Source organism: Mesoplodon densirostris, chromosome 5, assembly GCF_025265405.1.
Source record: "Mesoplodon densirostris isolate mMesDen1 chromosome 5, mMesDen1 primary haplotype, whole genome shotgun sequence".
Lineage (NCBI taxonomy): Eukaryota > Metazoa > Chordata > Mammalia > Artiodactyla > Ziphiidae > Mesoplodon > Mesoplodon densirostris.
This window is the reverse complement of record NC_082665.1, coordinates 134,925,641-134,997,729: the sequence shown is the minus strand read 5'-3', so window position 1 is coordinate 134,997,729 and position 72,089 is coordinate 134,925,641. Positions and strand designations below refer to the sequence as shown.

Genomic DNA, 72,089 nt, shown 5'->3' with positions numbered 1-72,089 from the left:
GCTCTTGTTTTTCAGTTCATCTACTCTGCACTCATCCTGTTGGTAAAAACAACCTTCCCAAAGGAACCCCAGGCCATTATTCCTCTCCCCTGTTCCTGTCAGTATCTGATTCAGGAAGCTTCCTTGAAAAATGGGGAAGAATGGGGTTTTCTCCTTTATTATCACTGCTGCCAAATATGTTACACGTGGATTGACGAAAATCTGAATGCAATAAAATAGCAGTCCATCTATAAAGAATACAGTTTAGGCCTTCAGGATGTAGAATTTGCAGTTGTGCAGACCTCTGTTACAAACATCAATGATAATTATGCTGTCGCTATAAAAAATATAGGAACTGGGCTGAAACAGCCTTCCTCCTGTAATATTCTACAGGTTGTTTGATAAAAGGAGCCCTTTCTATAACTTGCTTACTTGTCTCTTTCTTATAGAGGGGAAGGGAAGAAGGGGGTGGGGAGAGGGAGATAATGAGAGGATGAACCATGGGTGTGTGGGGGACATAGTTCTTTATTGTATAAATGTATTACAGTATATAAGACATAGTGATGTTAGCCAGCCTCCACAAGGATCTACCATAAATGTAATCAGAGGCAGGGACAGAGAGAGGGAACTGAGATAAGTGACACGGTCTCAGTGATGGGACAATGCCAGCCCATTCTTTTCTTTCCTAGGGAGCTCAAGTCAAACAGTAAGCTCCCAAGCTTAGTCACCACGTGATGACTTGACTGTCAGTGTGATCTCTCTCTTCACTTCCTTCCACCCCATGGGGAGTCCTCACATCCCTTGGAACTCTATGCCTGCTGGGTTATGGAAAGATAGACACATTTCGGGGCTCCAGCGCAGGGTCTCCTGTCCTCCTGAGTCATTCCCGCTTCCCCTCAGGCCGGCTGATTTGCCTCCCTAGGAATGTGGCAGGCGGTGAGCCAGTGGCAAAGCTTCCCTTCTCCACATCACCAGGCAGAGAGGAGAGAGCCAACTCCACAGCTTCTGGTCGCACTTCCCTCTGGGATAATTCCTCCTCACTCTGTTTCAAATGTAATTAGAGTTTATCCGCTCTGTTCCCAGTGTTAACACTTTTTTGAGCAGGTAAATCAGGTAATTCTCCTCACCAGCTGCTGCTTCCTGCTGAGTCAAGTCCTCCTGGAAGGCTGCATTTCCTGTTGAACTCCTGATGAGAGGTGCTGTTTACAATAAGTCCAGTTCATAAATAGCTCCTCCAGCTGAGACCATTTGTCTGAGGGATATTTCCATCAGTTACCATTGGAACCTGAAGTATTTTCACTGTAGTATGCTGTAATCTCCTGGAGCATTAGGGGAAAAAAAGCAAAAAAAAGCAAAAAAAAAATATATATATATATATATATATATATATATATATATATTTTTTTTTTTTTTTTTTTTTTTTTAGAAATCTCTGTAGTTTCACCAATAGGAGGTAGCCTCCCTCTAAATGAGCAAGACTCAGCAGGTCTGGCACAGCTAACCTTGATTCTTCCTAGCTGGTTTCCCATTGCTGCTTCTTGCCCAGCCTCCTTTCTGTTTTTAACCTGGCCTCCTCTTTTATGTTCACTTATTTCATTACTTGAAAGGAAACAGCAGAACCTGGAAACTCTAGTCCAGTCATGCTCCTGGACTCCTGTCTCGCCCTGTGGTCTCTTTTGATCTAAATTTCTTTCTCGCTATTACAAATGTGGCAGCTGAGAAGCCTGGGGAATCTGAAATAAAACAAGGGATTGTATGAGGATGTGTTTGTTAGGGTATGAAGCCAGGTATGTCCCCCACATCACTATCTGATCTCAGGTTGGTGGCAATTGTAGATGGCTCAGCTTCCCTCCCCAAACAGAGGTTTTTATGGCCACACAGAAGTGTGAGTTCCTACATTTAATTACAACATACGGTGAGTTACAGCATGCTCTGGTGCTGATTTTAACACTTGTGAGGCAATTGGAGGATTGTCCATTCTTAGATACTTAATTGCCTCACGGCTGGAGAAGAAGTATTGCCACAAGCTGGTTTCATAATGAAAGGCTACTGCCGGGATACTCTGGTTTAGGCTGGCCTGCTTTTCTTGGGCAAAAACAACATGCACTCCAGCCTGCCTTTGTAATACTATGTTTCATATACTGGTCTTCTGTATTTTTTGCTTTCTCAGCTAGCTCTTTAAAAAAAAAGTCAAATTTTAAAAGAAATGGAGTTTAAATTGGAAAATGGCCATATGCTATTCAGGTAGAGAGGGCATGTGTAGCATCCTATTACATACACCTATACAATTTTATACATTTCATATACATATTTTTATTTGAATTCTTTTGAGTGGCTACCTTTTTCTTAAATCTCCTTCATTCATTCATAAAGATGTTAGCACTTTTTTATGCCAAACACTAAGGGTTTTAAATTTCAAGTTTTGTAATTAGTTTTTTCATATCGTATATTTCATATTGTGTGCTTAAAAACATATTTTGAGTTTGTGTTTATATACTGTTTTCAAGCTGAGCCATTTTGAAGAACTCCGAGATACAACTTATATTTTCATTTGGAATTATAATGATTTTCAACTCACTTAAAATACTAGATTTTTAATTGAATTGATTTGTTTTGCAGACTAATTTCATGTGGTAATTAAAATGTTTCCTTTATACACACTTCAGCACATTTTGTTGCTGTGGATTCATTTCTCACATCTACTACCTAATCCTGGAAAAAAGAAAAAAAAAATCAAGCACAGAGTATTTCCATTCTGGATGAGACCTAATGTCTTTTCACTTCTGATTCTGTTTCCTACTAAACAAGGAGATGTGTTTTAGAAGGACATGATTGACCTCCATGATGTCAACTTCAAAACGCAATCTACCATTCCCCACTAAAAGGAATGAGGACTCCTTGAGAATGGCCGATTCTTGGGTAGCGGCAGTGAGAGTACACCATGAGCCTGAGATTTGTTTTTAATGCCAGAAATAGGGAAGTGCTCAAAAAATGATGAGAACATGTCAGAAGTTCACAGAAGCCAGCTTGAATGAGTTCCCACAGGCCAAATATAGGACAATTTGGGCATGAGAGAGAGAGAAAAATAAAGAGAGAGTTACATTAATGGAAAATAGTTGAATAAAACAAGAATTCATGGGTCCAAACTGTTAATAAACGAATAAGGAATAAAATAAAGCTCTTCCTTACTGCCAGGTAGATAGAGTAGGCTAATAGATAAATAAAATGTAAATTACCATTTTGCAACCATTCCAGTGAAATTGATTCAAGCTAGAATGATCAATAGGCTAAACCTAGGGGAGGAAATTTGGTTAGGAACAATATATTTACATAGTTTCAAATTGTCTCTTCACAAATTACTAAATAATTATAAAAGGGAAAATAGTGTACAGTGGAGAAATGGCATAGCATCTTAAACAAGTAGATCTACATTAACCTCATCAATAAGAGGGAAAGTTACATCCAGTTCCTCCAAATTTGAAACCATGAGAAAGACACATCAATCATGTATCAACCCAACTAAAAATGGGTAATCTGAGCTTAATCACCAGGAAACAACAGAGAAACCGGAATCTTAATCAGTATGAAATAACTGGCCTGTATTCATCAGAAATGCCAATGGTATGAAAGAGGAGGGCTGAGGAACAGTTTCAAATTAAATAAGACTAAAAAGACATGATAAAATGCAGTATGACATCCTAGACAATATCCTGAATTAGGGGAAAAAACTAAAAAGGATATTATTGGTACAATTGATAAAGTTGAAATATAGACTTTAAAGTGTTATATCAATGTTAAGTGTCCTGAATTTGTTAATTGTACTGTTACTATGTAAAAGAAAAATCTTGTTCCTAGGAAAGAAACTCAAGTGTGGAGGGATAAAGGGGCATGATGTGTGCAACGTACTCTCACATGGATAAGAAAAAATATGTATCTTTTTAAAAGTGTAACATATAATAGATCTATGATAGATAAATAGATATAGATAGATGGATACGTAGATGAGAGAGAAATGTTAAAATTTGCTAAATCTTGGTAGACAGTAATCAGGTGTTCTTTGTACTGTTTTTACAACTTTTCTGTAAGTTTGAAATGGCTTAAATACAAATTTAAAAGAAAAAAATACAGAAGAGAAACAATAAACCAACTCATTTTTATAGAAAGCTTGATGTAGCCCAATTCATCTGTAAAAGCAAAGAGGAGCTAAGAGACATGGAACTTCCCATTAGAATTTGTAAATATACTTGAGAAGACTACATTAGCATATAAAACAATTAAATCAATGAATCTTATATAATAAAATAGTTACAACTATTTATGGAATAAACCTTTATAAGTTAAGAATGCACATCTATTTACACCATGGACATTCCCTGATCATATGAAACTACAGGGTTCTAACTTTTTTCCTGAAATCGCATAGATTCAATTTATTATCTGGACCTATTTATCATACAGTTGACTTTTTTTATATAAATTTATTTATTCATTTATTTTTGGCTGCGTTGGGTCTTTGTTGCTGCACGCGGGCTTTCTCTAGTCACAGAGAGCGGGGGCTGCTCTTTGTTGCGGTACACGGGCTTCTCATTGCGGTGGCTTCTCTTGCTGTGGTTCACGGGCTCTAGGTGCGTGGGCCTCAGTAGTTGTGGCATGCGGGCTCAGCAGTTGTGGCTTGCAGTCTCTAGAGTGCAGGGTGGGTCAGTAGTTGTGGCGCACAGGCTTAGTTGCTCCGTGGCATGTGGGATCTTCCCGGACCAGGGCTCGAACTCTTGTCCCCTGCGTTGGGAGGCAGATTCTTAACCGCTGCGCCACTAGGGAAGCCCCATACAGTTGACTTTTGAGTAACAGGGCTGGGGAGAGGGGTGGTTGGGGGTGCTGACCTGGACACAGTAAAAAATCCAAGTGTAGCTACAGTCAGCACTCCGTATACCTGGTTTTGCATCCACAGATTCAGCCAACCATGGATTACATAGTACTGTAGTACATATTTATTGAAAAAATTCCACATATAAGTGGACCTAGCAGTTGAAACACATGTTTTTCATGGGTCAACTGTAATATTGTTATTATTTGGCCATTTCTTTATTTATGTAGCAGAAGAATATTGCCCTAGGACTCAGGACACTTAGTTTTAGGACTAATTTGTCATTTAACTGCCATTGACTGTATCAAGTCAGTTAATTTTGTGTGGCCTCTGTTTCCTCACCTATGAAAAGGGGAAGGTGAGCTCAAGAAGTCTTTTCAACTTTAAAGGCCTATGATTCTACATGGGATGGAAACTATGAGAACTACACAGAGCAGAAAGCTGATGAAAGTAACTGGATATATTAAATATGTTTTGATGATTTGCAGTTAGGATGCATAAGCAAATGGCCAGACTTCTGTAGAAGCGACACACTTTGATGATAAAAACACTTTTATTTCCCCCAGTACTCCCATACCTTTGTTTTGACATTCGTGGCAAAGCTGCTGTGAGATAGAGTGTACAACATCAATCCAATTTTTCAGGAAACAAAACAGATCCTGAGAGGTGACCTTTATATCTGTAAATAATATTAATATTTCTTTCTTGGTCTGTCAACTTCAGAAATTTGTATTCATAATCACATAAAATGAGGAGATTAATGCCCCATATGCTTTCTTCCATCTCTACTCGATTTACATGTCCTAACTTTTTACACTGTCAATGTTTCTATCACTTGGGTTGTTCTAAATGGTTGATTATTCTATACTTTGCCAATAGACTGAGTGAAAAAAAATTTTTTTAATAAAAAGCTTTTTTACTATTATATAATGCGAGTATTATTACTTAAAGTACGAAGTAGTATGATTAGACCCATAAGGAAGGAAATATAGCCTTGTGTTAATTAACCTATGCTAGTTGAAGAAGAATATTCCAAGTGTCAAGGTCAAATTGATTCCTCTTTTTCAATGTATTAAATATCACACAGTATTATAGTTTTTTTTTATATTTAGACCATGATTTCTTTATATATCATGTTTGTTGTTTGGAAATTCTAATTAAATTTTTTTCTTGTGGACAGAATTGTAGTATGCTTTCATCTTGTCAAAGATCATTCAGTTCATTAATAATATTTCCTATAGGAATCTTTCAATGTGAGGACTTACTCTTCAGAGCTTTCTGATTTCCTGTTGCTCTTGGGACTGTTGATTTTCTAAGCCTGCTGAACAACTTTTATCTAATTATTTTTCATAGATTTCTTTTTTCGTGGCTGTCATGTTCACCTTTTTCTTGGCTTCCATGACCTTATTTTTCCTGGATTATTTTTTCTTTTTGCTCTAGTACATCCCCCAATATTTTTTTTTCCAGAAAGTATGCATGGGAGATAAAATTTTCTCAGCTCTTGCATGTCTAAAAATGTCTTTTGGACTTGAAAAATAATTTAGATAGGTATATAATTCTAGTTTCAAAGGAATTCCCCCTCAGAACTTTTAAAGCATTTTCTATTATCTTCTAGAGACCAGTTTTGCTGGGGAGGAGGTTAACACCAGTCTGATTCTCATTTCTTTATAGATAACTTGTTTCTTCTCAGAAATGTTTAGGCTCTTATCTTTGACATAGTGAAGTTTCAGAAAAGTTGCCAAGGTGTGGATTTTTTTTTCCCATGTATCATTTTGTGATCCCTTTAAAGTTAACTCATTCATTTAGTCATTAAAAATAGAGAGGCTGCTCCTTATGTACCAGGTGCCTAGAACAGGAGCCTTAGCCCTTCACAGACAAGTTATTCAACTTCTTTAGAGAATACTTCTTTGGTTTTAGTTTAATTAGGGGACATATCACCCCTACATGTAGATGTGGGAGTAGAGAGCAGGGGGAAGATGGACTCTTGTAGTTTTTCTGTACACATTAAACTAATACCCTTGATTTTTCATTCATGTGCCCCTGGAATTCTTGCCAGTTCCCAGCTTTGAGCTTCCAGCTTTCTTCTGTGTAATTTCTTAGTTGTAAATTCTTTGGCTTCTGTTTATAACGGTGAAATCTAACTTTTATTGAGCTGTGTTCCAGGAAGTATCCTAGTGCTTCATATAACTTGGCCAACCTACACAACAACCCAGTGCCATAGGTCCTATGATTTTTCACATTTTAAATAAGCAAACAGTTGCTCAAAGTCATACAGCTTATGACTGACGGAGCTGACATTTGAATCCAGACAGTTTATGATCCCATCCTCTGCATATCTTGGAGAAATATATAGAAATCTTTCATTTCCTGATACGGGGATTTATTATGAATTTATTTCATTTATATATTTTTTAAACAGGTATTTCAGTGGAATGTGAGGTGGGAAGGCAGAGAAGGAAATTCATGTGTTCTGTCTACAACATTTAACTGAAATCTGTCCATACTTCCTGAATGCCAAATGCTGCTGGTCAAATCTGGGTCTAGGTAGTTGCTTCTGCTGTGAGTTTCTGAGAACCAAAATGGCAAACAATGAGTAGCCAGAGCCTTACTTTTAGAGGTAAGACTAACTGTGGTCACTCTTTCCCATTGCTTTAATTACCTTCCAGTGACACAGCTGGAATGACATCTTGCTGACAGAACCTAAAGATACAGGTGAATTTCTCCACTTCCTGCCATGCTCATTTCTCTGATTGGGCTGGTCAAGGGCTGGTAGGTGGAAGGAGGCAGACCACCAAGGGAAGGTGGCACTGGGACTGAAGCAAGGAGGAAGTGAAGAATGGAATTTGTGTGGGAAGCTAGACTTGGTTGGCTTCTGCTCCCTGCTAATTACTAAATATGTCTAATGTGTCATGTGTTGGTCTAGGTATTCCATGTATATCATTCTATTTAATTTTTATAATGATCCTGTAGCAAAGGTATTATTATGCCCATTTTATAGATTAGGCACTAGGTTTATAGAGGTTAAGAATTTTGCTCAAGGTTACACAGGCAGTATGTTCAGCTGGCTTTCAAGCCCATGTCAGTTCTACTCTGCCATGCTGTCTCTTAACTCCCTAGGGGAGTATTTGGAATGGAGCTGGTATTTTTGCATGCTCACCCTTCCTCCTCTCTTGATACACTCTTAGGCTCACACATACACATACACTCATGCACACATGAATTAACTAATTCAGTATTTATTGAGCAGTTACGTACCAGGTGTTTGGTAGAGTCAAGTGATTGATGTACTCCCTTCCATATGTCAAATCCTGCTTGTCAAGCACACTGTGATGTAACTCTCTGAGGGGTGGGAGGAGCGGGTGTGGAATCTGTGTTCAGATAGGTGGCTGCCTGTAGATCAGGACTGGAAGGGCTGCAGAAGAGGCCTATGCAGAAGAAAAGCTCTTTCTCATCTACCACTAGGCCTGCAATTCTGACTCTAGACATTGTTTCCCTGGAGGTGAGATGTTTTGCCAAGTTATGAAGCAAACCACCTTGTTAGGGGTCCTTATCACCTTCGTGTGAATTAAATTTATGGGATTTCTCCAAAATGATAGTGTGATGGATCACACAAGTTACTTATATCCCTGTATCCCTTTGCAGTGGAATTTTTGCCATGACTCCCATCAAAAAATTGAGTTTATTTCTCTATTCTTTGAACCTGGGCTTGGACAGCGAACTTTCTTTGGCTGATGGGACATTAGAAAATGTGGTGCAAGGGCTTGAAAAGTGCTTCCAATAGGGTTTTCCTTCTCCTGCTGCTAGGGACCTTTCTGTCACCACGTGGACAGACATCCTTGAGGATGAGAGACCACATGAAGAAAGGCCTTAAGCATCCCAGGTGTCCTGGCTGTAGCCCCAGACATGAGAGGGAGGCCATTTTAGAGCATTCAGCCCCAAATGAGCTGGCCTAATCCAGAAGAGCTAGCCAGATCACTCACAGGATTGTGATACATTATAAATGGTTGTTTTAAGTCAAATTTTGTGTTGTTTTGTTATGGGACAAAAAACTAACTGATGATAGATAGCTAGATGGATAGGTAGTTGAGGTAGGTTGGGGAAGGGGGAGAGGAACAGAAAGGGAAAGGGAGCGAGAGAAAAAGGCCTATATTTGTGCAACTGGAGGGCTGTGAAATCTTGGGTAGAGACAGGGGAGGCCCTGGGGAGAGTGAACTACAGAAAAGGAGGAAGAGAATACACTAAGAACACACATGACTCTTCCTCATGGTTGGTCTTTTTATAACTCCAAGAAGAAACATTTAAAGCATGAACACTTCACCTAAATGTCAGGGTTTTGCTGTAATTTGAACAATCCAAAAGTAATCTGACACTCTTGTTTACTTTTTATTTAATAGTCCAGCAGAGATAAATCATTTCTCAACAGAGTCATTGAGTTGCATGTTGACCCAGAACTCAGTCTAAATACAGCCCTTATCTAAAACTGTGAAACATCAGAAGGAGAAGCCGACTCAATTTGTTCTCTGTCAAACTCCTTGCCACCTTGTTTTAACATCCCACTGTGTTCAAGAACGGCAGACCCTGATGTTTTGATTCAGTATCACACTCTCAGTTGGATAATCCTCTTTCTCCCTCCTCTGCCCTCACATATAATGCTTTCTTTTTCTTCCACAATGTGTATAACCTACTCTGCAGTCTGGTTACTTGAACAGATGTTTGTTTCAGAGACTTTAAGCTTTCTGAGGGCAGGGACCTTATTTTATTCATTCATTCTTCTATTAATTTATTTATGCAGGGAATGTTTATTGTGGACTGATGATTCATTCCTGCTTTCAAGGATCTGATTATCTAGTAGAGGAGGAAAAATCATATATCTGTTTGTAAAGAACGTGTAACCTTAACACTGAGTCTTGGCAAAATGTTGTGTGAGCACAGAGAAGAAAACATCGCCTTGGCCCCTCCTGCACCTGTATCCTAATTTGTCTTCCTGCTTCTATACCTGACCCCGTAAAGCCCAATGTGCACTCAACAGCCAGAGAGGTTTATTGAAATATATTAGATTCTATCAGTCCTCTGGTTTAAATTTTCAATTTAAACTTCTTACAGGCCTTCCAAAGCCAGTGGGGTCTGGGGGCTGCCTTGCCCTCTGGCAGCACCTCAGTCACGCTGGCTCCGTTCAGTTCTTGGGAACCAGGCTTGCTCTCTAGCTTAGTGCCTTTGAATGAATGGTTCCTGGCTCTGCACGACTGGCTCCTTCTTGTCCTTCAGAGCTCAGCTTAAGTGACTGGATTCCTGACATCCAATGTCACTGAATGTCACATGGCCTGCCTAACCCTAACCATAATGAGTGAGTAACTCCCCTCCCTTACTTCTTTCCTTCCTTCCCTCCCTCATCCATTCTTTCTTTTCTTTCTTTCTTAACTTTGTCTCTCTTTCTGCAGTAAAATGGGAGTTTCATCAGAACAGTGACCTTCCTCCCTCTCCCATCTCCCCATGTCTGCCTCATAATAAGTGTTCAGTAAATACTCTTTGAGTGTATGAACAGATGAATAGAATTCTGAATGCTGCAGGCACTCCCTGGGTGGAACAGAGGGGGAGAAAAGAGAAAAGAGCACCTTATTCAAAGACACATAGCAAGGGACTTCCCTGGTGGTGCAGTGGTTAAGAATCCTCCTGCCAATGCAGGGGACACAGGTTCGAGCCCTGGTCCAGGAAGATCCCACATGTCATGGAGCAACTGAGCCCGTGCGCCACAGCTACTGAGCCTGCGCTCTACAGCCCGTGAGCCACAACTACTGAAGCCCGCGCACCTAGAGGCCGTGCTCCGCAACAAGAGAAGCCACTGCAATGGGAAGCCCGTGCACTATAACGAAGAGTAGCCCCTGCTCGCCGCAACTAGAGAAAGCCCACATGCAGCAATGAAGACCCTACACAGCCAAAAATAAATACATTTATTAAAAAAAAAAAAGACACATAACAAGGACCAAGCGCACTAAAAGTATTCAGGCACGGCCAGAACACAGGGTGTGAGCTGAGCTTGGAGAGAGCAGGAAAATAAAAGGAGGTGAGAACTGAAAGGTTATATATAATAACACACAGGAATGCAGACTTCTGCCACTTTCTGACATTGCTGTCCTGCAGGAAGAGAGGGAAGTGGCCTTGACAAAAGATACTGACAAATTTGGTCTGCTGTAATGACTCATTTCAGAGTTTCAACTTGAATTGGAAATGTACTACTGAACTTGGCCAGTTGTGAGAAACATGTATATAATCATTTTGTGTCATTTATTCATTTGATTCTTACAACAAATCACTGTAAGCAGCAGCTTCATTGATGATTTTTTTTGTTTTTGTTTGAGCTTTGTTTATTATTTGTGAGGTTTAAAAACAATTTGGGGAGACAATGAAAAGGCTTTCATTCATTTTGATAACTTCCTCATTTGTAAAATGGGAACAATAATAATGCTTATCTCAAAGGGTGTTTGTAAGACTTAAATGACTTAAAATATATAAAGTGCTTAGGGCAGTTCTTATTGTAATAATTGTTAGCCTTTATCATCATCATAATCATTTGCTGCTCTCATGAAGAGAAACATAATGTAACTTTATTGAAGCAATTTTACACTAGGTTCAAAACGCTGCTGTAGATGTGTTTACATTTTGCTGGAGAGACACACACTGCCGTTTTGCATTGTGAAGGCATTGCTTGATAATGATGATTGATATCATTTCTTGCATGTTTTTTAAACAGAGTATAAATGAGGCCCGCTCAATTAACTGTGTCAAGCCCACTGTTTAAGAACAATGCAAGGGCCAGAATATACCAGGCAGATACTGCATAAAAGTGAAAAGAGAAATCTCAACAGAAACAGTGCTCTCTAGGATGAATAGAGTGTGCTTTCCTGGCAGCTCGGTCCTGACATTTTAATCCATTTGGCGAGCCTGCTGCAGTGGCCCAGACTCTGTCTGTGGCTCCAGCCCTGATCACCAAGATTCTAGGCTGCTTGTGGCCTGTGGTTCTGAAACCCAGCTGGTCGGGAGGGCAGGAAGGAAGGGTGGACCCTCTTGACATTTCCTGTCTTGCTGTGAGTCACTGATACCAAGTACTTTTCTTGCACTTCTCTGCCTACTATCCGGAGAGCAGGAATGCGGCCACAGAAGTCAAACCGGAACCATCCTCTGCGTCATGATAACAGCTCTCACCGCGGTAAACTAGTGTGGTCTGCACCGATATCAGGGGGCACTCCCTCCCTGTGCAAGCAAGGAACTGAAGGATGGGCTCGCCATTACATTTTCCTTTGTAAGAAGAGGAGGGTGACACTTAGGAGAAAGAAAATCCTCCTGTATCACTTTGGTACAGTGGAAAGGAGACTCATTTTGGAGAAGGAAGGCAAAATTTCCAATTCTGACTCAGCTGGGAAAGATTGTAAGCCCGTCTCACACCTGCTTCCCTTCTACTCCCTGTCTGCCCGGCTGCATTGCAAACAAACTGAAGTTGAATATGGGGTTTTGAGATTCCTGTAAGTAAATGCCTTAAAAATAAAAAATTTAAAGTAATTATTGCTTGTGGAGTATAACGTCAACGGGATTAATCTTTGTAGGAAAAGTCTGTCATGGGGGCATGATAACAATTGTACCACCTAACTTCTAAGCTTGCTGGGAGGATCAGTAATAATAATAATAATAATAATAGCTACTGAGCACTTGTCTTACATTGGATATTATACTTTATATACATTATTGCTATTCCTCACAACACCCCGCAACAAGCACCCCATTCTACCAGCTGCCTTGAAATGGGATGAGGTATACGATAGTGCTTTGAAAATAGTAGTCATTAAATAAAAGTATTTTTATATAAAGGTATAATTAACATTAGTAAAAATTCCAGGGGCAACATTTTACTTAGGTTACAAAAAGCATGAGCTATGGAGTTACACACAACTAGGTTCAAATACCATTTTGCCCCATAGCTATTGCTAACTCTCTGGGCCTCAATTTCCTCCTCTGCAAAATGGGTACAATAACAGCTACCTCTTATGATTATAGCAATCACAAGGGCTATTTGTAAAAATTCCACATCTCTGTATTTGACACAATAGGTTCACCACAAATATGGACTCCCCTTTCTTTTCCATTTTTCCTCAAGGTAATAGAAATAAGACAAAGATCTTTAGAATCATTAATTAGGTATTTGATCATTTTTCAGAGTGCCTACAGCAATACTGAGGAAGAGGAAGGACAAGTATAAGAAAGAGGAATAACAGAATAGTATAAATGAAGGAGTTTGCTGACCATGAGGAAAATAGTCTGATTGTTCTCATAAAGTGTTTTTGGAAGTAACTTTGTATCAGAGACTTGAAAAAAAGTTGTGATGGAAGAGGAATTATTAAAAATGCATTTTATTTTCTTTAACATTGTCTGATCATAACAATATAACTTGATTCTAGGGTTTTGGTAGGGAAGTTTTTATGAATTCAGTTGTAGGAATGAATTTAAATTGCTAGTCATTGAGTAGCTGCCTCAGAAAACCAGAAACCTGGCCTGTCATACTGAGTATTCGCTGGAGGAGAGAAATTAAGCTGTATAGTGGTCACTGCTGTGCAGTAGAGAATTAGATATTTTCAATATTTTACTTTGTTCACACAATTAAACTTTTTATCCATGAGAGCTGGATCAGTTCTCAAAATGGTAAGTATTTTATTAAATAAACAGCTCCTTTTCTCAATCTCTTGCTAACTTTACACTTCAGAGTAGAAAATAACAAGTCAATATCTTTTTTTTTTTTTTTTTTTTTTTTTTGCGGTACACGGGGCTCTCACTGTTGTGGCCTCTCCCGTTGCGGAGCACAGGCTCCGGATGTGCAGGCTCAGCGGCCATGGCTCACGGGCCCAGCCGCTCCGTGGCATATGGGATCTTCCCGGACCGGGGCACGAACCCGTGTCCCCTGCATCAGCAGGCGGACTCTCAACCACTGTGCCACCAGGGAAGCCCCAGTATCTTTTTTATATCAGTGCAGGTTACATTCAGTACAGTTCATGATATTCTCTACTTTTCATGGACAATTTTATGAATGTGGAGTTTTTTAGTACACTTGAAAGACTGCTTGTGTTGAAAAAACAGTCTTGAGAACTATCTCAGCAAACACACCGGCACCACCCTGTTATATGCCTGAAGCATCATAGTTTTCTGTTCAGGCAAGCTTTGTAGAGATTTGAGCACCGTATCATTGCATTAGCCCTAAATACTTAAGTACATAAGTAGCATTCTTTTCCACAATTTTGGAAACTTAAAACACTGGGTTCTAATTATATCTTCACATCTAAAAATAAAGTATACTTTGCAAAGGAAAGACACAAGACCAGAAGAAACATTCTTGAATAGTAACAAACTTTTTACTACAAGGTCTTCATTTTATTCCACAGTTATCTCCTAACAAAATTCTTACTCTCTTTGTACCTATAGTCTCTGCTATGGAAATGGCTTCAGTTATGGGTGGTAAATAGAAAACTATCTGACAAACTGAGTATATGGCCCTGGTAATTATCTTGTCCATTACGGTTTCAGGTACTGAGTTGCATTTTCCTACAGTAGTTGATAGTTATTGAGTACATATTTGATAAAGAGTTTAAAAGGTATCATCCAGGGCTTCCCTGGTGGCGCAGTGGTTGAGAGTCTGCCTGCCGATGCAGGGAACACGGGTTCGTGCCCCGGTCCGGGAAGATCCCATATGCCGAGGAGCGGCTGGGCCCGTGAGCCATGGCCGCTGAGCCTGCACGTCCGGAGCCTGTGCTCCGCAATGGGAGAGGCCACAGCAGTGAGAGACCCGCGTACCCCACCCAAAAAAATAAATAAATAAATAAATAAAAGGTATCATCCAGAAAAATGAGTCCACGTCTTTAAAAAGGATAGAGGGGAATAAAAGGAAATGAGTGAAACATAGTATAGCTTTTAGAAGCAGTTTATAAGATCTTTGTGTGAGCCACATTTAACTAATGTCAACAGTGTTGGTTGTAGCTTTCATTATTCATGGATATCCTGAGGACATAACATAAAAGTATTTTAATGCTACTAATATTGCTAAGCTTAACATGAGTTTCTCAATCATGAAAGGGGATTTTCTACTTGTTTAGTTCCTTATTCTTACACTAAAATATAAGCTGTGATTTTTGTTTTTTCATGTTTTGGTTATTTGATATCCCTGTTCCACACAATACAGGATCCACATCTAAGGAACAGAAATTTGCTAGTGAGTCACATGGAAAAGAAACTTGAGTGTTTTTCAAGGCGAAGGAATTTTACAATAATAATGTAAAATAGGCAAACTCAACCTTGCCTCATCTCTGAGGTTTTTTTTCCTCCCTTCCCCTTAATTTTCCATATGTTGCATAAACTAAATTTAGAGAGGTTTGTCATTTTCAAAATAATTATGTTTAACACAGGAAGCAAAAAGGGTCAATTTTGAAAAGTGACATTTTTTTCTTCTACTGGTTTTCATTATAAAATTAGAAATACACCCTTACAGTTCCCAAATCCGCACAGTTGAAACTTGTACTGAAGGAGTTAAGGTGGAAGTAAGGCCTAGGCTGTAAAAGACCCCGTAGTTCTTAGAGAATTGGAGTTCTTACTTAGATCCTGAATTTGGAGTTTCCCTTCTACTATTAACCTTCTACTTCTTCTGCTATTTAACCCCAAAGTCCATCTCCTCTGTCAGCATGAGGCCTCATTCCTCCCAGGAATGTTCCAGCTTGGTGCTTGGCTTTCTGACTGCATAGGTACAGTCTTGGTTCAAATAAGCCTCTCCAGCCTTCTGTGACAGAGCCACATCACGGTGCAGTGGTTCTCAAACTTTAATGTGCATCAGAACCACCTGGAGAACTTGTTAAAACACAGCTTACGGGGCATCACCCCTGGAGTTTCCGATTCATTGGTCTGGGGCGGTGACTAAGAGGTAGCATTTCTAACAAGTTCTCACATGATGCTGATGCGGCCAGTTGGAAACCACCAGTGTGATGCAAAGTGCCCCAGACTGAAAGCTGAGAAATCTTGCCTTCATCTAGTTTCATAATTTCCCTCTACAAAAACACGAATGTGTGACCTCTGTGCCTTATATTTTTTTGTTGTTTTTGAAACAAAAAAAGTTTGAGCCGGTAAACTCTTGCTCAGAATTTCTCAATAACAGTATTTTGTTATCTTGATTATTAATTAGTCTTCTAATGTTTGTCATCCTCTTTCTATATAGCAAATTCCCACTCTTTAGCAAGGCTTTCTGCTTGCTGAAGCATCGTTTAATTTATTGCTTATGAAATAGTTTAAGCTGACCCATGGGCTCTAAGTGAGCTGTTTTCCATCTCCAATTGCCTCCTTCACCCAGAAAAACTATGCGAAAGCTCTATAGCATCTTCTTCTGGAACCAGATGGCTCTCACACAGCCATGAATAAAGTTAACATGTAAAAACGTATCATTTTTGTGGTAGTACCAAACTGATTTTTACCTCCAGTTAGTCACTTTTAGCAGAGGGAAAGCAGATGACAACATCGGGATCCTTATAAAAAAACAGACAACGTCTAGAAGATACTTAAGGCTGTCCTAGCTCCAAGCTGGGGAAAAATCATTTCCCTGGGGCTTAATTCCATTTTATACTTCTCTTTCTAACTTCATTTCTCAGTTTATTACTCATTACTGATAATTCTATGTTTGACTCTGGTTGGTCAAGATTTTGAAATGGCAAACCATGTATTATTTTCATTTAAATTTGCTTTAGGGTTAAAGGAGTCTGAAGATCACTGTTTTTTTGACAGGAGAATCATCTAGATGTACATTCCAACAGATATGGAATTCCTTTCCTTTATTATCCACATGTGCTTTATGTAATCCAACCTTCTCCTAGCACTGAGAGACAACCATCTACCCATAATTTGCAAATTTGTATTCTGCTGAATACCGTCTTGCCTGGTTTTTGTAAGAATATTCCTACTGTTAATTCTCTTGAGCATTAAAAGCAAGTATAAGCCAAGAGACATACTATGCATATATTAATTTAAAAAAAAAAAAGTCTAATAACACAAGACAGCTCCTTGCTAAGGGGCACTGCCCCCATCAACACCCTCATTCCCAAAGCTTCACTGTTATCTCATAGTACTATCTGGTTCTTATCTATCTACGGTTCAATAGGATTTCCAGCTCCTAGGGGCAGGAATCCTGTAATACATCTTTTGCATCCTTCCTAGTGTCTAATGGAGTACTAAGCATCACATGGATATCCAATAAGCAATTGTTGAGTCATGCTGAATTGAATGAAAAATTCCCATGTTCAGGGCTTCCCTGGTGGCGCAGTGGTTGAGAGTCCGCCTGCCGATGCAGGGGACACGGGTTCGTGCACCGGTCCGGGAAGATCCCACATGCCGCGGAGTGGCTAGGCCCGTGAGCCATGGCCGCTGAGTCTGCGCGTCCGGAGCCTGTGCTCCACAATGGGAGAGGCCACAACAGTGAGAGGTCCGCGTACCGCAAAAAAAAAAAAAAAAAAAAAAACAGTGAGAAAAATTCCCATATTCCTGGTGCTAATGAAGGAAGCAACTGAACCTACCCCTGCTCTCCACAGTCTGAGAATTATCATCAAAAGTAAGGATTATCAGATAAATGAAGATTACCAGGAAGGAAGAGCCAAAGACCAATGAAAAATAGTGCAAAGAAGGGCTACAAGAAAAATAATTCCTCTTTAACCTCATCTCTCTGCTGCAAAAAGGGAATGTTTGGTAAATGTTTGGTGAAAGTTATAGCCCACATGGTCTGTTGTGATTGTCACATGTACCAGCAGTATAGAGCAAAACAACTTTTTTTTAGGACTGAGTTTCTAATAAAAAAGTTTTGTGTTTATTTCTTTGATTCTATGATTAGTAAGCTTGTGTATAAATAATGAAAAGTGCTTCTCCAAGTCCATGACTAATTCCTAAATATTAATTGAGTACTCAGACACTAGTTTTTACTGCACATTTTCCTCCCTAATGTAAACCTTGTGAGTGTCATGTGCAGGAAGTAGGAGAGAGAACAGAGGTCTTCTGTTAACTTCAGTGCTATTACATGGACTTCCTTGAGGACTGTGTATTGGGTTCCATATTCTACAACCATGACCTCACAGTCATCTCTACCATGCCTTGGCTAGCTTCTGGTTTTTAAAATCTACTTTTGAATCGCTTGCTTTTTAGAGTTGTATTATAAAATCTGTCACTTTATACATTTGTCCCCCAGTGTCTACTGGAGTAATGAGCATCTTGTGGGTTTCCAATTAACAATTTTTTAATCATGTTGAATTGAATTTTAAAATTTGAGAGGAATTTAAAAATACTGTTCTTGGGCCTCCCTGGTGGCGCAGTGGTTAAGAGTCCGCCTGCCGATGCAGGGGATACGGGTTCGTGCCCCGGTCTGGGAGGATCCCATATGCCGCGGAGCGGCTGGGCCCGTGAGCCATGGCCGCTGGGCCTGCGCATCCGGAGCCTGTGCTCCGCAACGGGAGAGGCCACAACAGTGAGAGGCCCGCATACCGCAAAAAGAAAAAAAAAAAAAAAAAATACTGTTCTTTGTTTCCAGGATGAAAGTTTTGCATGGCGTCTATGGTATAATTGAACAATTATTACAAACTAAATTATTACAAGCTAAATATCATAAAATATTGAAAAAATATTGTAACCAAAAATTGGCATTGCATACAAACACAGACACACCTTTGCTATTTCCTATAACATATTTGTCTTATAGTTTTGTTTTGTTTTGTTTTGCGGTACGCAGGGCTCTCACTGCTGTGGCCTCTCCCGTTGCGGAGCACAGGCTCCGGACGTGCAGGCTCAGTGGCCATGGCTTACGGGCCCAGTCGCTCCGCGGCATGTGGGATCTTCCCGGACCGGGGCACGAACCTGTGTCCCCTGCATCAGCAGGCGGACTCTCAACCACTGCGCCACCAGGGAAGCCCCTGTCTTATAGTTTTTATATAAAGATTTTATGTAAAAGCATTAACCATATTTTTTGAAAAGTATTTGGAACTCTTTGTTGTGTACAAATGCTAAGGTAGGACCACATGGGACCCATTTTTTTGGCTTTTGAAAAAGTAAACTCAATTTTTCCAATAAGTCTATGGACATTACATGGTATGTACATATGTTGGCCCGATAGATAACTTTACTTGTAGGGTTGGTCCAGTAACAAATCAAAGTCTTAAAGAAAAAAAAATAATGTCTTGGTACCACCCCACCTCAACTTTAAGGAATTCTCTGTAATAATGAATTTTCATCCTTTATAATAGAGATTTTCTTCTCATGCAGAGGGTGGTATTTTGAATGAACAGAAGTGTATATAAAAGATCAATAGGAAATAAAGTTATACCCATATGAAAGGTGCTTTTCTCTAAATAACAAAAATTGGACTATAAAATAAAGATGATGGTTTTAGTTTTCTAAGTTCTCCCTCTTGTAATTTTATTGGCCCTTGTTCGGCAAAATGAAAATTGAAAATTAGCCTTTGTTGTTTTATTATACATACATATGTCTTGCAATCCACTTGATAGGCCACCATTGTCACTGGCAAAGCTAGAACATTTCATCAGACTGTTGTTGTGACTAGAAGTTTGGGATTGTTTAGCAAAACTAGAAGTTTGGGATTGTTTTGCAAAACTGAGCTGGGAGCAGGCCTGTTTTGCTGTGCTCACAGACCTGATTAACTGCCATTTTTCATATACAGTAGAACCTAAAGCAGTGGTTTCCAAAACATGGCCTGAGAATCATCTAAGAAGCTTGTAATTATGCATATACCCAGGCCCCACATGGACCAACAGAATCAGAACCTCTGGGTGCAGGGCCTGAAGATTTACATTTAAACAAGTGTCCCACGTGATCATTACGCTCACCAAATTTGAAAGCCTGTAACTGCAGGCTCACACTTAATAATTAAAAAATATACAACTCAGGGCTTCCCTGGTGGTGCAGTGGTTGAGAGTCCGCCTGCCGATGGAGGCGCCACGGGTTCGTGCCCCAGTCCAGGAAGATCCCACATGCGGCGGAGTGGCTGGGCCCGTGAGCCTTGGCCGCTGAGCCTGCGCGTCCGGAGCCTGTGCTCCGCAACGGGAGAGGCCACAAGAGTGAGAGGCCCGTGTACCATTAAAATATATATATATATATATATATATATATATATATACATATACAACTCATCTTTTGGTTAAAAAAAAAGATTAGTTTGGTAAAATTTATCTTTCGGTTTTATATTTGCTTTGCCTCTCCATTCAGTGTGCTTCTGTTATTTTCTGCTCTCGTCCTTTTCTCTCTCCTCTTACTAAAGTAAGTCTCATAGAATTTTAGAACTACGTGTGATTGGAGTCCTTTGGTTACAAGCAGCAGAATCTAATTCTGAGTGAGTTAAGCTAAAATAAAATTTATTGCAATTTATGGAGTAGCTCATAAGTCAAAAAGAAATCTGAAGACCCAGTGTTAAGAGAGAATACGAGTTAGAATGGAGTAAGAAGGACCTACCATCTTCACTTGCTGTGTCACTTTATTCAAATTTCAAATTACATTTAAAAAGTATAGGCTTTGTCTACCATGGTCCTGTTCCCATATCTTGGCCAGGAGAGGGAGTGTAGCTTAGGAGTGCTTTCCAGAACTGTATCTAGTGACTGACTGAGCGGTAGATCTCTAATAAAGCAAAATAGTAGTACCTTTACAAGAAGACTGAAGAAAGATTTCCATATGGTCAAAAATGATAGGTTCACCATGATGCAGAAAACTTTAGAATACTGAATGTGAAGTCGTCATTTTAATCATAAGTCACCTAACTTCTGAGAGTTAGTTAACAAATACTTATTACACAACTAGTACTCTGAGTCAGGTGCTATATTAGGTGTTAGGGAAATAATAAAGTTACTAGAGGTCAGGGCAACAAATTAAGGCAAATAGTAGGTGGGCTAGTTTAGATTGAATATATTTATAATAGGAAGCCTCTAATCAGGACTAAGGGAAAAGCCTGTTTATGTAGATAAAAGTCTGAATCAGATGCCTTTTCATTTACATGGACTATTGTTTCCATTAACTAAGGAAGGCACTGTTTGCCTGCTGCGTGTTCTTATGGGGCCTTAAGGAATAGATACCGGGGCTTGCAATTTGTGTAGTAGTGGATTAAATAATTATTGAATGAATAAAATGACCTGATTATAAGTTTTTCTCTCAGTTAAGTAGGAGAGTAGTCTTTCTGAAATTATTTTGTGTTATATTACATTACATTATTTATTTGAACAGACCCCATCATTTCAACCAGTTTTTATTGAGCACCTAATGTGTGCTAGCTACTGGGGATACAGATTGTTCCTGCACTCAGGGAGTTCACATTCACTTTCAGGGAGTGCCTTTATTCACCAATAATGGAAAAGCAAACTTTAGCCTGGTTGTATATTAACTTATCACAAGTTCAATGATTTGCCCTCTTAAACTTGTTTTTGCAACAGGTGGTCCTGCCAGCAATGCTCCAGTCCCCAGTCACTCCACTAATCAATACACATTCATCCTTCATATTTGACATAAAAAGACCCTCTGGGTCAAGTTTTCTTGCTTTCCCTAAAATTTAAGTCTCCTATGGCATTTTATGCCAATACTTCCATCCATAATTGCTTACCTGCCTTCCTCCCCACTAGACCTTAACTTCTTCATCTTCCAGGAGCCTAGAGCCTCCTTAGACAATGTCTTACAGTTTCAACCACCATTTATACTCTGAGAAAGCTCAAAGCTATGTCTCCAGTTCAGAAATATCTGTTAATTTCTGGATTTATACAGCCTACTGCACACACAGAATTTCCAAATCTGATCTCACTGATCATTCCCTCATTTGTTTCCTCCTCTTGGAATCCTCAATTTGGGTGAAGGGTACTGCTTTCTATCCAGTTTTTCAAGACAGAAACCTGGAATCTCCTCTGCCTCTTCCATCTCCTCCTCCTTCCACATGGATTCAGAATTCCTTCACCTTAATATATTTCTACACCACCCACTCTACTACATCACCCCTGTCACCACCTTTGTTCAAGCAAGCATGATTTTTTGTTTGTTTTTAACATTTTTATTGGAGTATAATTGCTTTACAATGGTGTATTAGTTTCTGCTTTAGTGAATCAGTTATACATATACATATATCCCCATATCTCTTCCCTCTTGCATCTCCCTCCCTCCCACCCTCCCTATCCCACCCCTCTAGGTGGTCACAAAGCACCGAGCTGATCTCCCTGTGCTATGCGACTGCTTCCCACTAGCTATCTATTTTACATTTGGTAGTGTATATATGTCCATATATACACTACCACTCTCTCACTTTGTCCCAGCCTACCCTTCCCCCTCCCCATGTCCTCAAGTCCTTTCTCTAGTAGGTCTGCATCTTTATTCCTGTCTGACCCTAGGTTCTTCATGACCATTTTTTTTTCAGATTCCATATATATGTGTTAGCATACAGTATTTGTTTTTCTCTTTCTGACTTACTTCACTCTGTATGACAGACTCTAGGTCCATCCACCTCACTACAAATAACTAAATTTCATTTCTTTTTATGGCTGAGTAATATTCCATTGTATATATGTGCCACAACTTCTTTATGCATTCATCTGTCGATGGACACTTCGGTTGCTTCCATGTCCTGCCTATTGTAAACAGAGCTGCGGTGAACATTGTGGTACATGACTCTTCTTGAATTATGGTTTTCTCAGGGTATATGCCCATTAGTGGGATTGCTGGGTCATATGGCAGTTCTATTTTTAGTTTTATAAGGAACCTCCATTACTGTTCTCCATAGTGGCTGTATCAATTTACATTCCCATCAACAGTGTATGAGAGTTCCCTTTTCTCAACACCCTCTCCAGCATTTATTGTTTGTAGATTTTTTGATGATGCCCATTCTGACTGGTGTGACATGATATCGCATTGTAGTATTGACTTGCATTTCTCTAATGATTAATGATGTTGAACATTCGTTCATGTTTTTGTCAGCACTCTGTATATCTTCTTTGGAGAAATGTCTATTTAGGTCTTCTGCCCATTTTTGGATTGGGTTGTTTGTTTTTTTGATACTGAGCTGCATGAGGTGCTTGTAAATTTTGGAGATTAATCCTTTGTCAGTTGCATCATTTGCAAATATTTTCTCCTATTCTGAGGGTTATCTTTTCATCTTGTTTATGGTTTCCTTTGCTGTGCAAAAGCTTTTAAGTTTCATTAGGTCCCATTTGTTTATTTTTATTTCCATTTCTTTAGGAGGTGGGTCAAAAAGGATCTTGCTGTGAATTATGTCACAGAGTGTTCTGCCTATGTTTTCCTCTAACATTTTGATAGTGTCTGGCCTTACATTTAGGTCTTTAATCCACTTTGAGGTTTTTTTTCTGTATGGTGTTAGGGAGTGTTCTAATTTCATTCTTTTACATGTAGCTTTCCAGTTTTCCCAGCACCACTTACTTAAGAGGCTGTCTTTTCTCCACTGTATATTCTTGCCTCCTTTATCAAACATAGGGTGACCATATGTGTGTCGGTTTATGTCTGGGCTTTCTCTCCTGTTCCATTGATCTTTATTTCTGTTTTTGTGCCAGTCCCATACTGTCTTGATTACTGTAGCTTTGTAGTATAGTCTGAAGTCCAGGAGTATGATTCCTCCAGCTCCATTTTTCTTTCTCAAGATTGCTTTGGCTATTCGGGGTCTTTTGTGTTTCCATACAAATTGTGAAATTTTTTGTTCTAGTTGTGTGAAAAATGCCAGTGGTAGTTTGATAGGGATTGCATTGAATCTGTAGATTGCTTTGGGTAGTATAGTCATTTTCACAATGTTGCTGCTTCGAATCCAAGAACATGGTATATCTCTCCATCTATTTGTATCATCTTTAATTTCTTTCATCATTGTCTTATAATTTTCTGCATACAAGTCTTTTCTCTCCTTAGGTAGGTTTATTCCTAGGTATTTTATTCTTTTTGTTGCAATGGTAAATGGGAGTGTTTTCTTAATTTCACATTCAGATTTTTCATCATCAGTGTATAAGAATGCAAGAGACTTATGTGCATTAATTTTGTATCCTGCTACTTTACCAAATTAATTGATTAGCTCTAGTAGTTTTCCGGTAGCATCTTTAGGATTCTCTCTGTATAGTTCCATGTCATCTGCAAACGGTGACTCCTTTACTTCTTCTTTTCTGATTTGGATTCCTTTTATTTGTCTTCTCTGATTGCTGTGGCTAAAACTTCCAAAACTATGTTGAATAATAGTGGTGAGAGTGGGCAACCTTGTCTTATTCCTGATCTTAGTGGAAATGGTTTCAGTTTTTCACCATTGAGGACGATGTTGGCTGTGGGTTTGTCATATATGGCCTTTATTATGTTGAGGTAAGTTCCCTCTGTGCCTACTTTCTGGAGGGTTTTTATCATAAATGGGTGTTGAATTTTGTCAAAAGCTTTCTCTGCATCTATTGAGATTATAATATAGTTTTTCTCCTTCAATTTGTTAATATGGTGTATCACATTGATTGATTTGCATATATTGAAAAATCCTTGCATTCCTGGGATAAACCCCACTTGATCATGGTGTTTGATCCTATTAGTGTGCTGTTGAATTCTCTTTACTAGTATTCTGTTTAGGATTTTTGCATCTATGTTCATCAGTCATACTGGCCTGTAGTTTTCCTTTTTTGTGACATCTTTGTCTGGTTTTGATATCAGGGTGATGGTGGCCTCGTAGAATAGTTTGGGATTGATCCTCCCTCTGCTATATTTTGGAAGAGTTTGAGAAGGATGGGTGTTAGCTCTTCTCTAAATGTTTGATAAAATTCACCTGTGAAGCCATCTGGTCCTGGGCTTTTGTTTTTTGGAAGAATTCTAATCACAGTTTCAATTTCAGTGCTTGTGATTGGTCTGTTCATATTTTCTGTTTCTTCCTGGTTCAGTCTCGGAAGGTTGTGCATTTCTAAAAATTTGTCCATTTCTTCCAGGTTGTCCATTTTATTGGCATATAGTTGCTTGTAGTAACCTCTCATGATCCTTTGTATTTCTACAGTGTCACTTGTTACTTCCCCTTTTTCATTTGTAATTCTATTGATTTGAGTCTTCTCCCTTTTTTTCGTGATGAGTCTGGCTAATGGTTTATCAATATTGTTTATCTTCTCAAAAAACCAGCTTTTAGTTTTATTGATCTTTGCTATTGTTTCCTTCATTTCTTTTTCATTTATTTCTGATCTGATCTTTATGATTTCTTTCCTTCTGCTAACTTTGGGGTTTTTTTGTTCTTTCTCTAATTGCTTTAGGTGTAAGGTTAGGTTGTTTATTTGAAATGTTTCTTGTTGCTTAAGGTAGGATTGTATTATTATAAACTTCCCTCTTAGAATTGCTTTTGCTGTATCCCATAGGTTTTGGGTCGTCGTGTTTTCATTGTCATTTGTTTCTAGGTATTTTTTGATTTCCTCTTTGATTTTTTCAGTGATCTGTTGGTTATTAAGTAGTGTATTGTTTAGCCTCCATGTGTTTGTATTTTTTCAGATTCTTTTCCTGTAATTCATATTTAGTCTCATAGCATTGTGGTCAGAAAAGATACTTGATACGATTTCAATGTTCTTAAATTTACCAAGGCTTGACTTGTTACCCAAGATATGATCTATCCTGGAGAATGTTCCATGAGCACTTGAGAAGAAAGTGTATTCTGTTGTTTTTGGGTGGAATGTCCTGTAAATATCAATTAAGCCCATCTTGTTTAATGTATCATTTAATGCTTGTGTTTCCTTATTTATTTTCATTTTGGATGATCTGTCCATTGGTGAAAGTGGGGTGTTAAAGTCACCTACTATGATTGTGTTACTGTCGATTTCCCCTTTTATGGCTGTTAGTATTTGCCTTATATATTGAGGTGCTCCTATGTTGTGTGCATAAATGTTTACAATTGTTAAATCTTCTTCTTGGATTGATCCCTTGACCATTATGTAGTGTCCTTCTTTGTCTCTTGTAATAGTCTTTGTTTTGAAGTCTATTTTGTCTGATATGAGAATTGCTACTCCAGCTTTCTGGGTTTTTTGGGGTTTTTTTTTGTGTGTGTGTGGTACACAGGACTCTCACTGTTGTGGCCTCTCCCATTGCAGAGCACAGGCTACAGACGTGCAGGCTCAGCGGCCATGGCTCATGGGCCCAGCTGCTCCATGGCATGTGGGATCTTCCCGGACCAGGGCATGAACCCGTGTCCCCTGCATTGGCAGGTGGACTCTCAACCACTGCGCCACCAGGGAAGCCCTCCAGCTTTCTTTTGATTTCCATTTGCATCGAATATCTTTTTCCATCCCCTCACTTTCAGTCTGTTTGTGTTCCTAGGTCTGAAGTGGGTCTCTAGTAGACAGCATATGCCTTGTTTTTGTATCCATTCATCCAGTCTGTGTCTTTCAGTTGGAACATTTTATCCATTTACATTTAAGGTAAATATCAATATGTATTTTTCTACTACCATTTTCTTAATTGTTTTTGGTTTGTTATTGTAGGTCTTTTCCTTCTCTTGTGTTTGCTGCCTAGAGAGGTTCCTTTAGCATTTGTTGTAAAGCAGGTTTGGTGGTGCTGAATTCTCTTCACTTTGCTTGCCTCTAAATGTTTTAATTTCTCTGTTGAATCTGAATGTGATCCTTGCTGGCTAAAGTAATCTCGGTTGTAGGCTTTTCCCTTTCTTCACTTTAAATATACCCTGCCACACCCTTCTGGCTTGCAGAGTTTGTGCTGAAAGATCAGATGTTAACCTTATGGGGATTCCCTTTTACATGTTTTTTGTTGCTTTTCCCTTGCTGCTTGTAATATTTTTTCTTTGTATTTAAGTTTTGATAGTTTGATCAATATGGGTCTTGGCATGTTTCTCCTTGGATTTATCCTGTGTGGGACTCTCTGTGCTTCCTGGACTTGATTAACTATTTCCTTACCCATTTTAGGGAAGTTTTCAACTATAATCCCTTCAAATATTTTCTCAGTCCCTTTTTCTCTTCTTTTTCTGGGACGCCTATAATTCGAATGTTGGTGCATTTAATATTGTCCCAGAGGTCTCTGAGACTGTCCTCAATTCTTTTCATTCTTTTTTCTTTATTCTGCTCTGCAGTAACTATTTCCACTATTTTATCTTCCAACTAACTTATCCGTTCTTCTATCTCAGTTATTCCGCTATTGATCCCTTCTAGAGAATTTTTAATTTCATTTATTGTGTTGTTCATGATTGTTTGTTTGCTCTTTAGTTCTTCTAGGTCCTTGTTAAACGTTTCTTTTATTTTCTCCATTCTGTTCCAAGATTTTGGATCATGTTTACTATCATTATTCTGAATTCTTTTCCGATAGACTGCCTATTTCCTCTTCGTTTGTTAGGTCTGGTGGGTTTTTACCTTGCTCCTTCATCTGCTGTATATTTCTGTGTCTTCTCATTTTGCTTAAATTACTGTGTTTGGGGTCTCCTTTTCGCAGGCTGCAGGTTCATAGTTCCCGTTGTTTTTGGTGTCTGCCCCCAGTGGCTAAGGTTGGTTCAGTGGGTTGTGTAGGCTTCCTGTTGGAGGGGACTAGTGCCTGTGTTCTGGTGGATGAGGCTGGATCTTGTGTTTCCGGTGGGCAGGTCCACGTCTGGTGGTGTGTTTTGGGGTGTCTGTGACCTTGTTATGATTTTAGGCAGCCTCCCTGCTAATGGGTGGGGTTGTGTTCCTGTCTTGCTAGTTGTTTGGCATAGGGTGTCCAGCACTGTAGCTTGCTGGTCCTTGAGTGGAACTGGGTCTTGGCCTTGAGATGGAGATCTCTGGGAGATTTTCACCGTTTGATATTACGTGGAGCTTGGAGGTCTCTGGTGTACCAATGTCCTGAACTTGGCTGTCCCACCTCAGAGGCACAGCCCTGATGCCTGTCTGGAACACCAAGAGCCTGTCATCCACACAGCTCAGAATAAAAGGGAGGGAAAAAAAGGAGGGAAGCAAGGAAGGAAGGAAGGAAGGAAGGGAAAGAAAGAAAGGGATAAAGTAAAATTAAATTAAAAAGTTATTAAAATAAAAAAATAATTATTAAAAAAAATTTTAAGTAATTAAAAAAAAGAAAGAACAACCAAACCAAAAAACAAATCCACCAATGATAGCAAGTGCTGAAAACCATACTAAAAAAACAAACAGAAAACGGATAGAACCCTAGGACAAATGGTAAAAGCAAAGCTATATAGACGAAATCACACACAGAAGCATACACATACACACTCAGAAAAAGAGAAAAAGGGAAAAAACTATATATATCATTGCTCCCAAAGTCCACCTCCTCAATTTGGGATGATTCGTTGTCTATTCAGGTATTCCATAGGTGCAGGGTACATCAAGTTGATTGTGGAGATTTAATCCGCTGCTCCTGAGGCTGCTGGGAGAGACTTCCCTTTCTCTTCTTTTCTTGCACAGCTCCCAGGGTTCAGCTTTGGATTTGGCCCCGCCTCTGCGTGTAGGTCGCCTGAAGGCATCTCTTCTTCGCTCAGAGAGGACGGTGTTAAAGGAGCAGCTGCTTCGGGGGCTCTGGCTCACTCAGGCCGGGGGGAGGGAGGGGTACGGAGCGTGGGGTGAGCCTGCGGCGGCAGAGGCCGGTGTGATGTTGCAGCAGCCTGAGGCACTCCATGTGTTCTCCTTGGGAAGTTGTCCCTGGATCATGGGGTCCTGGCAGTGGCGGGTTGCACACGCTCCCGGGAGGGGAGGTGTGGATAGTGACCTGTGCTCGCACACAGGCTTCTTGGTGGCGGCAGCAGCAGCCTTAGCATCTCATGCCCGTCTCTGGGGTCCGCGTGGATAGCCGCGGCTCATGCCCGTCTCTGGAGCTCCTTTAAGCGGCGCTCTTAATCCCCTCTCTTCGCGCACCAGGAAACAAAGAGGGAAGAAAAAGTCTCTTGCCTCTTTGGCAGTTCCAGACCTTTTCCAGGACTCCCTCCCGGCTAGGTGTGGCGCACTAGCCCCTTCAGGCTGTGTTCACGCCGCCAACCCCTGTCCTCTCCCTGGGATCCAACCGAAGCCCCAGCCTCAGCTCCCAGCCCCGCCCACCCCAGCGGGTGAGCAGACAAGCCTCTCAGGCTGGTGAGTGCTGGTCGGCTCCGATCCTCTGTGTGGGAATCGCTCCGCTTTGCCCTCCGCATCCCTGTTGCTGCACTCTCCTCCGTGGCTCCGAACTTCCCCCCTCCGCCACCCGCAGTCTCCGCCCGTGAAGGGCCTTCCTAGTGTGTGGAAACCTTTCCTCCTTCACAGCTCCCTCCCACTGGTGCAGGTCCCATCCCTATTCTTTTGTCTCTGTTTATTCTTTTTTCTTTTGCCCTACCCAGGTACGTGGGGAGTTTCTTGCCTTTTGGGAGGTCTGAGGTCTTCTGCCAGCGTTAGTAGGTGTTCTGTAAGAGTTGTTCCACATGTAGATGTATTTCTGATGTATCTGTGGGGAAAAAGGTCTTCTCCACATCTTACTCTTCTGCCATCTTGAAGCTTCTCCAAGCCAGCATGATTTTTGTGAGAACTGCAGTAGCTTCTAAATTAGCCTAGCCCCTTCTGGTCCATCTTTCAAAGAGTTAGCAGAAGCCAACTTTATAAAACAAAACTTATTTCCCTTACCTCTTTTAAAAAACGTTTCAAAAGCTTTTGTAATGTTAAAGAGAAAGTTCAAGTTCACAGGCACTATATGAAAACCTCTTAATCGTCCATCCTTGCCCATCAGTCTAATTTCTAGGTCTGCCAAAGCCAGCAAGTAGTGTTTGAGATCCCCCCCGCCACCCTATCCCAAGGCCTTACCATTTTAGTGAGAGTGACTTCCAACTGCCTGACGTCTTTCTCCTCTAGCTGTCCTCAACCAACAAATATCAAAAACTGATGCATGAATGAGTAGTCCAACTTCCTTCCTCTTGTTAGATAACTCTAAGGCCTGTGTCCTATATCAACTCCCAGAATTCCCCAGTGTAACTGATTTCCATTTATCTGTATTTACCACAGTGGTAACAGACTTGATAAAGTAACCTTTGTGGCTGCCTCTCCTTTTCCCAGCTTACTTTCCCACAGTCCTCCCAGTGTCTCCTGGGATCACCCCACTGATACAATGAATCCTTGTCTCTAAATCAGATTTTTAGGAAGCCAAATAGACACCCAACATGTATCTGTTGCTTCAGAAAAAAAAAAAATTGCATTTTAAAAAATGTCATGTTTTCCCTGCAATGATTCTGGCTCCTACCTCCATTACTTTGCTAAACTTTACTAATTTCTTAAAATTTTTGCCCAAGCACTGCCTCTTTAAAGGAAGCTTAACACTGAGTTGTGGACTGGAAGCTCTACCTCACCATACACAAGCATACCTATATCATGGCAGACAGCTTAATCTTTGATTTGTTTGTCTGGCTTCCCTAGTAGACTGTGATCTCCTTGAGAGTAGGGATCAAGATATATTTGAATGTTTAGTCCAGCCCTAACAATATAAGGGAAGACAACATTGATTAAGCTCACTAAATGTTTGCTTGAATGAATGGTTTTTTAATGAATACGTTATGAATGAATGAGTAAATAAAAAATGAAACCAACAAGGGCAGATTTAATTCAAGTAAAGAAATCTATTGCTGAATGAAAATTTATGCAATTAATCCCATGTTTCAGGAGAGATAGTTTATTTGCACCATTGTGCAGGTAAGTGTGGATAACAATAAAATATTACATTCTAAGCAATCGTTATGTCCCAGACACTGTGTAAGCACATTAAAAATATTACATATCTAATCTTCCCATTGTATATGACATTATGATATCATATTACACCTATTAGAATTTATTATTATGACTGTTATAGTTTAACGAAGAGTTAATTATGCTCATGCTGGATATTTTAAAGCAGTTTCTTTTCACAAGAGTCTCAGAAAGTCCCATTATCCTTATCAAGGTGGTACAGAATAATAAATTCAAATGATGTGTTGATTTGGGGAACTTTCTTCCTTTTGCCTTGCTCAATACAGGAGGTTAATAATTGCCAGGGGGCAAACTTCTCACCTCACACTGTTTTGTAACTTTTTTTTTTTTTTAATTTATTTTTGGCTGTGTTGGGTCCTCATTCCTGCGCGCACGCTTCCTCTAGTTGTGGCGAGTGGGGGCTACTCTTCCTTGCGGTGTGCGGGCTTCTCATTGCAGTGGCTTCTTTTTGCAGAGAACGGGCTCTAGGCATGCGGGCTTCAGTAGTTGTGGTGTGCAGGCTCAGTAGTTGTGGCTCACGAGCTCTAGAGCGCAGGCTCAGTAGTTGTGGTGCACGGGCTTAGTTGCTCTGTGGCATGTGGGATCTTCCCGGACCAGGGCTCGAACCCACGTCCCCTGCATTGGCACATGGATTCTTAACCCCTGAGCCACCAGGGAAGCCCTGCTTTGTAACTTAATGCAGCCAAAATACTCTTATTATGACCATAGGCTAGAATTTCCTAAAACCAGTTTCAGAATTATATTTTACAAACACATTCAAAATTTGGGTTCACAATAAAGTAGTAAAACATTTATTCAACAAATGTAGTAAGCACTTTTTGTATATATTGCATGGTATTAACTTCTGGGGATACAGACTTAACTAAGTCAGGATTCTGATCACTGGCATGTGGTAGCTTATCTTGAATAATACAGCTGACCCTTGAACAACATGGGTTTGAACTGCGTGGGTGCAACTTATACTCAGTTTTTCCAATAAATATACAGGCCCTCAGTATCTTCGGGGTTCCATATCCGTGGATTCAACCAACCACAGATCAAGTAATATTTATGATCTGGATCTGCAGTTGGATGAATCCATAGATTTGGAGTCTGTGGATACCGAGGGCAAATATGGGACTCAAGCATCCGTGGATTCTGGTATCTGTGGTGGGTCCAATCCCCCTCAGATTCTGATGACTGTAATTGCCCTTTCCAACTTCAGGATCAATGACCAAAAGGTACCACCTAAGTCTTTTTTCCTCTACTGTGACTAGAATTAAAAATAAAGATTGACTTGGTCTTTGATAATTTCGTATTTGTTTAGTCTTTCTGCTAAGAAAGTCCAGATGCTTTATAGACATTAGCATGTTTATCTTGAAATGACTACTCCCTTTGTGTCAAAACTGAACTAAACAGTACTTTCATTTTATCTATGAATGAATGAATTTATTAATTTTGCTTTTCTCTTCTGGTTTTCTCTCTGTAAGAGTACTTGTTTTTTTTGAGGAAAGGGACCATGTTTTACCTATTTTTGTATCACCAGGACCAGCCATGGCTTTAGGCACCTCATAAGCACTCTATAAAATGTTTCTACAATGGATTAAAAAACAATTCTGTAAAACATTTCATGCTTTTAAGCTTAAAAACTAGAAATGTTTTTGCAGAGTAGTTCTTTATAAATTTTTATCAATAAAGGCATTTAGGTTTAAGTCCTATGAACTAATATGTACCTTAATTAATCCCCACCCCAGTAGCTTTTCTTCCAGACATAACTTGAAATCAGTGATAAATTCTAATTCATAAAACTAATCTCTAGTGTTAGTTACATCCTGTCTGCCTCATTCACTAGCTTTCCAACAATAATCTGAAGTAGTCAGCATGTAGTAATCAGGAAAACTTTACTGGCGTGCTTCCAGGCCCTAGTCATCGTAGTCATCGTTTATGAGCCTTAAACTATTAAGTCACATCGACTTAGGCTCAACCACATGAATGAAAATTCCACGATACTCTAAGCCACTATGTACATACAGGTCCACAATTTACAAAGAGGCTGTACTTAGAAGTTCGTTTTCACATCAGTGTCTGCAGCTTGGAGATCATTTTCATAAATTCCCAAACTAGCCCATCAAATCCTTTTGTAAACTTTATTTAAAGACAACTGAATCATAAATGCTAATAGTTGTACTCAAAGTTATAGATTCTGGGTCGTGGACCTCGGGTGCAGGAAACTGGGGAGTAGGGATGGGGTTTGTCAGAGAAAGAGGTATCCCCCGAAGGCCTGAATACACCAGTGTAGCAAATCCCCCAGTCTTTGCAAAGCCTATGCAGCACCACTGGGGGCACATACGTTTACATTACTTTTGGGTCACACATACCTTCCGGAACCCAACAGCAGGATGAAGGCAGAGGGCTGGCTTCCCAATGTCTAGACTTACAGCTTTCTTTGGACATCCCTGCCACCTTTTCTCTAAAGGGCCAGACAGTAAATATTTTAGGCTTTTCAGGCCATACAGTCCCTGTCACAAGTATGCACCTCTGCTGCTGTGGTGTGAAAGCAGCCAAAGATGATACATAAACATATGAGCATAGCTGTGTTATAGTAAAACTTTACTAACAGATACTGAAATTTGAATTTTATATAATTTTCACTTGTCACAAATATTATACTTCTTTTGAGGTTTTTTCTTCCCCCCAACCATTTAAAAATAGAGAAACATTCTTAGCTGTGCTGGACAAAATAGACAGAAGGCTGGATTTGGCCCACAGGCCATGGTTTGCCAACCCTGCTTTAAAACAATCCGTGTTTGAGACTTCCCTGGTGGTCCAGTGGTTAAGAATCTGCTTTCCAATTCAGGGGATGTGGGTTCGATCTGGGGAACTAAGATCCCACATGCTGCGGGGCAACTAAGCCCACACACCACAACGAGAGCCCTCACGCTCTGGAGCCCATGCGCCACAGCTAGAGAGAAGCCTGCACGCCGCACGAAGAGCCCACGTGCCACAACTAAGACCCGACGCAGCCATAAATAAATAAACAAATATTAAGGAAAAACATCCGTGTTTAACTTCACATTTGCTATAATTCTCTTTCTGCCTCCTGTTCCATCTCCCTCATGCACGCTGAACTCGTTTTGTTCTAAATCCCCTGCAGGACCATACTAGGCCAAAGTATCCCATGCGCTGATGTGTCTAAATTTTCCTTCCTGCCTTCCCATTTCTCAGGTACAGCTTTCCAGATAGTTCTTAAGAAAAACTATATGGATTCACCAAGAAGTGCTGTTGCCAGAGTATTCTCTAGAAAATACAAATCTGGACCTGTCATCCCAGTTCACTAATTTGTATTCTTTTCCTGGTTAGCAAAGTAGTTTCACCTTGATTACTATTTTGATTTTGACATCCCTGAAATTTAGAAATAGAGATTTGATTATCTATGGATTATAGCAAAGTTCCAAACCTGGTTTTCTTCCAACTTTGTAAACAGGACATTGTGGACTCATTTCATCTTCCCATTGCAGGGATTACAGACAAATTTATTTATTTAAAAAATTTTTCATTTATATACAATTTTTAAAGATTGCTTTCCATTTACACTTATTGCAAAATGTTGGTTATACACCCTGTATTGTACACTACATCACTGAACCTATCTTACACCCAGTAGTTTGTACACCCCCCTCCTCCAATTTCATACTGTCCCCCTCCCTGGAAACACAAACTAATTTATTTTTTGAACATCTTTATTGGAGTATAATTGCTTTACAGTGTTGTGTTATACAGTTTCGGCTGTATAACAAAGTGAACCAGCTATATGCATATGTACATCCCCATATCCCCTCCCTCTTGCGTCTCCCTCCCTCCCACCCTCCCTATTCCACCCCTCTAGATCAGCAAAGCACTGAGCTGATCTCCCTGTGCCTGCTTCCCACTAGCTATGTTTTACATTTGGTAGTGTATCTATGTCAGTGCTACTCTCTTACTTCATCCCAGCTTACCCTTCCTCTTCCCCGTGACCTCAAGTCTATTGTCTGTGTCTTTATTCCTGTCCTGCCCCTAGGTTCTTCATGACCATTTTTTTTGTTTGTTTTTAGATTCCATATATATGTGTTAGCATACGGTATTTGTTTTTCTCTTTCTGACTTACTTCACTCTGTATGACAGTCTCTAGGTCTATCCACCTCCCTACAAATAACTCAATTTCGTTTCTTTTTATGGCTGAGTAATATTCCATTGTATATATGTGCCACACATTCTTTATCTGTTCATCTGTCACTGATGGACACTTATGTTGCTTCCATGTCTTGGCTACTGTAAACAGTGCTGCAATGAACATTGTGATACATGTCTCTTTTTGAATTATGGTTTTCTCAGGGTGTATGTAGTGGGATTGCTGGGTCATATGGTAGTTCTATTTTTAGTTTTTTAAGGAATCTCCGTACTGTTCTCCATAGGGTCTGTACCAATTTACATTCCCACCAACAGGGCAAGAGGGTTCCATTTTCGCCACACCCTCTCCAGCATTTATTGTTTGTAGATTTTTGGATGATGGCCATTCTGACTGGTAGGAGGTGATACCTCATTGTAGTTTTGATTTGGATTTCTCTAATGATTAGCGATGTTGAGCATCCTTTCCTGTGTTTGCTGGCAATCTGTATATCTTCTTTGGAGAAATGTCTATTTAGGTCTTCAGCCCATTTTTGGATTGGGCTGTTTGTTTTTTTTAATATTGAGCTGCATGAGCTGCTTGTAAATTTCAGAGATTAATCCTTTGTCAGTTGCTTCATTTCCAAATATTTTCTCCCATTCTGAGGGTTGTCTTTTCGTCTTATGGTTTCCTTTGCTGTGCAAAATCTTTTAAGTTTCATTAGGTCCAATTTGTTTATTTTTGTTTTTATTTCCATTTCTCTAGGAGGTGAGTCAAAAAGGATCTTGCTGTGATTTATGTCATAGAGTGTTCTGCCTATGTTTTCCTCTAAGACTTTGATAGTGGCTGGCCTTACATTTAAATCTTTAATCCATTTTGAGTTTATTTTTGTGTATAGTGTTAGGAAGTGTTCTAATTTCATTCTTTTACATGTAGCTTTCCAATTTTCCCAGCACCACATATTGGAGAGGCTGTCTTTTCTCCACTGTATACTCTTGCCTCCTTTATCAAAGATAAGGTGAGCATATGTGTGTGGGTTTATCTCTGGGCTTTCTATCCTGTTCCATTGATCTATATTTCTGTTTTTGTGCCAGTACCATTCTGTCTGGATTACTGTAGCTTTGTAGTAGAGTCTGAAGTCAGGGAGCCTGATTCCTCCAGCTCCGTTTTTCTTTCTCAAGATTGCTTTGGCTATTCGGGGTAAGTTGTATTTCCATACGAATTGTAACATTTTTGTTCTATTTCTGTGAAGAATGCCACTGGTAGTTTGATAGGGATTGCATTGAATCTGTAGATTGCTTTGGGTAGTATAGTCATTTTCACAATGTTGCTTCTTCCAATCCAGGAACATGGTATATCTCTCCATCTGTTTGTATCATCTTTAATTTCTTTCATCAGTGTCTTATAGTTTTCTGCATACAGGTCTTTTGTCTCCTTAGGTAGGTTTATTCCTAGGTATTTTATTCTTTTTGTTGCAGTAGTAAATGGGATTGTGTCCTTAATTTCTCTTTCAGATTTTTCATCATTAGTGTATAGGAATGCAAGAGATTTCTGTGCATTAATTTTTTATCCTGCTGCTCTACCAAATTCATTGTTTAGCTCTAGTAGTTTGGTGGTAGCATCTTTAGGATTCTCTACGTATAGTAGTATCATGTCATCTGCAAACAGTGACAGTTATACTACTTCTTTTCTGATTTGGATTCTTTTATTTCATTTTCTTCTCTGACTGCCATGGCTAAAACTTCCAAATCTATGTTGTATAATAGTGGTGAGAGTGGGCAACCTTGTCTTATTCCTGATCTTAGAGGAAATGGTTTCAGTTTTTCAACATTGAGAATGATGTTTGCTGTGGATTTGTCATATATGGCCTTTATTATGTTGAGGTAGGTTCCGTCTGTGCCTACTTTTTGGAGAGTTTTTATCATAAACGGGTGTTGAATTTGGTCGAAAGCTTTTTCTGCATCTATTGAGATGATCATATGGTTTTTCTCCTTCAATTTGTTAATATGGTGTATCACATTGATTGATTTGCATATATTGAAGAATCCTTGCATTCCTGGAATAAACCCCACTTGATCATGGTGTATGATCCTTTTAATGTGCTGTTGGATTCTCTTTGCTAGTACTTTGTTGAGGATTTTTGTATCTATGTTCATCCGAGTTATTGGCCTGTAGTTTTCTTTTTTTGTGACACCTGTGTCTGGTTTTGGTATCAGGGTGATGGTGGCTTTGTAGAATAGTTTGGGATTGTTCCTCCCTCTGCCATATTTTGGAAGAGTTTGAGAAGGATAGGTGTTATCTCTTCTCTAAATGTTTCATAGAATTCGCCTGTGAAGCCATCTGGTCCTGGGCTTTTGTTTGTTGGAAGATTTTTAATCACAGTTTCAATTTCAGTGCTTGTGACTGGTCTGTTTATATTTTGTATTTCTTCCTGCTTCAGTCTTGGAAGGTTGTGCTTTTCTAAGAATTTGTCCATTTCTTCCAGGTTGTCCATTTTATTGGCATATAGTTGCTTGTAGTATCCTCTCATGATCCTTTGTATTTCTCCAGTATCAGTTGTTACTTCTCCTTTTTCATTTCTAATTCTGTTGATTTGAATCTTCTCCCTTTTTTTCTTGATGAGTCTGGCTAATGGTTTCTCAATTTTATCTTCTCAAAGTACCAGCTTTTAGTTTTATTGATCTTTGCCATCCTTTCCTTCATTTCATATATTTCTTTTCTGATATTTATGATTTCTTTCCTTCTGCTAACTTTGGGTATTTTTTGTTCTTCTTTCTTTAATTGCTTTAGATGTAAGGTTAGGTTGTTTATTTGAGATGTTTCTTGTTTCTTGAGGTTGGACTGTATTGCTATAAATTTCGCTCTTAGAATTGCCTTTGCTGCATCTCATAGGTTTTCAGTTGTTGTGTTTTCATTGTCATTTGTTTTTAGGTATTTTTTTGCTTTCCTCTTTGACTTCTTCAGTGATCTCTTGGTTATTTAGTAGCATATTGTTTAGCCTCCATGTGTTTTTAGTTTTTACAGTTTTCTTCCTGTAATTGATGTCTATTTCCATAGCATTGTGGTCAGAAAAGATACTTGATACGATTCAATTTTCTTCAATTTACCAAGGCTTGATTTGTGACCCAAGATATGGTCTGTCCTGGAGGATGTTCCATGAGCACTTGAGAAGAATGTGTATTCTGTTATTTTTGGATGGAATGTTCTATAAATATCAATTAAGTCCATCTTGTTTAATGTGTGATTTAAAGCTTGTCTTTCCTTATTTATTTTCATTTTGGATGATCTGTCCATTGGTGAAAGTGGGGTGTTAAAGTCACCTACTATGATTGTGTTACTGTTGATTTCCCCTTTTATGGCTGTTAGTATTTGCCTTATGTATTGAGGTGCTCCTATGTTGGGTGCATAAATATTTACAATTGTGAAATCTTCTTCTTGGATTGATCCCTTGATCATTATGTAGTGTCCTTCTTTGTCTCTTGTAATAGTCTTTGTTTTAAAGTCTATTTTGTCTGATAGGAGAATTGCCACTCCAGCTTTCTTTTGATTTACATTTGCATGGAATATCTTTTTCCATCCCCTCACCTTCAGTCTGTATGTGTCCCTAGGTCTGAAGTGGGTCTCTTGTAGACAGCATACGTACGGGTCTTGTTTTTGTATCCATTTCACCAATCTGTGTCTTCTGCTTGGAGCATTTAACCATTTACATTTAAGGTAATTATCGATATGTATGTTCCTGTTACCATTTTCTTCATTGTTTTGTGTTTGTTATTGTAGGTCTTTTCCTTCTCTTGTGTTCCCTGTCTAGAGATGTTCCTTTAGCATTTGTTGTAAAGCTGGTTTGGTAGTGGTGAATTCTCTTAACTTTTGTTTATCTGTAAAGGTTTTAATTTCTCCATCAAATCTGAATGAGATCCTTCCTGGGTAGAGTAATCTTGGTTGTAGGTTTTTCCCTTTCATCACTTTAAATATGCCCTGCCACTCCCTTCTGGCTTTGAGTTTCTGCTGAAAAATCAGCTGTTAACATTATGGGGATTCCTTTTTATGTTATTTGTTGCTTTTTCCTTGCTGCTTTCAATATTTTTTCTTTGTATTTAATTTTTGATAGTTTGATTAATATGTGTCAGCATGTTTGTCTGTGTTTATCCTGTATTGTACTCTCTGTGTTTCCTGGACTTGATTGACTATTTCCTTTCCCATGTTAGGTAAGTTTTTGACTACAATTTCTTCAAATATTTTCTCAGACCCTTTCTTTTTTCTTCTTCTTCTGCGACCCCTATAATTCGAATGTTGGTGGGTCTAATGTTGGCCCAGAGCTCTCTGATACTGTCCTCAGTTTTTTTCATTCTTTTGTCTTTATTTTACTCCCTGTCAGTTATTTCCACCATTTTATCTTCCAGCTCACTTATCCATTCTTCTGCCTCAGTTATTCTGTTATTGATTCCTTCTAGAGTATTTTTAGTTCCAGTAATTGTGTTGTTCATCACTGTTTGTTTGCTCTTTAGTTCTTCTAGATCCTTGTTCAATGTTTCTTGTATTTTCTCCATTCTGTTTTCGAGATTTTGGATCATCTTTACTATCATTACTCCGAATTCTTTTTCAGGTAGGTTGCCTATTTCATTTTCCTTTATTTGGTCTTGTAGGTTTTAGCCTTGCTCCTTTGTCTGTTATAAATTTTTTTGTCATTTCTTTTTCTTTTTTTTTTTTTTACTGGGTGGTGCTATATTCCTGTCTTACTGGTTGTTTGGTGTTTGTTAGACTTCCAGCACTGGAGTTTGCAGGCAGTTGGATAGAGCTGGTCTTGGTGCTGAGCTGAGGACCTCCGGGAGGCCTCACTCCAATTGATATTTCCTGGGGTCTGAGGTTCTCTGTTAGTCCAGTGTTTGGGCTCGGAGCTCCACCACAGGAGCTCAGGCCCGACCTCCGGCCTAGGAACCAAGATCCCACAAGCTTCGTGGTGCAGTAAAAAAAAAAAAAAAAGGAAGAAAGAAAGAGAAAAAGGAGTGGTACAATATCAAAGAATAAAAAACAAAATAAAAGTAGAAAGATTAAAAATATATTATATTAGGGAAAATAAATGTATAATGGAAACAACTGCAACAATGTAAAATAAAACTGCAACAGAAAAAAGAAAAAAAATTGAGGGGGGGGCGGTGAATAAGCCAAAAGGAGAGAACACTAACAAAGTATAAAAAATAAAATAAAATTAGGAAAATAAAAGATTTATTAAGAAAAATAAAAATATAAAATAACAACAATGAATCAACAAGGTAAAACAAAACCCAATCTAAAAGAGGAAAAAAGAAAAGAAAAAAAAAAAAAATCCTTGGCTTCCAGTGCAGAGTTTAGGTAGGGGCGGGGTTTAGGGTGGGGCGGGAGTGGTGACGTTCAAGCATGGTGCGGGGCCTCTGCTTGGGACCTGTGCCGAAGGGGAGTGGCAGCACCTCGGAAGGAGGTCTTCTGGAGTGTGTAGTTCTGGAGTTTGGAGGTAGCGCCCTGAGTGAGGGTGTGTGGGTGGGGTTCAGGCCCAGCTTGTTGGAGGGGGTCTCCGAGTGTAGAGGTAGGGTGCTGGGTGGGGGTGTAGGGGTGGGGCTTGGGCTCTGTACGGCAGGAGGGACGCTCCAAAGGCAGAGGATTAGGCACAGGAGCCCAACAGGCTTCCCGGTGCCTATGTGGACAGGGAAAGCACTGGCCCCGTTCCCTTCCATTCCTCCACGTCCCTCCCCCACCATCTCCCCCAGAGTCTCCCCCATCACTGCTGGACCCCTAACCGTGGGTGGGTCCCCCGGGTGTGGGAACTCCTCTCCTCCCCCAGCCGCCCCTCAGGGGTGCCGGTCCTGCAGGTCCAGCCTTTACTTTTGCTTGCCCTTCCCTCCCTCAGGACCCATGTGGCTGGAGGGGGCTTAGGTGGGCAGAGGATCAGGCCCGGGAATCTCAGCAGGTCCCTGGGGGCCCAAGTGGGCAGCGGAAACCTGGCCACACTCCCTTTTGATCCTCTGCCCTCCCGATGGTTCCCCAGTTTCCCCCTTCGGGCGTGGGATCCCTTCCCCTCCCCCAGCCGCCCCTCAGGGGCGCCAGTCCTGTCCCCCCTCCACTTCTCCTCCCCCTTCACTCTCCCCACACCCCATGTCCTCCCTGGTCTCTGGGGGTTCCTCCCATCCCCTTAGGTGTCTGTGGTCCCCGACCGGTGCCTGGTAGGTGCCCTAGTTGTGAGGAGACACGAATTCCATGTCCTCCTAGTACGCCATCTTACACAAACTAATTTTTAAATGAGTCTAAAACAGGTGCTCATAATCTGGAAACTGTGGGCCCTTGAAGAAGCCAAAAAGACAACCAGACGTGGTTCTTGCCTTCATGAAACGTTCCTATTTACGTATTCATTATTTATACTCTAGGCTGTTTGGCTATCATTTCTGAATTATTCAGCCCTCAACACTTTGCATCATGTTTGGTGCTCAGTAAATGTTGGCTGAATATTAATAGAGGAAGGAGACCAAGAGTTTTAAGATGCTGGGGAGAAAAATAAATAATAAATGTAGCTGGTCACAAGTGAACCGAAAATAAATGACTCACTGACTGCCAATATGGGAAGTTCTTATTGGAGGAAAGCGGTACAATTATTCAGCAGTACGGGGGAGAAGTTACTAAGTTTAGAAAGAGCCCAGTTGAATTTGTATTTCTTGGGGTCCTTTCAGATATCAACATGGATTTTTTTATTAGTCAGGTTAGTTTGATGTCCCAACCAAGGGAGCTTAGATATGATGAAGGAGGGGAGAGCAGGACAGTAGCCTAGGGAGACAAATTGCAGGCAAAAGCAAAATTTGGGGAAGAAACATCGCTGAAAATAATTCCCCACTGGGTACACTGGCCTAACTGAGGGTAAAAACACTCTAACTCCAGGATCTTTGGGTCTTTGGAACATGGAAATGAAACCTTTAAAAAAAAAAAAATCTTGGGCTTCCCCGGTGGCGCAGTGGTTGAGAGTCCGCCTGCCGATGCAGGGGACACGGGTTCGTGCCCCGGTCCGGGAGGGTCCCACATGCCACGGAGCGGCTGGGCCCGTGAGCCATGGCTGCTGAGCCTGCGCTTCCGGAGCCTGTGCTCCGCAATGGGAGAGGCCACAACAGTGAGAGGCCCGCGTAACGCAAAAAAAAAAAAAAAAAAAAAAAAAAATCTCTTTAATGGAAATGAATGTTAAAAAGCAAATTTTTTTTAAACACTTCTTGTGATATGAGGTGCATTTAAAAACTTGGGGGGGAAAAAAGTCCTAAAACAAGTTTGGATCAGTTTAACTTTAGAATGTCAGTTTAACTTTATATTGGCCTTGGGTCTCCTCTGAGTTGACTTCTCAAAAGCAAAATCTACTTTGTGTAGTTAGGTTAGAAACTGTGTTAACACATACTATTTTAAAAGAATCCAGAGCCTCAGTGAAATTAGAACTGTAATGGGATCTAGGGCATTATCTGTAACATTTGAACAGCTTTTCTTCAGCAGGCCTGCTACATAGTTGAAATAAATTCCTGCAGAAGGTATTGCAGGATCTTTCTGTTTAAGTGCACTAAACTTTGCTTAAGTAAGTATTCCATGCTGATACTTTTTTTTTTTTTTTTTTTTTTTTTTTTTTTTTTTTAGCAAATAGAAGCAGAGAGACCAGATTCCAGCAGTGGCCGCCATGGCCCACTTTTGAATTCCTGGCAACTAAAGATTGTTTGATAAGTATCTTCAGCCCAAGTTACAAATTCAAAGGTTTTCTTCAACAAGGGTAGAAAACAGGCACAAGGGTTTATCTTCTATCAGATGGCACAGCTGCTATCTTCAGGGCTGGGGGAGTCAATGAGATTAGGAGAAAGGCAGGTATTTAGATAAAGAAGAGTTTATCAGAACAGGAGTCTTACCACTGGACATTCAATCTAGCTTTTAACAATCCAAAAAGAACTAGTTTAATCGGCCTTTCCCAGCATTACTATGTGGTCTGTTAAGAGAGCTGCATATGGTAATGATATATCACAACATTCTATAGATCAAGATCACAAGGAAACTTTGAAATTAATTCATCAAGACAGTGAAATTTCATTTGATCAATATCTCCTTTTTTCCCTCTTTAAATAACTTCTTATTCCTGGTCTTTATTTTATGGTGGTTACTTCTCTTGTAATATAACTCTACATAGGGTTTTGAAAAGTGACACACTCATTTTCAGTCACGATTTGTTTAAAAAGTGAATATATGAGGCATATTATAAAAAACTATAGACCTTTATACCTACAAATATAGATAATTTAATACATTTCCTGGCTCTTTCCTTTCCTTAACAATTTACCTATATAATTTTTACATAATAATTGATATAATTGTATCAGCTTTTTTTTATATATAACATTACTTTGCATCTCTAAATAGTGTTCATATTTTAATTTCTTAAGTTACATTTTAATCTATGGAAATAATATAGTTTGTTAAAATGTTTCTGATTGCAGGCTCAGTTTTTACAATTGATAAGTGAGTAGATCTAACAATAAGGATAATTCTGTATATGTTTTATTATTAAGGAATCTGTATAACCTGACACTATCATAGGAAACACTGTTTTTTCTTTGTCAAGAAGTAACTCAGAAGCACAAGATGTGGTACAATTATATTGTTGTTTTGATTAATCATTTTCTTCTGTGACAACTCAGATTGTAAGGGGTTTTTTGTTTTTGTTTTTTTTGTTTTTTTTGCGGTATGCAGGCCTCTCACTGTTGTGGCTTCTCCCGTTGCAAGGCACAGGCTCCGGACGCGCAGGCTCAGCAGCCATGGCTCACGGGCCCAGCCGCTCCGCGGCATGTGGTATCTTCCCGGACTGGGGCATGAACCCATGTCCCCTGCATCGGCAGGCAGACTCTCGACCACTGCGCCACCAGGGAAGCCCCAGATTGTAAGTTTTAAGATTATACAAAAGGAAACACAGGAAGATGTAACTTATCACAGATCTTTAATTTGCTAACAGTTATAAGTGGGCCACTGGAGACAAATTATAATGGGCCTTCATCTCATCTTTTTCAAGAAATTGTGTTTGGCAGGCTGTTCTGACCCTATACCCGTTGCCAATGTTTTTTTTTTTTTTTTTCTTAATGACCAACTATTTTGTCTGCAACAGAATTTGTTCACTCTAAGTCTAAGGCGGCTGGCATCTTCTAACTAATACTATGAGGGTCGCACATATTTAATAGATTGAAAGGATGGTCTTTTATAAAAACTAATTATTTACATGTGTTGTATAAGAGAGAGGATGGAGGCATTCCATGGCACTAATAGTGTGAGCTTTCTGAAGTCCTCATTTTTAAATCTCCTCTGACTAACCAGTAGTAATGATTCCTCCAGTGATTTGGGTGTGCTACTTCCTCATTCCTGTACATACAGAACAGCAAATAGTTAAACAGCAAGTTCCACAGGCAAAGTGCTGTTGTAGGCACTTTACTTACATTAATTATTTAATCCTTCCAACAACACTGCAGCAAGTATACTATTAATAGCTCCATTTTATAGTGAGGAAAATAAGGTATAGAGAGGTTAGGGAACTTGCTCAAGGTCACTGCTAATCACGGGGGGCTAAGACTCAGACAGTCTTGCATCAGAGCCCATGTTCTTCACCATATGCGCAGCATCTCACAGGCCAGGGCAGGAAACTGGCACACACAAGACATCCTGCTATCTTTTAATATTGAGTAAGAGAGGATTAATAAAAGATTAACATTCATCATCGTGAAATGGAAAAGTAGACAAAAAATTGGGGAGAGAAATTCATCCTAGGTAGCCACTGATTCAAGTCAGTATCTGTGCTTTCCTCTTACGACTACAGCTTACACTGGCACTGCATGGAATCTCATACATCATCTTTAAAAATTCCTCTGAAAATGTCTTCTACATAGGAATATTATGCTTCCCTTACACTTGGCAGCTCGCATATTTGTTTATGGTACTAAGTAGTTTTGCAATTCCTTAAATCATTTTCAACCTTTTGAGAAGGGGGATCATTAGTCTTAAGGTCACTTCAAAGGCAGCTATCTGGGGCTTCCCTGGTGGCGCAGTGGTTGAGAGTCCGCCTGCCGATGCAGGGGACATGGGTTCGTGCCCCGGTCCGGGAAGATCCCACATGCTGTGGAGCGGCTGGGCCCGTGAGCCATGGCCGCTGGGCCTGCACATCCGGAGCCTGTGCTCCGCAGCAGGAGAGGCCACAACAGTGGGAGGCCCACATACCGCAAAAAAAACGCAGCTATCTGTCAAATCTTTGCATATGATAGAACACGGGGTCAGTTATCTATAGCAGGGGCGAGGCCAGATGAGGAGAGGTAGGGATCTGGAGCTACAGGCCCCCGTGGGGCTGATATAGGCAGGAAAGAAGTTCTTTCTGGCCAGTGGATTCCAGGAACACAGGAGCATGCAATGTTGTGAAGAGAAAAGAGCACGGGATTTGGAGCCAGGAGGCTTAAATCTGAGTATTGACACAACAGATGCTAACTACAGGAGCTCATGTGAGTTATTTAACTTTTCACTGTTCTGGATTTTTTTATGGCTGTTAGGATTAAATAAGAAAATACATTGTGTGCTCTGTGAACTATAAATTATTAAGTACATTTGAGGTAATTAAAAAAAAAGATGGACAGTGGGCACTAAATTAGACAATCAAGCTGAGCCTGAATCACTGATGTGGCATAATAGTGGTGTCCTAGCCGGTGGTCAGGTGCCATGATGGGTAATCCAGATCTGAGCAAGAGTCGGAATCTTAGATCTCAAGGACATCTGTGAGCAGCTATCAGAACTCCAGCCTCTGGGCTGGGATTCAGGCAGAAAGCCCCAAGTTTAAGTATATTAAGATGCTAGGCAAAACTTTGGGTATTTAAATAGGTCGTAACAAAGCCACTGCCCAGATACTGGGTCATAATATCATCTGTGAGAACAGCAAGGATTCCTTGAGTCTGCATCCCAATATTTGGCTAAAGTGGCACCAATCCTTTTATCAGGCTCTGACCATGGGATGTAATGGCTGCCAAGTCTGGGAACCTGATACTAGTCTCCCAAACTAATGGACCACACATGATTCTTGGATTACAGAAATAGAGACAGCTTCAAGGCGGTGGAAAATGAGGACTCAAAGGTGACTTTGTGGTTTTTAGCCAGGGTGGCTGGGGCCACAGATATCTCATTTACAAAGGTTGCTAAGTTGGGGGCCAAAGGTGAGAAAGAAGGGAGATGGGAGAAGAGTAATATTCTGGAAAGGCAGGATCATGGTTGCATAGTCATGAGTTGCTGTTGATACCATACACCTAGAACTCAAAAGGAAAATTAGGACCAGAGGTGTGAGTTTGAGACTGTTCACAGAATAGTTGCCTCTAAGCCCTTGGAAAGTGTTTAGTTCCTTGGGGCTGCCATAACGAATTACCACAAACTAAGTGGCTTAAACAGCAGAAATTTATCATCTCACAGTTGTGGAGTCTAGAAGTCTGAAATCAAGGTATCAGCAGGGTTGGTTCCTTCTGAGGGCCTGAGGGGAGAATCTGTTACATCCCTCTCTCCTGGCTTCTGGTAGTTCAGGTGTTCTTTGGCTTGTAGATTGTATTTTCTTTGTGTATTCACATAGTCTCCCCGTCTATTCACATCTGTGTCTGTGTCCAAATGTTGCCCGTTTATTAGGACACAGTCATATTAGATTAGAACCTGCACAAATGACCTCATCTTAACTCGATCCTTTGAAAAGACCCTATTTTCAAGTAAGTTCACATTCACAGGCACTGGGGGTTAAGACTTCAGCATCTTTTTGGAGGACACAATTTAACCCATAACAGAAGAAAGATGGTTCCTGGGGGATGTAGAACAAGCAAAGAGGGGGTGCTGAAGTAAGGCCTTTGAACTTGTGAGCATGAACAGAGGCATAGAAGACTGAAGAAGGAGATGTAACTATCTCATGGAAATAGGAGGAGAACCAAGAAAAATGTAGTAGCCAAGAGAAGGAAAGTTTCACATAGAAAGGATCATGATTTTAAATGACAGAGAAAAAATTAGGCAGTTGAATGAGGACTAAGAAAAGATAGCTGGATTTGATGATCAGGAGGTCACTGATGTCCATTATAAGTGTGTGTGGGGGCTTTCCTGGTGGCGCCGTGGTTAAGAATCCACCTGCCAATGCAGGGGACACAGGTTCGAGCCCTGGTCCAGGAGGATCTCACATGCCGCGGAGCAACTAAGCCCACGCACCCCAACTACTGAGCCTGTGCTCTAGAGCCTGCGAACCACAGCTACTGAAGCCCAGGTGCCTAGAGCCTGTGCTCCGCAACAAAGAGAAGCCACCGTAATGAGAAGCCTGTGCACCGCAAGGAAGAGTAGGCCACTCGCTGCAGCTAGAGAAAGCCTGAACACAGCAATGAAGACCCGATGCAGCCAAAAATAAAATAAATTTAAAAAAAAATTTTTTTAAAAAAAGGATGAATTCAAATTTGAGAAAACAACCAAAAAGAGAAGTGTGTGTGTGACAGTGTTTCTGGGATACCCCCCATGGGCTCTGTCTTAGTTTGGGCTGCTGTTACAAAGTACCATAGACTGAGTGGCTTATAAACAAAAGTATTCATTTCTCAAGTTCTGAGGCTGGAAGTTCCAGATCAGTGTGCCAGCATGGTTGGTTCTGGTGAGAGCCCTCTTCCAGGTTACAGACTGCCAAATTCTCATTATATCCTCACTTGGAGGAAAGCAGAGAGGGGATGCGAGCTCTCTCATGACTCTTATAAGGGCACAAATTCCACTTGTGAGGGCTCCACTCTCATCACCTTATCTAATCCTAATTACTTCCCAAAGGCCCCACCTCCTAATACCATGACATACAAATTTTGGGAGGACACATTCAGTCCATAACAGACTCAAATCCAAGCTCAGTCATTACCGTGGGGGATGTTGGCACATTATTTAAACCCTCTATGTCTCAGTATTCTTATCTGTAAAATAGGGATGATAATAATAGTTCCTACCTCATAGAGTTTTTATGAAGATAAAATGAGTTGTGCTTAAAATAGTGCCATGTTATTTATGTGCGTCAAAGGACACTATCAACAGGGTGAAAAGGCAACCCATGGAATGGGAGAAGATATTTGCAAATCATTTATCTGATAAGGGATTGAGTAGGTTTTAATGATTACAGGTATTCGATTTTTAAAGCCACTTTGCTTTTACAGAAGACCTACATTAGTACCCATTTTTGCTAACTGAAAAAAATCCGAAGAGGATTTTCCTTTTTACGAAAAAAGACGAAAAGTGAAAATAGCATTCAGTGTTTGTTTTGCAGTAGCCCTGACAGATGCAACACATACCTTGAACTGTGCAGCGGTGAGAGTGGCGCCACCAAGCCCCTTTCCTGGGAACTACACACAGCATTTCAGCCTCAAGCCACAAAGCTTTGAACTGTGTGAGTATCTCTGCTTTATCTCAATTTTAGTCTGTGCATCTGTTAGCAAGAAGTGTCCTAAGGCAATTGCTTTGCCACTTTACCCCATTTTAGCTAAACATTTGAATATCTGGGGGAATCTGTAATTGCAACTAAATTAGTCGCATTAAAGGCTGTTAAACGTCAAGATCAAATATATTTCAAGTATTATGAAAATTAATGTTTAGATATAGAAGTGTTCCTGGCCAAAAACAGAAATGTAAAAACAGTTATCATATGTTAAGTACCCCAAAATCTAAACCTTTGATGGGGTTATTCTGAAATTAGATCTGAAGAATTAAACTAACCAAATGGGAAAAAGAAATGAAAGCTCTAGGGCTTTAATTATTTGTGTACTCTCATAATTTTGCTAAAATATCTTTTAATTGGAAAGGTAATTAAGATATTCTCAGCTTCTTAGTCAACTCAAAATAAGTACAGTCCTGCCTTTTTAGTAATTTCACAGTCCATGTTTATTGAACTGTGCTATTAAGATTAAGCTCTCAAATTAGTTTTCAGAACATTTCGTAGTTGCTGCAATATGATAAAACAATGTTAAACTTTCCAGTTTTAGATATAAAGGGCCATTATGTATTCAAATGTTGATAGAGGTAAAACAAATTTTATTGGTCAAGTCACAATTTAAAAAACACTTTACATTGATGTGTTTAAAAAAATTAGTTTCCCCCAAATTTATCATTTCATGCTTATTTCATTTAGTGGGATAACAGGTTCTTTACTCTCACTCTACCTTCCTAGGATTTAGATACTGGATGATCTCGCCAGATTTTAATTTCTAGCTAGGTATGAATGGAAGTTCAGATTAGCCGATGAGATTAGTAATTAGATTTATATTTTCTTTATATAATATTCTAGTAAATTGAATGCTGGCTTTCAAAGATATCAGATCTTAATATCTGGAACTTTTTCTTTACCTTATTTGGGAAAAGGGTCTTTGCACATGTGATTATGTTAAGAATTTCGAGATGGGGAGATTATCCTGGATTATCTGTGTGGTCGCTAAGTGCCATCACATGTATCCTTAGAGAAGACATGCAGAGGGGGCTTGAAAATTACACAGAGGAGGACATATGAAGACAGGCACAGATTGGAGTGAAGAAGCCACAAGCCAAAGAATGCCTGTAGCCACCAGAAGCCGGAAACGGCAAAGATTTCCCTCTGGAGCCTCCAGAGGAAGTGCAGCCCTGTGACACCTTGATTTTGGCCCAGTGATGTCAGTTTTTGAACTTCTAGCCTCCAGAACTGTAAGAGAATGAATTTCTGTTGTTTTAAGCCACCCAGTTTTGGTCATTGGTTATAGCAGCCACAGGAATCTAAAACACATACAAACTTTTACGGTGGCAAATTTTCACCCCATCTCTTTAATGTTGCAGGTAGTTCTGATGTTTTCACAAAAACCCTGGAGAGGAATAGTCCTATGAGTTGACCTACAAGAATTCTATATTTAGGGAGACATAAAGAACTAGAAAGGAATGTTGCTGACATGATGATTCAATAGAAATGGTATCCAATTGCATCAACTATTGCATTAGCCTTTAAGGTTTCTGTAAGGCCAAGAAGAAACTTCATAAATGTTAGAGAAATAAACACTGATTGAGTATTTTAATCTTCTTCCCTTTAATTACTTAATAAAGATAGCATAATCACATTGTGTAACCTTTGCAAAATAGGCAGGAACGAATTCACATAAAATCATCAATACAACTACTGTCATTGCTTTGTTACAATCACTTACGTTCACTTTCTCCTTTTAAATGGTGGTAGTCATTTAATGCCTACACTATTGTATATTGATTTTTTTCACTTAATAAATATGCATCTTTTGCTATTGTTACTTAGTCTTTATAACTGTTTTTTTAAAAGATAAAACAGTTTTAAAGATAAAACTGAGCACAGGCTCAGTAGTTGTGGCTTGCGGGCTTAGTTGCTCTGCGGCATGTGGGATCTTCCTGGACCAGGGATCGAACCCATGTCCCCTGCATTGGCAGGTGGATTTTTAACCACTGTGCCACCACGGAAGCCCAGGGCTGGATAATTCTTTGTTGTTGGGGGCTGTCTTATGCAATGGAGAATGTTTAGCAGCATCCTGGTTTCTATTCCACTTGATGCCAGTAGCTTTCCCCTCACACAGTTGTGACAACCAAAAATGTTTCCAGACATTGCCAAATGTGACCTGGCAGGCAAAGTATCCCCTTGTTGATAATCATTGTCATAGAGGCTAGTTCAATCATTGGACAATCCAATACTAAAATCCAAGTTTGGTGCTTTTTATCCACTTTTAATGGTCTTGTTCCACCATTTCTATGGAAACTCTTGAACTCATGGTAGTAAGATGGCTGCTGCATCTCCAAGTGTCACATATACACTTCTGGCAGGAGAAGATTAACAAATAATGAGAGGCAAGAACACTCCTCCCAAAGAGGCCATCTTTTTATTGAGAAGGGATGCCCTCCCTAGTGACTTTACCTACATATTATTGGTCAGAAGTGTATCACATGGCCACCTCTAGTCATGGTAAAAGCCAGGAGTTCAAATCCTTAGCTTTAACAGCGTCTATAATAGAGCAGGAAGAAGGGTATATGTGAATGGTTTTTGAATAGCCTGTCCATAACATTTGCTAAATTTCCCATTCTAGTTCACTTACTTCCCTGTGGCAGATGGGATGGGCAAGAATTTGGAAGCTGCTCAAGATGTTTAGTCATATATATGTGAGGTCTTACTGTGCTGTGATTTATTATCTAGAAAGTGCTTCATGAAATCCTTTCCAGCCGATTGATTTGGTGATTTTTTTTTTATTCTCTGAATTAGGAAAGTATATTCATTCATGGACAAGTAGTGTCATTGAAAGGACCCAGTTAATTTCAGCTAGAAAGGTCACTACTTCAAACCAGCAGTGCTTTTACCAGTTGTAATAAACATGCCTATCAATGCATATCATCCACAGGCCTATGTTTAGAAGACCCATATCAGTTTCCTTTCCCATCCAGCAATATTCAGCAGTGTCCCAAAGTGCTAGGTGCTAGCTGCATCTGAAGATGTAGAGGATGTGGATACATCAGACATATAATAAGGACACAATACAAGCAGCAGAACAAATCACTACGTAAAAGCAGAACTGTTTGTTTGCTTATATCCCAAGTAGCTGAGAAATTTTAATTATGCACTTTTTCATTTTTCCATTCAAAGAAACATGCCTCTACCCAAGTGTTGGGGTTGAACTGTATCCCCCCAAAAGATACATTGAAGTCCTAGCCCTGAGTATCTGTGACCTTATTTTGAAATAGTGTCTTTGCAGATGTAATCAAGTGAATATGGGGTCACTAGGGTGGGCCCTAATCCATTATGACTGCTGTCCTTCTAAGAGAAGAGACGTAAAGACATCTAAGGAGAAAACCATGTGACTACCCAGGCAGGGATTGGACTCATGAACGATAAGCCAAGAAACACCAAGGATTGTTGGAAATACCAGAAGCTAAGAGAAAGGCATGGAAAAGATTCTCCCTTAGAGCCTTCAGAGAGAGCATGGCCCTGAAGACACCTTGATTTCAGACTTCTAGCCTCCAAAACTGTTTGAGAGAATAAACTTCTGTTGTTCAAAGCTGCTCAGTTTGTGGTACTTTATTATGCAGCCCTAGGAAGCTAACTAATACACTAAGTATGAAAAAATAATAAGTACTTGCTAACTGAAAAATAAGTAGTACCTTCTGTTAGGCTCTTCAAAAGATAATTTTAGACAAGTGCTTCTATTCTTCATGTACGTTCTCTTTCACTTTATTCGAGTGGTCAATTTCCCAATGCTAATTTCCTTTCCCTTTTATCAAATGACAAGGTCCTTTCCAAATCGAACCTCTTTCTGGAAGAAGGGCAGATGTGAGCCTGGAAGTCAATATCAAGGGAAAGGTGGCAATGGGAAATGGAGAGTCTTTCCTTCTTTGTATGATTGCGGAGGGTTTGGATGCTTGCAAGAAAGACTTCATCTAAAACCCTAACAGAATGAAACCTCATAATGGACTGCATCATAGTTGAGTATCTGTGTTAGTTGGGGTCCTCTAAGAAGCAGACAAATTAATATTAGATGTGCAGAAAATGTATCAGGGGAAATGCCTGAGAAGGATAAAGGGAAGGATAAGAGAAGTATCTGGCTCCAAAATTTATAAGCAGCTCATGCAGCTCAATACCAAAAAAACAAACAACCCAATCCAAAAATGGGCAGAAGACCTAAATAGACATTTCTCCAAAGAAGATATACAGACTGCCAACAAACACATGAAAGAATGCTCAACATCATTAATCATTAGAGAAATGCAAATCAAAACTACAATGAGATATCATCTCACACCAGTCAGAATGGCCATCATCAAAAAATCTAGAAACAATAAACTGGAGAGGGTGTGGAGAAAAGGGAACACTCTTGCACTGCTGGTGGGAATGTGAATTGGTACAGCCACTATGGAGAACAGTATGGAGGTTCCTTAAAAAGCTACAAATAGAACCACCATATGACCCAGCAATCCCACTACTGGGCATATACCCTGAGAAAACCATAATTCAAAAAGAGACATGTACCAAAATATTCATTTTGGAAACAACCTAAGTGTCCATCATCAGATGAATGGATAAAGAAGATGTGGCACATATATACAATGGAATATTACTCAGCCATAAAAAGAAATGAAATTGAGTTATTTGTAGTAGGGTGGATAGACCTAGAGTCTGTCAAACAGAGTGAAGTAAGTCAGAAAGAGAAAGACAAATACCGTATGCTAACACATATATATGGAATTTAAGAAAAAAAAATGTCATGAAGAACCTAGGGGTAAAACAGGAATGAAGACACAGACCTACTTGAGAATGGACTTGAGGATATGGGAAGGGGGAAGGGTAAGCTGTGACAAAGTGAGAGAGTGACATGGACATATATACACTACCAAACGTAAAATAGATAGCTAGTAGGAAGCAGCCGCATAGCACAGGGAGATCAGCTCGGTGCTTTGTGACCGCCTGGAGGGGTGGGATAGGGAGGGTGGGAGGGAAGGAGACACAAGAGGGAAGGGATATGGGAACAGATGTATATGTTTAACTGATTCACTTTGTTATAAAGCAGAAACTAATAAAAAAAAAACTTAGCTTAATTCCACTTCTTTCCCAGAATTCAAAAACATATTGTATAACCTATTCATTATTCAATCAAGGATTTCCTTATTCAGTAACTTTTTTTTTCCAACAGAATTTCTTATACTTTAATAATTGATACAACCATAGTGGGGAAAAATTGGCATCACCTAGTAAACCTGAACTTGCACATAGACCCCAGTAATTCTACACCTAAGTATATACCCTACTATATATCCTAAATATATACCCATAACTTTTTCACAATTAAGAGATATATATAAGAATGTACATGGCAGCATTGTTTGTGAAAGCAAAAATTGAAACTACTAAAACGCACAAATGGGGTTGGATAATTCTGGAAAATTCACACCTAGATTACAATACACATAAAAATGAATAAGCCATAGTTATACGTGTCAACATGGATGAATCTCATGAACTTACTAAAAAGGGGGCAGGTAACAAAATAATACATAGAGCATGATTCCATTTTGCCAATCCCAGGCAAAATCAAACAATACATTGTTTAAGTTTACATATAATCACATAGAGTAAAACTATAAAGAAAAGCAAGAGAATAATTCACACAAAATTCATTATAATGGCGACTTAGGGAGTGAGGAAAGAGGATGCAGTTTTGGAGGGACATATGGTAGGCCTCAAAGGAACTGGTCATCTTCTATTAAGTTGGGTAGTGGGCAAATGGGGTGTTAGTCCTTAATGTACATATGTTACATATATTCCTATGTACATGAAATAAAGTTCATGCACAAATTATTAAATTTAGTGTGCATAATTCCTACTTAAAACATATTAACAGGGAATGTGTTTCAGCAGGTCTGGGGAGTAAGAGGACACCACAGGTTCAACTTTTTTAAACAGGCATCCCAGGTGCACCTGCAGGTAGTCCATGCAGGGCCGTGGACTACCTTATGAGAAATACTAGATTGTTCTTCCTGAGTTATCAAGGTTTATACCAAATGTTTATGGACTTTCTCAAATGAAATCTTATTTAAAAAGAAAAAAAACAGGGCTTCCCTGGTGGCGCAGTGGTTGAGAGTCCGCCTGCCGATGCAGGGGACACGGGTTCGTGCCCTGGTCCGGGAAGATCCCACATACCGCAGAGCGGCTGGGCCCATGAGCCATGGCCGCTGAGCCTGCGCGTCCAGAACCTGTGCTCCACAACGGGAGAGGCCACAACAGTGAGAGGCCCGCGTACCGCAAAAAAAAAAAAAATATATATATATATATATATATATATATATACACATACATATATATATATATATATATATATATATATATATATATATACACATACATATATATATATATATATATATATATATATATATATATACAATGAATATCTGTAATGACAATGGGTCTAGCCACCCAGTAACTGTTCCTGGTTCCCTAGCTGCTGATGACATTGTCCCTGTTTCCAGACCCTTATGATTCATTGTAAGTTGATAGTACAGTATTCTGAATGTTAAAAGTATTCCAAATTATTTTCTAGTCGAAATAATTTAGCAAATACTGGATAAAACAGTTATATATATTTTTTCTGCAATATATTTTGGGGCCTTTAATATATATATATATATATATTTTGGGATTGTGAAGTTAAAGAGTTAACAAAGTATGGAGCATTTACCAAATTTCTTTGACCACAGAGTTTCCCCCCCCCCACCCCATGAAACATGTTGAGAGACTAGAACTATATATTTTTGGAAATATTGGATTAAATATGTAATCTTCCCAGGGGTGATTTTCATTTTGATGGGAGATTCTAGAAGACCAAAAAGACTTCATGACCTAAAAGAGTGACACTCTAATGGTGGAATTTCAGGCGTTAAGAAGGTCAGGAAAGTTATGAAGAGGAGGAGAGACTATCTTGGCATGGGTCTAATGTATCCTGCCTGGTAACACTGCCCCTCCAGTGACCTCATGGAAGCTCTTATTAAGAGCTCCAATTTTGCAGCATGTCATCCTGATTTGGATTCAAACTGAATTGTTCTATTATTCACAGACTTCATGTTATCACTTGCTCCGCCTCTCCCCCACTTCAGAGTTGCACTCCTTCCCTGTGAAACTTCTTATTGAGCCTAGAAAAGCAGTCTGAGAAATTGCATGACTCCTCCATTCTCAGAAATGATATCCTTAGTTTTTAGCCTAAAATCAGGATCCTATCTTAAGAGAAGCCATTGCCTATCTGGTTGGGGACACTTCAAGGTTATCAACTCAGCACACGTCCACTGAGCAGCCAAAATGTGCAAAGTCCTATGCTTTGTGTTTGCCTAACGTCGTAGTTTTCTGTTCCTTAGGAACAATCTAGATTAATGGAACAAACCTAAATTTAGTAGTCTGATTATTTAATGTTTAACCAAATGTCATGATCTTATTTAGAATGCAAAATGAAAGCAAAGTAATATCTTTGTTAAGGTCTCCACTAAAACTATTTTCTATATAAGCTGTACGTATAATTGGGTCATGATCTGTCCCTAAAGCTTTCTGCTTCAGAATATTGTTGTGTACTCCATTATTAAAAACTCTATTCAGAGATTTGGGAGTCTCTTGTGGAATATACACGCTTAACTATTAGACTGTGATCATCAATTTTTTATGGATTACCCACAGTCAGTAAATGTTAATAAATGTGGTTGATATATTCATTTTAAATAATCAATATTAAAGAAATTTCATGGATGCTTTTCTGGTGGGAAATTGTTATTTCCTACTCTTTCGAAGAGAACATTATTATTACCACTGATGTAATTCCCTTTCCCAGGGCTCAGTAATGCCATATAGCCATCATTTCACTAATTTTGCTTCATTATACAATTTTTCAGAAGTGGGGCAGATGTAATTATCAATATTTAATGACAAAGAGATGGGAAATAATCAAGAGTTTTTTCTATAATTCATAATAGGCAAACTTATTAACTGGCCTTGGCAATGAAAAGGTTATTTTCTCTCCTGTTTTTGTTTTTTTCTTTTCCCCGTTGGGATAATGTGTTGATTACTGAGCTTAGACTGGGCTTGCCACCTGGTGGTGTCTCAGTTTTGGATTTATTTTGGCCATCTTGGCCTGGGTGTGTCTTGGGGGAGGGAGGATCTGTGAAGTGGAGTTTGCTGTGTAGGCAGCTGGAGACAGCCTGGTGGACAATGGAGAGGACCACATGGGTGCACCCCCCAGCCAGCACTAAGTCGGAGGCCTGTGAAGAAAAGGAAGGAACTGAAAGAGCTGTTTTAACTCAAGGACTGGTGAAGAACCAGGAGGTAGGCCCATTGCCTGAGTGACCTGGATGAGACTGGAACCATATATTTGTTGACTGTATGTCCTGGTTTGCCTGGGATAGGTCAAGTCTATTCTTCTGTCTTGGGGTAACTGTTAATTAGAGCCCCCTCCCACTCTCAAAACTGTTCAAGCTAAGAAAATTAATTATATATTCACCCTCAACATAGAGTGAGGCAGAAAAGAGACTCTCTCCTTGGCGAACAAGGAAGGAACTGTGCACCTCTGAGGTCAGAGGGCTGAAGGGAAGGCAGGGACATGTTGCCGTCTCATGGAGGGCCTGGGCTGTGGTGACCAGTGTCCCCCAGATGGCTTTGTGGGTGCCAGGCATCACTTAGAGGCTGCACTGGAAGAATGTGAGCTCATCTGTTTGGGGACCCATGGAGTGTTGTCCTGAGGACTACCTGAAATACTGAAGAAAGACTTGTTAGGAGGGAATTTTTGTCATGTGACCTCACTTGATCTCCAGGCTGGTAAGGCAGGGGGAACCTAATACAGGGCCTGGCAGTAGTCACAAGGGCCCATATTAATTCTAAGAATTTATTTGTTTAATGCCTTCAGCAACATTTTGGAATGGGTATGATTCAGTCACAGTGAATCTTAAGTAGTTTCCCCAAGTTAAATGGATCTAAATAATGCTGAACCCTTTATCAAAGAGTAGAGTTCAGCAATTTATCAGTCTGGATCTGGGTCTTTTGAAATCCTGCGGCTCCTGTCTGAGGCAATCACTCAAAAATTCTCAGTGATGACAAGATGAGGATGATGACTCAGTTTGCTTCCAGGTGTGGAGCCAGCTTGAAAATAACTATAGTGCATTTTTGACTGATTAGCTCATGCTCTCTCTTTAACATGATCATGTCTGTCTGACTTATTTTTATTATGTTATATAACCAAAACCTTTCCCAACACAGGAATAAAAACAGAACTGCCATAAGGAGTTATGCATTATTTGTTCTAGGGAAATTTCATATTTTGTTGGTTCTCAGAGAACTGCCTTAAATTTACTTGTGCTTCATTATAATAAGGGTTAAAGTCAAATTACTACCCTCATTTTTGTTTTTGGTGATTTAACCTTTGGATCGTAAAGGACATTTGCATTAGTGCTCTGAATAAGTTAATTTAAGAAAATCTCAACAAATCTAAAAGAACTGATGTACCTCCCCAAGTTGAATAATCAATTCCTTTCCTTCCCCCACCATCACTACTTTTTTATTGGTATATATAGGATGTTTCCTTATAATGCATTAATAAAAAGGCTTTTTTTCTTCTTTTCCACATTTTTTTTGTGCATAGGATTCGCTCTCTTAAAGAAAGAAACTAAGCTCTTTTAAATGTTTTAGCCCCAACAGCACAATAACTAGCAAATATAGATATTTATGAATGTCCTTTGCATTCATGTACTTTAATTTTATATTGTATTTTGTTTCTTGGGGCAATGACTCTGAATATTATGAATTATTCTATTTTTAAATAATCTGATGATTTTGTTTTCCCAATGTTTTAGTATGTTTAATTCTTCCATATTTGTGTATTGTATATTTACATTACCCTTTTTATTTTATGATGTCCTAAGAAGAGGAACCATTTTTATTATTGAATTTTTCCATTGTAAGCTCAGCTTTTTCTTTTTCTTTTTTTAATAAGAAAAGCAAATGTGAAAAATGGTTGTTTAGCACTGACTGAATTATTTGGGTATAGAAATTATCTGACTATTGCATCTTTTAAAAATAAAAATGATCTAATTATAAAAAATACATTCCTTAGGCCTTTGGCTTTTCTTCCTTACCTATAGTAACCTGTCCAGCTATGCTATTTAACACATCATCTTTCACCTTCTCCAGGATCTTCCTCCATGAAACAGCTCCTTTTTCCTGAAATAATCAACTCTCTCTTGACTGGCTCCTTCCATTCTACCTACAGACACCATCAACCCTTCCTTATTTATAAAACCAAATTAAAGCAAACAAACAGACAAACAAAACACCACCATTTTCTTCACTGTCTTGTAGCTTCCTTTTTTTTTTTTTGCGGTACGCGGTCCTCTCACTGTTGTGGCCTCTCCCGTTGCAGAGCACAGGCTCCAGACGCGCAGGCTCAGTGGCCATGGCTCACGGGCCCAGCCGCTCTGCGGCCTGTGGGATCTTCCCAGACCGGGGCACGAACCTGTGTCCCCTGCATCGGCAGGCGGACTCTCAACCACCGTGCCACCAGGGAAGACCCCCTTTACTTTCTTTACTACTAGATATCTTGAAAAAGCCACCCTGGGCTACTTTGCATCAATAACCTCTCTCTCATCATCTGACTTGCTCCTGTCTCAACTGCCCTTGATGTCTTAAAGGTCTCCAGTAACAGACAATTCTCCGATGTGCTGCTACAGCCTCCTCAACCTGTCTGAGCACTTGATGATTTAATCACATCCTCCCTTTCTTAAAACTCTGTTCTCCTTGGTTTCTTTTGATGTGGTCCTGTTTATAATTGCTGGACCATTTTGAACTATCACCACTGCCCCCAATGCAATATGATATATATTCATCCAGACTCTAGTTCATCATTTAGGAAAAATAATAATTCAGTTATGTAAACATTTAACATCAGGATATAATACAAATGGCATAGAATTTTCTGCCTTTGAACACTTTCATCATCAAAGTTCCTGAAAATTAAGTTGAGGTCAGCAAGCCTTCTGGTTTTACAGCTAGTACCTTGGGCTCCAAGTCCCTAATGCATCCCATACTAGAACTTTCAGTGATTCAGTGGCAGAGTTAGCACAAAACTACAGGGATGTGGTACAATTTTAGTCATCCCATGAGCATTCTTATCTGTTATTAAAAAGAGAGAAAGATTTAAATGAAGCCTATCTGTGACTGATGTCAGCTGAGTAATAAGGTAGTGTATCCTTTTAGAAACATTTCAAAGTGATTTAAAGGTTAAGAGCTGCTTGTTGACACTTCTGATCCTCTACACATTGTCTGGCCTTGGCAGCCCCTGTACTCATACACTCTGATGTGCTTCAGAATTTATTTCAGCACAGTCTATCCTCCTCTCCCTCTTCTCTTCCTAGATGGTTATTCACATTCTTTTTTTTTTTGCAGTACGCAGGCCTCTCACTGCTGTGGCCTCTCCCGTTGCAGAGCACAGGCTCCAGACACACAGGCTCAGTGGCCATGGCTCATGGGCCCAGCCGCTCCACGGCATGTGGGATCTTCCCGGACCAGGGCACGAACCCGCGTCCTCTGCATCAGCAGGCGGACTCTCAACCACTGCACCACCAGGGAAGCCCTATTCACATTCTTTTACATTATGTTTATTCAATCAGCATTTACTGAATGCTTACTAGGGGTGAGTTCCTTTACTAATACTGAATATATAGAGATTAATAAGACACAGCCTTTGTTCTAGCATATAGTCCATTAGAGGAAATGGACACAGTCAAATATTCATGAACAGACGCAGAGTTCGTCTCCCCACAACTACAGCACCTGCTGGATGCTGGTGGGGGACCCAACAGCCAAGGAGACGGGAAGAACCCCCAAGTGAACTGGTAGGACGTGGGGGGACTGAGTGGGGAGGAGAAGTGGAGGCCAGACAGAATCGGTGCCCCTGAGGGGTGGCTGAGGGGGGGAGGGGTTCCTATGCCTGGAAGGACCCTCAGGGGCTCAGATCAGGGGTGGAAGAGGCCCAGTGTTTCCCCTGCCCAATCGGCCAGGGAAGTCTGCCCGGCTCTTAGGCCAGGTCCTATGCCCTCAGACGTCCTCTCCGGGCCAGGTTGGTCCTGGGAGCATAGAAAGGAGGCTGGGAAAGAACAAGAGAGGTAGGTGGGAGTGTCCCTCCAGGACCAGAGGAGGAGGAAAGGTGCAGAGGGCGTTTGCCCCGCCCACTGGGGCCCAGGTTATGGGGTGGAGAGCCTGCTGAGCTCCCAGGCGACTTCCACACCTTCCAAAGCCCCCTCCAGGCTGCGTGGGTCCTAGGGGCATAGGAGGGAGGCCAGGGAGATCAGGGGAGGCAGGCAGGTGGGTCCTCCAGGACAGGAGGAGCAGGAGAGGAGCAGAGGGCATCTTCCCTGCCCACGTGGGCCTAGGAAGCCTGCTAGGCTCCCAGGTGGGGTCCCCTGCCCTCTGAAACCAGAGGTGAGAGGCATGCCTGGGCCCCTTCTGTTGAGCCTAAGCCACCCAATCCCCCGGACTTTTCCAGCCTGGTGAGGCCTAAGCATAGGCCTTGCCCACTGCCCAAACTTCACCCCTGCTTAGGCCCCACCCTCCACAGCCAAGGCTTTTTCCACCTTTTTTTTTTTCTTCTTTTTTGATACTGTTGTTCTGTTTTACCTTCCAGTTGTTGTTTCATATATATATATATATATATTACTTTGTTATACTTCTCCTTTTTCTTTTTCTTTGCCACCCCATGCGGCCTGAAGGTTCTTGGTTCAGGAGATCGGGGTCGGGCTGAAGCTCCTGTGGTGGAAGCTCTGAGTGTGAACCACTGAATTAACAGAATCTCAGACCCCAGAGAATATTAATCAGAGTGAGGTCTCCCAGAGGTCCTCATCTCAACATCAAGACCCAGCTCTACCCAACAGCCTAAAGACTGCAGTGTTGGAAGCCTCAGGCCAAACAACCAGTAAGATAGGAACACAATCCCACTCATTTAAAAAAAAAAAAATGAGATGTCAAAAAAATATGTCACAGGCGAAGGAGCCAGATAAAAACCTATAAGACCAAATAAATGAAGAGGAAATAGGCAATCTACCTGAAAAAGAATTCAGAGTAATGATAGTAAAGATGATCCAGAATCTCAGAAATAGAATGGAGGCATGGATTGAGAAAACAAGAAATGTTTAACAAAGGTCTAGAAGAAAAATCAGAGATGAACAACACAATAACTAAAATGAAAAATACACTAGAAGGAATCAATAAAGAATAACTGAGGCAGAAGAACGAATAAGTGAGCTCAAAGACAAAATGCTGGAAATAACTGCTGAGGAGCAGAAGAAAGAAAAAAGAATGAAAAGAATTGAAGACAATCTCAGAGACCTCTGGGACAACACTAAACACACCAACATTCAAATTATAGGGGTCCCAGAAGAAAAAGAGAAAAAGAAAGGGTATGAGAAAATATTTGAAGAGATTATAGTGGAAAACTTCCCTAACGTGGGAAAGGAAATAGTCACCCAAGTCCAGGAAGCACAGAGAGTCCCATACAGGATAAACCCTAGGAGAAACACACCAAGATACATATTAATCAAACAAAAATTAAATTCAAAGAAAAAATATTAAAAGCAGCAACAGAAAAAAAAATAACATACAAAGGAATCCCCATAAGGTTATCAGTTGATTTTTCAGCAGAAACTCTGCAGGCCAGAAGGGAGTGGCAGGATATACTTAAGTGATGAAAGAGAAAAACCTACAACCAAGATGACTCTACCCAGCAAAGATCTCATTCAGATTTGATGGAGAAATCAAAAGCTTTTCAGACAAGCAAAAGCTAAGAGAATTAAGCACCACCAAACGAGCTTTACAACAAATGCTAAAGGAACTTCTGTAAGCAGGAAACACAAGAGAAGAAAAACACCCACAAAAACAAAACCCAAACAATTAACAAAATGGTAATAGGAACATACATATCGATAATAACCTTGAATGTAAATGGATTAAATGCCCCAACCAAAAGACACAAACTGGCTGAATGCATACAAAAACAAGACCCATATATATGCTGTCTACAAGAGACCCACTTCAGACCTAGGGATACATGAAGGGCTGGAAAAAGATACTCCATGCAAATGGAAATTAAAAGAAAGCTGGAGTAGCAATACTCAGATAAAATAGACTTTAAAATAGACTGTTACAAGAGATAAGGAAGGACATTACATAATCAAGGGATTAATCCAAGAAGAAGATATAACAATTATAAATGTTTATGCACCCAACATAGGAGCACCTCAAAACATAAGGCAAATGCTAACAACCATGAAAGGGTAAATCGACAGTAACACAATAATAGTAGGGGACTTTAGCACCCCACTTATACCAATGGACAGATCATCCAAAATGAAAATATATAAGGAAACACAAGCTTTAAATAACACAATAGACCAGATAGATTTAATTGACATTTATAGAACATTCCACCTGAAAGTGGCAGAATATACTTTCTTCTCAAGTGCACATGGAACATTCTCCGGGATAGATCACATCATGAGTCACAAATAAAGCCTCAGAAAATTTTACAAAATTGAAATCATATCAAGTGTCTTTTCTGACCACAACGCTATGAGATTGGAAATCAATTACAGGAAAAAAAAACTGTAAAAGCCACAAACACATGGAGGCTAAATGATGTGCTACTAAATAACCAAGAGATCACTGAAGAAATCAAAGAAGAAATTTTAAAAAAATACGTAGAAACAAATGACAATGAAAACACAATGACCCAAAACCTATGGGATGCAACAAAAGCAGTTCTAAGAGGGAAGTTTATAGCAATTCAGTCTCACCTCAAGAAACAAGAAAAATCTCAAACAATCTAACCCTACACCTAAAGCAACTAGAGAAAGAAGAACAAAGAAAACCCAAAGATAGTAGAAGGAAAGAAATCATAAAGATCAGAGCAGAAATAAATGAAATAGAAACAAAGAAAACAATAGCAAAGATCAATAAAACCAAAAGCTGGTTCTTTGAGAAGATAAACAAAATTGATAAACCTTTAGCCAGACACATCAAGAATAAGAGGGAGAGGACTCAAATCAATAAAATTAGAAATGAAAAAGGAGAGGTTACAACAGACACTGCCGAAATACAAAGCATCATAAGAGACTACTACAAACAACTATATGCCAATAAAATGGACAATCACGAAGAAATGGACAAATTCTTGGAAAGGTACCATTTTCCTAGACTGTATCAGGAAATTAGAAAATATAAACAGAACCACCACAAGTAGTAAAATTAAAGCTGTAATTAAAAATCTTCCAACAAACAAAAGTCCAGGACCAGATGGCTTCACAGGCGAATTCTATCAAACATTTAAGAGCTAACACTGATCCTTCTCAAACTCTTCCAAAAAATTGCAGAGGGAAGAACACTCCCAAATTCATTCTATGAAGCCACCATCACCCAGACACCCAAAGCAGGTAAAGATATCACACAAAAAATTATAGACCAATATTACTGATGAACATAGATGCAAAAATCCTGAACAAAATACTAGCAAACAGAATCCAACAGCACATTAAAAGGATCATACACCATGATCAAGTGAGGTTTATCCCAGGAATGCAAGGATTCTTCAATATATGCAACTCAATCAATGTGATACACCATATTAACAAATTGAAGGAGAAAAACCATATTACAATCTCAGTAGATGAAGAAAAATCTTTTGACCAAATTCAACACCCGTTTATGATAAAAACTCTCCAAAAAGTAGGCATAGACAGAACCTGCCTCAACATAATAAAGGCCATATATGACAAACAAACAGCGAACATCATTCTCAATGGTGAAAAACTGAAACCATTTCCTCTAAGATCAGGAATAAGACAAGGTTGCCCACTCTCACTACTCTTATTCAACATAATTTTGCAAGTCCTAGTCATGGCAATCAGAGAAGAAAAAGAAATGAATCCAAATTGGAAAGGAAGAAGTAAAACTGTCACTGTTTGCACATGACATGATACTATACATCGAGAGTCCTAAAGATGCTACCAGAAAACTACTAGAACTAATCAATGAATTTGGTAAGGTTGCAGGATACAAAATTAATGCACACAAATCTCTCACATTCCTATACACTAACAATAAAAAATCAGAAAGAGAAATTGAGGAAACAATCCCATTTACCATCACAACAAAAAGAATAAAATATCTAGGAATTAACCTACCTAAGGAGGCAAAAGACTTCTCAGAAAACTATAAAACACTGATGAAAGAAATTAAAGATGACATAAACAGATGGAGAAATATACCATGTTCTTGGATTGGAAGAATCAACATTGTGAAAATGACTATACTACCCAAAGCAATCTACAGATTCAATGCAATCCCTATCAAACTACCAGTGGCATTCTTCACAGAAATAGAACAAAAATGTTACAATTCGTATGGAAATACAACTTACCCCGAATAGCCAAAGCAATCTTGAGAAAGAAAAACAGAGCTGGAGGAATCAGGCTCCCCAACTTCAAACTATACTACAAAGCTACAGTAATCAAGACAGTATGGTACTGGCACAGAAACAGCAATATAGATCAATGGTACAGGATAGAAAGCCCAGAGATAAACCCACACACATATGGTCACCTAATCTTTGATGAAGGAGGCAAGAATATACAGTGGAGAAAAGACAGCCTCTTCAATAAGTGGTGCTGGGAAAACTGGACAGCTACATGTAAAAGAATGAAATTAGAACACTACCTCACACCATACACAAAAATAAACTCCAAATGTAATAAGCTCCAAAGACCTAAATGTAAACCAGACACTATAAAACTCTTAGAGGAAAACATAGGAAAAACACTCTTTGACATAAACAACAGAAAGATCTTTTTTGACCCACCTCCTAGAGTAATGGAAATAAAAACAAAAACAAATCGGACCTAATGAAACTTCAAATCTTTTGCATAGCAAAGGAAACCATAAACAAGACGAAAAGACAACCCTCAGAATGGGAGAAAATATTTACAAGTGAAACAACAGACTAAGGATTAATCTCCAAAATATATAAACAGGACTTCCCTGGTTGTGCAGTGGTTAAGAATCTGCCTACCAATGCAGCGGACACAGGTTCAAGCCCTAGTCCGGGAAGATCCCACAAGCTACGGAGCAACTAAGCCTGTGTGCCACAATTACTGAGCCTGTGCTCTAGAGCCCACAAACCACAACTACTGAAGCCCACCTGCCTAGAGCCCATGCTCCACAACAAGAGAAGCCACTGCAATGAGAAGCCAGCCTGCGCACCTCAACGAAGAGTAGCTCCCGCTCACCACAACTAGAGAAAAAAGCCTGCGCACGTCAACGAAGACCCTATGGAGCCAAAAATAAATTAATTTTTTTAAAAAAGACAGTTAAGGGCCTCCCTGGTGGCGCAGTGGTTAAGAGTCCGCCTGCCGATGCAGGGGATACGGGTTCGTGCCCCGGTCTGGGAGGATCCCATATGCCGCGGAGCGGCTGGGCCCGTGAGCCATGGCCGCTGGGCCTGCGCATCCGGAGCCTGTGCTCCGCAACGGGAGAGGCCACAACAGTGAGAGGCCCACATACCGCAAAAAGAAAAAAAAAAAAAGACAGTTAAAAAGTATTTATATATAAAATATATAAACAGCTCATGGAGCTCAATATGAAAAAAACAATTCAATTAAAAAATGGACAGAAGACCTAAATAGATGTTTCACCAAAGAAGACATACAGATGGCCAAGAGACTCATGAAAAGATGCTCAACATCACTAATTATACAAGAAATGCAAATCAACTACAATGAGGTATCACCTCACACCAGTCAGAATGGCCATTATCAAAAAATCTAGAAACAATAAATGCTGGAAAGGGTGTGCTGATAAAGGATCCCTCCTGCACTTTTGGTGGGAATGTAAATTGATATAACCACTATGGAGAACAGTATGGAGGTTCCTTAAAAATATAAAAATAGAACTACCATATGACCCAGCAATCCCACTACTGAGAAAATTCAAAAAGAGCCATGTTCCACAGTGTTCACTGCAGCACTATGTACGATAGCCAGGACATGGAACCAACCTAAATGTCCATCAACATATGAATGGATAAAGAAGATGTGGCACATATATACAATGGAATATTACTCAGCCATAAAAAGAAACGAAATTGAGTTATTTGTAGTGAGGTGGATGGACCTAGAATCTGTCATATAGAGTGAAGTAAGTCAGAAAGAGAAAAACAAATACTGTATGCTAACACATATATATGGAATCTAAAAAGAAAAAAAATGGTACTGATGAACCTAAGGGCAGGACAGTAATAAAGACGTAGACATAGAGAATGGATTTGAGGACACGGGGTGGGGGGAGGGGGAAGCTGGGACGAAGTGAGAGAGGGGCATCGACAATATATACACTACCGAATGTAAAATAGATAGCTAGTGGGAAGCAGCAGCATAGCACAGGGAGATCAGCTCGGTGCTTTGTGATGACCTAGAGGGGTGGGATAGGGAGGGTGGGAGGGAGACACAAGAGGGAGGGGATATGGGGATATATGTATGCATATGGCCAATTCACTTTGTTGTACAACAGAATCTAACACAGTATTGTGAATCAATTATACTCCAATAAAGATCTATTAAAAATATTCATAAAATACTTGCACTTTTGTCTATACACTAAATGTGCCTTTGAGAAACAACTCCTCCATCACTCCAAGTTTACTTCACGGAACTCAGATTGGTTCAAGGGTAAGAACATGAGTCAAACAATTCCAATCAGGGCGCTTTCATAAAATTTGATGTGTAAATAGTGAGTGAGACTTGATGGCTTTTCTTTTTGGATTTCAAATTTGAGACAATTAGCAGCCTCTCATTCTTAGGGCTAGCCTAAGAATGAGAACAGACAGAGGGAACTATAGTAACAGATGAAATGTGACCAAATCATCATGACATCATTTGATCACTGATATTCAGCCATCCCTACTGAATTGCTTCCTTGAACCTCCAAGAGTTCAGACTAATACAATTGTATAATAAGTGCACTGAGAGACCACATATAGGCATTATGCAATCACAGATGCAGAGTCCAACCTGGAAGGATGAGGCTAGGCTAGATCGAGTCCCCCAAATTTCCTGAAAAGTGTAAGTAGCATGCTTTGGACAGAAGCTCAGACCCTCAGAATGCAATATCCAGAAGCACCAAAGCCCCACAATATCAGTTCATGCTGCTACATACTCAAAAACTACACTGATTTATTTTAATCATCAATGAAATTTAAAAATCAGTGAATAATTTGAAAAGTTTTCTTCATAAGAAATAGTGCAACTTAAAGTGTGGTGTATCACAAATAGAACTGTTTACTAAGTGTACAAATCCAGAAGGTTTGTCATGGGATTCTTTGGGCCCAGCCCAATCCCGGTAGTCCAACACATGGCAGGGCTTCCATTTTATTTTATTCTCCCGTAGCTCCCTGCACTTCACCTTTTTAAAACTCAGTACATTTAAAATGACATTTCCTGAGAGAAAGCACTCTGGGGTAGGGATGGCATCTGTCCCTCTTGTGTTTCATTGTTACCCACACATATGGCTCAGTGCCTGAACTGCTATGGGTGTTCCACACGTTTGCTGCATGGAATTGTCTCAAAAGTAGGAACATTACACATGGCAAAGCTGCAGTCAGGAATCTTTTTGTATGCTGAGGTAGATTGTAGAAGGAGCGGAAAAAATAGGGAAAGTAAGAAGGAATGTCCCTGGTGGCAAAGAGGACAGGTGGCAGTTCTGCTGGACTGATATGGAAACACCTTCCTACTTATCCTCCCATACACAGTGTGTACTGTTTGGAAGGCCAGCTTAGAGAAAGGAGTTAGCTACTCCAGCAGAGGTATAACTAGCACAAGTCTTTCTAGAGGCCAAAGTATAAACGTGTTCCATAGAGTTACAAAACGTTTGATGAACTAAGGCCTGGGTGTCGTGAAGGCTGCTTGTTTAATGATTTCTATTCTCTTTCTTTCTTTAAGAAAATACATATGTGTACGTATATATATATAGATATAGATATAGATATATATACACACATACACACATATATATATGCATATATATATTTAATTTATTATAACACAGATTATTGCCAGATATTTCAGCCTATGTAAAATTATCTATGATGTCAATTTCCTGGGAAAGTGGTGCCTGTAAAAATTTACTTAAATCATTTATTTAACACAAAATAATATACACACATATAAACTTAGCCATTTCAAATTTGAGGAAATGTGATCCTTGAATGTTAATTACATTTTTTAAAATGTAGAAATTTGCAAACATAGAAATGTTCAGAGAATGAACCCCTTTACATCAACGATTATCAACTCATGGCCAGTTTTCTTTCATTTATATCCTCACTCATTCATGCCCTCCTCATATTTTTATGGAAAACCTAGACTGCATATTATTTATTATAAATAGTTCCATATGTATAGGATATAGACTTTTAAAAAACATGACCAAAATAATTATATCACTATTTCTTTTTGAAATTTACTTTTATGACTTGCAGTTATATTTAGTAACTAGAATTTGCTAACGAGGTTAATTTTTCATTTAGGATGGTAGAGCCTGATTTGATCCGTTTTCATAAAGGATGACTCATTTGAAATTTGTAATTTGTTTCATCATTCAAAAAATGATGAATTTATTTCTTTAAATAGATTAAACAAGACTTCTAGGGTCTCATTAACAGCATTAATTTGTTCAGGACACTCTTATCACTTATTAATGGGAAAAATGGCACCCTGTATTTCTTAAGTCTGATGGGGAGAAGATTCATATCATCAGTGCCATCTGACAATATTCATTCATTCCATAACTCTTGGAGTGTTTTGTACTTTGCAACTTAAAATACTTTTAAAAAGGTTATTTTATTCTTTACAATAATCCTGTAAGTTGGTTATTATTAGATTCATCTTTATTTCAAACACGTGAAACCACAGCTCAGAGAGATGAAGTACTTGAGGGTCTGAGTCAATCTCCCAAAGCTGTGGGTTCATTTCACCGAATTACACTATTTTTCTATGAATCCTTCCATTACTGCTCTCCTGCAAAGATATCCGTATTTTACATGATCAAACTTTCAGGCCCCTAGGTAAAGAGGAAAGGTAAAAATGAGACTATGTCTCACATTTCTAATCTGACTAGGCTGTTATGTTCAACATATGTATGTTTTTCAGTCTCTTGCACACACATGCCTGATGACACAGCTTGTGCTGCTAAGCTAGTATTATTACCAGGGTCAGAAGGTGGAATCAAATAAATACCTTTTCCTCTCTGCAGAAAAATTACCCTTGTCTGAGAAGGATTTCTTATCCAAGATAAAGTTCTCTTCCTTCAGCTTTGACTAAAGTCATGTTCTTAAGGACCTATAGGCAATATGATTTTCTAAAACAAATAAAGCAACTTGATTTTTTAAAATTTGTGGTCTTTCTTGTTGCTTATTTTTGTCTTCCCACGTATTGATAAAATTCATTCCTGAAAGAATTTATTTTCACCATTTCTATTTTCAGTGACCATTTTATATTATGTATGTGTTTGTACTATGGATGAATATAAGAAGATTTGATTCACATTACAAATATAGCACTGACTGTCAGAACACTCAGAAACAATGCAAATAGAGATTATGATGCTTCTCAAGGCAGAATTGCTCTTAATCAAATAAACGGATCATCGTTGTTTCATGGAGAAGAAAAAACAATTTTTGAACGTTGGAGAAAGAACAAGTAAATTGACCACTTGAGAACATTTTGAAATTAATATGCTAAATAATTATCGCAACTCAGTGATCATTATCATTCATTGTTTTGCCTCTTCTTTTGGGAATAGCATTATTCCTCCTCCCTGCTCCCCACCCCATGTAATTGTAATGAGAGCCTCATCCTAATCAACTCCTTGGCTACAGTTACCGCTGGGGCAGGTCCCTGTCTGAGGCTGGTCCAGTCATAGCACCCTGCACCTCCAAACACAGTGGTAAGTCTAGGGGTAGACCTGTGACTCAATCCAGCCAGGAAAGATCCTTCTATGACTGCAGCTGGGGTTACGGATGAGAGTTTGTTTCCCCCTTGGACACAGGTGAGTAAAGTATAAATCAGGAGCTTTTGGAAGCCAGATCTCCTTCTCAGAAAAACCTGTCTGAGGGAACATAGCCCACCTGCAGAGAGATATGGAGAAGAAACCTGAAGAGGGTGAGTCCGGGCAGTGTGAGAGCCCCTGGAGCTGCTGACCAGTCCAGCTCCGCCCTCTCCTTTCCCACACTTGGAATATGTAGCCAATAATCACTTCCCTCCCATTTTGGTGGGGTTTTTTTGTGTGTTTTTTTTTTGTTTGTTTTTTTGCTTAATCTGGTTTAAGTTTTTGTCATTTGCAAATTTAAAAATCATGTATTTAATACTATACACAATATTTTATTTCTAACACAAATAGTTATAGATTAGGATTCCTGTTCTAGTTGTGTACTCTTGGGCAAATTACTTAAACTCTCTGAACTTCAGTTCGTTATATGTTATAAGGATAATTTGTATTCATAATGGTTCACTTATAGGGTGGTTGTATGGATTAACTAAGATCTGTATATAAAATGCATAACTCTAAATATCTAAATTATACCAGCTTTTTAATAAAATTTTTTATTGGGGTAACATTGTTTTATAATACTATATAAGTTTCATGTGTACAACATTATATTTCTACTTCCGTATACACAATAGCATGCTCACCACCAAAATTTTAGGTTCTATCTGTCACCATACAGTTGATCCCTTTTACCCATTTTGCCCCTCCAACCCAACGCTTCCCCTCTGTTAACCACTACTCTGTTCTCTGTAACTATGTGTTTGTTTTATTTATTGTTTGTTTGTTTGTTTGTTTATTCCACATATGAGTGAAATCATATGAAAGCATACCATACCTGCTCTTATTATTATCTGTGGCACACTTTGTTTACTCATTCAGTTAGAGAATGGGTAGATTGAATTCTTGGGCTCAGTTCTAAATCCCTTCCTGTATCCATCTCCTTTGTCTATAGCTTTGCAGTTTCTCCCTCTAAAGGTGGATATATTCCAATTCCCCCCACTCCTTGACTTTGGACTTGGCTACGGGACTTATTTTGGCCACAGGTTGTTAGCAGGCTTAAACCCAAGTAGAGGTTTGACTAGTACTTATACGATAGGATTTGTTCTCTTGCACTCTGCCATTGTCCCAAGAAGAAACACACCCCAGCTGGTCCCAGGAGGATGTAAGACACATGGAACAGAGCTGCCCCGGTGGACTCACAGGTTCTTGAGTAAAATAAATGCTCCCTGTTATTCTGAGCCTTTGAGATTTTATGGTCATTACACAGCAGTGACTGAGTGATACATTCCAATAGGTTTTAATTCAAACTGATTTCGTTATAACAGAAAAAAACATTCAAGTATGTATATTCTACCAAGGAAAATAATTATTCATTAAAAATGCTAGAATAAAAAGATTTTATGTCCACAGATATAGTAGAAAATAACCAAGGATACTGGTTCTTAATCCACTGGAGTTAGAGACTCCTTAGAATATGAGCAGAGCCCCAAAATCCAACAACTGCATTACAAGCACACTATTTTGTACACAGTCGATGGAGCTTACAGATGCCTTAATGCCCATTGAGTCTGTAGAGTCTGTAATGCTTAGATTCAGAATCTCTGGTGTACGGAGTCATGGTATAGAAACACTGAGTTTGCTATGCAGCATTGCAAGTCTGTAGCTTTCAAAGCAAATCTGATTCTGGGAAATGATTTACAAGTATAGTTTGCAGGAGCTGTGCATTAA

At 39.6% G+C, this 72,089-nt stretch overlaps 1 long non-coding RNA gene across 2 annotated transcripts; it reads left to right on the top strand.

Annotated features, from left to right (window-relative positions):
* The first annotated feature begins 12,103 nt into the window (after positions 1-12,103).
* Positions 12,104-51,706, top strand: LOC132491314 (uncharacterized). 2 transcript variants are annotated; one of them, XR_009532654.1, is made up of 3 exons: positions 12,104-12,360; positions 47,997-48,116; positions 51,440-51,706. It is a non-coding gene; the product is annotated as an uncharacterized LOC132491314 (long non-coding RNA). The 2 variants fall into 2 exon arrangements; XR_009532655.1 differs by lacking the exon at positions 12,104-12,360 and adding an exon at positions 43,459-43,601.
* Positions 51,707-72,089: the final 20,383 nt, after the last annotated feature.